This window comes from Saccostrea cucullata, unplaced genomic scaffold, assembly GCF_032062105.1.
Source record: "Saccostrea cucullata isolate Sc308-1 unplaced genomic scaffold, CSIRO_AGI_Scuc_v1 ctg27, whole genome shotgun sequence".
Taxonomy (NCBI): Eukaryota; Metazoa; Mollusca; class Bivalvia; order Ostreida; family Ostreidae; genus Saccostrea; species Saccostrea cuccullata.
Genome location: NW_026920935.1, coordinates 99,446 through 160,393, shown reverse-complemented (window position 1 = coordinate 160,393; position 60,948 = coordinate 99,446). Strand labels below are relative to the sequence as shown.

The window sequence follows — 60,948 nt, the reverse complement described above, 5'->3', positions numbered from 1 at the left end:
ATCTATGAAAGTTTCAGTAAATTTTATTCAGTGGTGTAGGAGGAGTTGCGGATTAGAGATGAGTACCCTCCAATACAACAGAAAGTGTGGCCGTGTCCATGTCTTGTTCTGGGAAACCCAAACTATGTGTCCACAATGGCATTATGAAATAAAGAATCTGTGAGAGTATCAGTGGTATAGTAAGAGTTGCGGATAAGAGATGGAATTTATGTTCACTTAATGCAAGGGAAATCTTTAATCAGGAGCAGATAAGTACTGATCATCAGTCAGTATATTAGAAGCAGCAAGGGAAAAACCTACTGCTATTTATTTGATCACAGAACATGTTGTTTTTAAATAACTCATTATATTCGAGACTCTAGTTTTTTCCCATAGGTTTTGTAAGTTCACAGACCTTATCATATCTTGGTACCCAAAAAATCTTTCGTTTTCCAAAGAAGTTTCCAGGTCATCAGATAAATTTTTTGTTCGATTTTTTTAATCAAATTAACAGAAGTGAAATGAGGTTAGATATGAAAGCAATCACAAAAAGAGCCTAAATCCAAGTGTTTTGGAACCTTGCGCAGGCGATACTACAAATTTTGGATTTTCCATTATTTTGACGGTGAATTGCTTTGTCATCGTGTGAACTATTCAAGTGCATGTAAAATGAATAGCATATGCTAATGGTGCCAGGGGGTTTAAAAATATGTCAAAAGAAAACAAAAAAAAATAAAAAGAACATCTACTTGTTACCCTGATGATAACACCTATTTCGGTTTCATAAGCATATATTGACTGACTGTCCGACTCTTATAAAGGTTAAGTAAACCTTCCGCGTCGTAAAATGTTACTTTTTTATTCAGTAGGGGGTAGAAATGATGTAATTTGTTTATAAACAGTGATACATTTAAATGTTGCAATTTAAGTTTAAACAACAGAAACAATACACAGAAAATTCTATAAAGACCTGGCTTGAGCCTGGGATATATAACCTTCAAACAGAACTATGACCATCAAGAAAATGTATGCAAGAGAAATCTATTCATGAAATTTATTGAGAAATTTCATTCTTAATTGTTTCCTTTTTAATCATTTATGAAGGCATCCATAGGTAAGAACTGACAACAAATGTTCTTTCTTTTCACATCTGTAAATGAGAATATAATTTGTAAACGTGAAATAAGTTGTTTACTATTCATTTATAAAAATTCTTCAAAAGATGAACTAAGGACGTTTAAAAAAATAATACTGCGCTTGAATAAATAAGCAGGGACTTTCCTTGAGAGACATACAGTGCATTTAAATTGAATATAGCAAGACAAGTGCATAGATTTACCTGCATGATTTATGGCAGAATGTTAATAATTTTAGATTTATTGTTGCGTTTTCACAGTTGAAGTGATTTGCTATGCTAGGTAATTTTACACATAACATATCTCAAAGATAAAAATACTTCACACATGTTTTTCTCAGCCAAGCATATAATGATTCTGAAAGTTTCAAAAAAGCAGATAACAAATGAAGTATATGCAGATAATGTACAGTGTTCAAGCTAAAAAGTCCATTAGACAATACAAAATAGGAGCAAAGCAAACCCGGACCTCCAAAATATAGAGGTGGGGTCAGGTGCCATAGAGGAGTGAGAATCCCCTGACGACCGGTCACACCCGCGGTGTGCTCCTTGTCATGATCGGAAACAAACGGAAAAAATCCTTCTTCAACCCAGTGTATAAATAACGGACTAACAATTGGTATAAAAACGTCAGTCAGCAATTTGACTCAATGATAAGTTGTTTTTGCTGACAAGGTCATTGTATCGTCCACAGAAATTACGAAATAATGATTTTGAACGAGACTGCTAATGTTCTTGATATCAACTTGTTTGTCAATAATTTACATCATTTTAGAAAAAGTACATACATGTACGTAGAGCATGCTCTTGCGTATCGAATCAAATGAGAGAGATAAACTCCATATGCAGGTAATGAAGGAGTATTTCTGCATCAGTAAGGGGAGTTGACGATTGAAAAGTTAAAGTCATCACGTGTATCATAGATGTTGGTTGTTTGATTACTATTGACGTCTTTTTCAATTAAAATATCCAAATATGAATCAGATGCGTCTGAGTGACTCAGATGACCTAAATATAGGTCTGCTAACAACGGGACGCAATTGGTACCCATGGGCATTACAATACATTGTTGGAAGACCTGGTCTCCAAAAGAAAATTGTCTATCAGAAACTCAAGCAACTTTTAGGTGTCAATTTCTGAGTACTTGTGTGTACAATCAGAATGTTTTTAACAAAATAATTTTGAAAATGACCAATGATTTGAAGGAATTAAGTAATTTTACAAGTTCCATTTTTATTGAAAAGCAGCTATCAATGATATCCAAAAGCCGCCTGGACTATTTATCGTAGGAAATGGTTATGTATAAAGTTGAAAAGTAATAAGTTTTTAAGCCGTTAAATTGGGTAAAATCATGTGATTTCAAATTGTCCAAAGTTCCTTGGAATTTTTAAGCATCCACATCTGATTTACACCGCTTCTCGAACATATTGTTGCACAGCGCTTAAAAAATTTCTCCTTCTCTACTGTTAATATCTTAGTGATGAGTAAAGAAAGAGGCTTGGTTGAACATTTACTGGAAAATTAATAATTGAAAAAAGCTTGTTAGTTATAGCACAGCATGAAATTAAATACTATTATATGGGGATATCGAACAGTATACATGCTCAAAAGTCCATATTTAAACAATACAAATTTTGGAGCAGAGCAAACATGGACCTCTAAAAGGCAGAGGTGAGATCAGGTACTACGGAGAAGTGAGCATCCCCTGCCAACTGGTTAAACGCGTCATGTGCTCCTTGTCATGATCGAGGAAAAAGAGAAAATATCTATTATTCTGAAAAAACGTCAGTCAGCATTTGACTTAATGATAATTTTACCACTGTGTATACCTACAGTATATAATTATAGTAGAAAAGTAGAAACAAAAAGGAAAATTGGTGATGAAAAAGATTAATTTATTCTGTTTGTCAGATTATTTGTTTGTGAGTTCATCATAATGTTTTTTTAGATGAAATATATGGAGATTGCGGACAGTATTCAAGCTCAAAAGTCCATTAAACAATACAATTAAGGAGCAGAGCAAAAACAAACCTCCGAAATGTCAGAGAAGGTCTGCCATGGAGGAGTGAGCATCCCCTGCCGACCGGTCACACCCGCTGTGTGCTCCTTGTCATGATCGGGAATTAACGAAAATCCGTCGTCCATTCAGTGTGTAAATAATGGACTAACAATTAGTATGAAAAACGTCAGTGAGCATTTGACTCAGTGATAAATTATATTTGCTGACAAGGTCATTATATCGACCATAGAATTTACGAAATGATGACTTTTTTAATCGAGACTGCTGATATTCTTGTTTCATCAACTTGTTTGTCAATAATTTACCTTCGTTTTAGAAATTTTACATACGTTGAGCATGCTCTTGCGTATCGAATCAACTGAGAGATATTAACTCAGATATTAACTAAGAGTGATCAGCTTTTTATATGCTTATAGCATATACAGTATTTCATGCAAAAAATCTAGCATGATAGTTCAGAAATGCACAAAAACATCCACACATTGTATAAGACTGCGATAGAGTCTGTCAACCAAAAAAGATATTAATCACAACCTTCAAATGAATAAGTTGAAATCATTATAAATAAAGATTTATTTAGAATCATGAAAATTCCTTTTTGGTGTAAAATCTTTACATTATACATCAGGGGAATCTTGCAATAAAGATATCTTCTGATAGGAATCCGTTCTCTGAAAAAAAGAAGAAATCTACCGACTACAAATTAAAGCAAAGAAATAAGTGTAATAAGTGTCCCTTAAGCTGATTTAAATGGAATGATTTTGAGAAAAATTGCAATGAGTTGTGATAAAACAGTTATTTTGATGCAAAATAAACCCAAGTAAATGTATATCAGCGATACTTGAGCTGTTGTAAGTAAGTCATATCAAAATGCCAGATAATTTTCAAGACTTAAAATAAGGTATTTCTAAGCCTACTTGGCTTCAGCAGGCAATTTGTATTTTCAATAAGATTTATCTTGATTTTTCTTCTTGGAATAAATGAACTTCTTTTTTAATACTTTAAAAACTAATGCTAACTATTTAAGCCAGTTAAAATTGACGTATATGTGTGAAACGAGCCAGCGGTGGTTGTCAACATTAATCCCTCATTAAGTGTTGGAAATACATTTGTTAACAGAAAGAGTATCTATAAAACTGTATGTATTAGGTAGTAAAATCAAAAAAATTAAAGATACCATCTCATTGTGAAAATGTAAACATCTTTTGTAGTATGAGCTGATACTTCAGAAATATAGATCCTATAAAAACTATTTTAGATTATAGAATTGTTTTTGTTGTTTAGCGTCCTTCTCGAGAATTGTTCACTCATACGGAGACGCCAACACTTGCAGGTTGAGAGCTGCAAATTTTGACTTCTGGTCGGCACTCATAGTCAAGGAGCAGAGCGGGATCTTTTTCGTGCCAGCACCTACTGCGACAAGAGACCTCCGTTTACAGTATACGGTTAATTATAAAATGATGACGGTACATCTTATGAAGGAAACGTATTTGCCAATTTACATATCCTATATCCATTTCTTTAATTTGCAGGAGATATATTTGGAATATCTAACTTGTGGCTCTGGATTTCGTATATAACTTGCACATAAACAAAAGGCGTTTAATCTACCAGCCATATGCAGTTGCGAGTCTCTCGTTTTTATGAATTTTGTTTGCAATTGTCAGTTATTACCATCCTTATCTGCAAGTTGAAGATTTATTCTTGGAGCAAATGGGTGGACTTTAGCCTTGAATTCCTTGAAGTCCACCCTCCCGTCGTCGCCATTTTTGCCCCGTTTGTCTTAAAGTCAAACGGCAAGCGAGGAGAATCGACGTCCTTCAGATATTTCATAAACGTTTTACAAATAAATAAATAAAGAATTAAAAAGACCCAAGAGAATATAAACTGGCTTAAAATATATGGTATTTTGTACGGGAACAGTTTTCAAGGGTATAACAATAAATAATATGGACTCTTACTCTTTTCCTTCCACAAATTTTTGTGCAGACTGGAGCACACACTGGAGCGCAGGTTGGACAGGCCTTCGTGCACGATGTGGAACAGGCCACGTTACAGAATATTCGACGTACTCTTATTCGTACTCCACCCCAGCCCCCGGAAGCCTCGTCCAGAAGGCATAACGTGACCAATGTCAAAATCAGAACAAGAGGCAACTTCATTGGGAATCTAAAAGAAAAATGAATTCTTTTCATTTGTAGTTATTTTCTTGAAAATATCAAACCACATTAGTGAAAGCTTTTATTAAGCAACTAATAAATGAACCAACGCACTCAGGTAATATACAATAATTTATTTTATAAATGTGTTTAAAGTGTAAGATTATTCTTTCTATGAAACAAAAAAAAGTTATCACTGAAATGTAATTATAATACAAAACAAAAATGTTGATACGTAAACGATTCCAACATAGGCTAAAGGGAGTGTGACCTACCGTTCTTCAGTTGATGCTACAGAGACATGGAGACTAAACAAACGTTGGTCTTTTATAAGAACTAGAAATGATGAAAACTCCACGTCTGCTATAAATGAGTCATGACTGCATGTACCAATATATCAGGCTTTTCAATTTTCATTATTTATCAGAATTTGAGCTTTTGATGAATTTTTAGAGCATGTTTCCTGGTTGTGGATGTTAAGGAGGATGCTGATCAAAACAGCTGGTTTGAATTAGATATTAAAGGTACTATTTATTATATTTTAAACATTGAAATACTGTAATTTATTCGTTGAATTAATAAAATTGATATGCTAGTATATTTTGTCACAGTGTGAAAGAATATCAGAAGTGCGGTAAAACTCGCGATTTTCTTTCTCATAACGGAGAGTGTTGTAAAAATCTTCCTTAATTGGCCTGATATAAGATATATAAAGGTAAATAAACCATTTAGACAGAGAATAAAACTGGCAAAAGGTAACTGTTTATACCAAACATACTGCAAAAAATCCATGTTTTATACAATGTTTTGAATTCAAGAAGTTATGACGTCTTAACCGCTTATGTAACCTATGACTGCATATTTGAAAAAAGACATGCAATGGAAACATTAAAGAGAATGTAATTAACAGAAATTCAATGATTTGTACACTGCACTCGTGAAAATATTTTTAAAAAATCCTGTTTCAAGACTGAAATAAATGCCATACCAGGTATTCAACTACAAAACACTGAAATTCCTTATATTCATCTATATTTTTGTCCCCCGCTTTCGCGAAATCAAGGGGACATTAGTCTGTCCCTCTGTCCGTCAATCCGTGTACCATAAAAACTTTAACCTTTGTCATATCTTTTGAATGGTAAGAGATATACTTTGGCAATATTTTTTGCGTTTAAACGGAATAATCTTTGTATTTAAAAGCAATCGTTTCTATTGATCTTTGAAGAGTGCTATGGACCTACCCAAACTGATATTTTCTCTTTCTTTCATGTAAAGTTACGTATTAAGATCGGTTGATTGATTGTATATTGTTTAACGTCCCTCTCGTGAATAATTCACTCATGTGGAGACGCCACCACTTGCCGGCGGAGAGCTGCAAATTTTGTCCTATACTCGGAACTCAAGGCCATTGAGAAGGGAGGGATCTTTTTCATGCCAGCACCTACTGCGACACGGGACCTCGGTTTATACGGTCTCATCCGAAGGACCGGTCTCCACTTACTTAAGATACCACAGAGTCTGAGAAATCTGCTTCATTTTTAGATATTTGACTTGAAAAACACGTTAATGGCGATCTAACAACTAAGCTCTATAATAAATGTGAGGACTTCAACTTTTCAATCGTCAAATTCCCTTACTTATGCAGCAATATACTAGTACCTTCAACATCTGCAGAGTTTATATATCTGAGTTGATTCGATATGCAAGAGCATGCTCTACGTATAAACAATTTCTAAAACGAGGTAAATTATTGAGAAACAAGTTGATGAAACAAAAAAATCAACAGTCTCGTTTAAAATCATCATTTCGTAAGTTCTTTGGTCGATACACTGACCTTGTCGTTTAAAGTCATCATTTCGTAAGTTCTTTGGTCGATACACTGACCTTGTCAGCAATTTCAATTTATCATTGAGTCAAGTGCTAAGTCCATTATTTATAAACTGAATTGACGACGGACTTTACCGTTATTTCCCGGTCATGACAAGGAGCACACGGCGGATGTGACCGGTCGGCAGGTGATGCTCACTCCTCCATGGCACCTGATCCCACCTCGATGTTTTGGAGGTCCGTATTTGATGCAAGGAAGATCTTCAATCAGGAGCAGGAAAGTGCAAGTTATCAATAAATCAGAAGCAGCAAGGGGAAAACCTTATTACTTATTTGATCACAGTATCAACTCATTTTTAGATAATTTTTTTGTTCGAAATTTTTTTTATTATAGAAGTAAAGTGAGGTTAGATATGAAAGCAACTAGAAAAAGAGCATAAACCCCATCTTTAAATGCAGTGTTTTGAAACTTGCGCAGGCGATCAATACTACAAATTTTGGATTTTCCATTTGTTTGAAGGTGAATTGTTTTGTTATCGTGTGAACTTTGAAGTGCATGTTTAATGAATGTCATATGCTCATCACACTGAATGGCGACGTGGGATTTAAAAAACACATTATGTCAAGAGAAACTGGTTAATTTTTCAACAAAAATATAAAAAGATCTACTTGTTACCCTAAAGATACTTTGTCGTGTTCTTAAATACATTCAAAGATTGCAATTTGTTTTAAGGTTTATCAAACGAAACAATAAAGGTAAAATTCTAAAAAGACTTGGCTTGAGTCTGGGCTATATAACATTAAAAAAGGTTCATGATCATTAAGAAAATGTATGCAAGAGAAATATATTAATGACATTTAATTGTGAAATTTCATCCTTGTTTCCCTTTTAATCATTTATATGAAGGCATCCATAGGCAAGAAATGACAACAAACACTAGTACATGTATTTTCATTTCATATTTGCCATTGAGAATACAATTTGTAAACGAGAAAAAGTTGTTTTGCAATTCATTTGCAAAAATCCTTGAAAAGATGATCTTAGGACGTGTTAGAAAATAATACTGCACTTGAATAAATAAGCAAATGCAGGGACTTTTCCGGAGAGAGACATACAGGGTATTTAAAATGAATATATCGGCACAAGTACATGGGGTTTTACCTGAATGGTTTATGACAGAACATTTTAAAAATTTAAGATTTATTGTGGCGTTTTTACACTTGAAGTGATTTGTCGGGTACTTTAGTACGTAAAATATTTCAAAAAAGAAAACTACTTGGCATATGTTTTTCTCAGCCAAGTATATAATGATTCTGCAAATTTCAAAAAGCAGATTACAAGATCGCGTAATTATTGAAAAAGCTTGTATGGAATGAAATACATGTAATAGCATATGGAAATAACGAACAGTATTCGTGCTCAAAAGTCTATTTAAACAATTCTAACTTTGGAGCAGGGCAAACATGGACCTCTTAAAATCAGAGATGGGATCAGGTGCCATGGAGAAGCGAGCATCCCCTGCAAACCGGTCAAACCCATCGTGAGCTCCTTGTCATGATTGGGAAATAACGTAAAATATGTCAACAATTCAATGTGTAAACTAACAATTAGTCAGCATTGCAATTGACTTAATGATAATTTAGTTGAAAATTCAACACTTCATGTGCCTACAATAGGTAACTATCGTGGAAGAGTACAAAAAGCAGGGAATTTGATGATAAAAAACCTGAATTCGCTCTGTTTATCAATTAGATTATTTGTTTGTTAGTTGCTCATTATAATATTATATATATATATCAGAATACTTATGAGTAGAACAAGGACGTTTTTTATCAAATTTATTTTGTAGATGAGTGATCACGATTTGAATAAAAATACGAGGTCCATTTTAACATAGATCCATGTAGTTATAATAATTTTCTTCAAGGAACATTCTCTAACAATATATAGATATCAGGGGAATCCTGCAACAAAGAGTCCTTCCGATAGGGATCTGTTTTTTGAAGAAAAAATATTAGTTCTTACCTGATTTAAATGGGATGATTTAGAGAAAAATTGCAAAGAGCCGCGATAAAATAGATATTTTAATGCTGGAATTAAATTAAAAATCCAAGTACATGTTTATCAGAGATGATTGAGCGGTTGTAAGTCATATCAAAATGACAGACAATGTTCCACACTTAAAATCAAGTATTTCTAGATATACCTGGCTTTAGCAAGCAATTTGTGTCTTCAGTAAGATTTATTCAGATTTTTTTCCTTCTTGGAATAAATGGATTTCTATATAATACTTCAAATACACCAAACAATATGATATACATGTAAATAATTGAGAAGTTACCTGAGCTAAATGTTTTGAAATAAAATTATTTAATAGCTTATTTGCTAAGTAATAAACAATTCTTTTTTTCATGAAAATTTAATCAATGAATATTATCTTCGGCAACATTCATTCTCTTTTATCTTTAAATGTTGTGCTCTCAGATATAAGAGGTTTTTTTTATTATCAGATATCACCCAGTTCAGAAAGGCTGTTTACTTTCCTAAGATTTCGTTTTTGTTTATCAAAACACGTTTCACATAATTGTTCTAATTATCAAATATGTACGAAACAGGAACACACAGTTCAGTGCAGATCAAAGATCAGACTGATAATTGTTATTACTAAGTGATATCATTAGATAATGATGCTGTATTGCTAAGTCGCTAATGAATATTCAAAATATTTATAAATGCAATATCAAAATTGATTTGGTTGAGCAGATAAAAAAGGCGATGTTAATATTGTTTCACATATTGCCAACAAAATACAAGATATAAGCCTGTACAACGTGTGAAGCAAGTGCAGTTTGATAAATATCAACGTTACAGTCTTATCTGAGCTTGAGTTTCAGTTTTTATGGCATTACATTCGTTTTCCACCTTAGTTACAAAGGAAGTTTTGTCAAAATTGATTAAATTTAAGTTTGAAATTTCAATTGATTTATTTAAAGGAGCTAACGAACAGAAATCAAATACAAAAAGTATTAAAACAATACAAGTTAAAAGCAGAGCAACCACAGTCCTCTAAAACATCAGGGAGCTAGGGAGGAGTAAGCATCCCTTGTTGACCGGTCACACCTGCTGTATGTTCTTTGTCAAATGTTATCGGACAAACAGAAGAATCCGAAAAACATCAAGCGTATGACTAAGACCTAACAATTTGTATGAAAAACTTCAGTCAGCTTCCAACTAACATGTAATGTTCCACTGTGTAGAGATGATTATTGTATTGACCGTAGAATTTGCCAAATGTTGACTTATTTTATATCGTTTCATCAACTCATCAATAGGTTGCATTGTTTTAGAAATAATACGTGCGTAGCGCATGCACTTAATTATCGAATAAACTCCATATGCAGGTATTTAGTGCATATTGCTAAATATATTAGGAAAAAGTGAAGACAGAAAAATTAAAGATATAATATATATCTCAGTTGATTCGATACACAAGAGCATGTTCTACGTATATGAACAATTTCTAAAACGAGGTAAATTATTGACAAGCAAGTTGATGAAACAAGAATATCAACGTCTCGTTGTCATTTGATCATGATCGGGAAAGTCATCATTTCGTAAGTTCTATGGTCGATACAATGACCTTGTCAGCAAATACCATTTATCATTGAGTCAAATGCTGAAAGACGTTTTTCATACCAATTTTTAGTCCATTATTTATACACTGAATTGACGACGATTTTTTTCGTTATTTCCTGATCATGACAAGAAGCACACGTCGGCAGGAGATGCTCACTCCTCCATAGCACCTGATCCCACCTCTGATGTTTCGGAGATCTGTGTTTGCTCTGCTCTTATTTTTGTTTTGTATTGTTTTATGGACTTTGAGATTGAGTGCTGTTCGTTGTCTCCATATCCTTCATGTATTATCAAATTTTGTTGTTGCGATAAAATCACGTTTCTCCCCGCTAAAATATCCAAATATTAAACAGATGTGTCAGATTTTGTAGTTTTATCTATCTCAAGTTCATTGGGATATAGCGAATTGACATAAGAATGGACATAATGCAACAGTATTCAAGATCAAAAGTCTATAACAATACAAAATACTCAGTAGGAGCAGAGCAAACACGGATCTCCAAAACTTCAGATATGGGGTCAGGTACCATGAAGGAGTTAGCACCCCCTGCCGACCGGTCACACCCGCTCTTTGCTCCTTGCCATGATCGGGAAATATCGGAAAAAGTCCGTTGTTAATTTAGTGTATAAATAATGGTCTTACAAGTTGTATAAAATACGTCAGTCAGTACTTGACTCAAATTATTACTTGTCATTTGATAAATTGTATTTGCTGACAAGGTCAGTGTTTCGACCATAGAATGACTTTTAACGAAACTGCTGAAATTCTTGTTTCATCAACTTGTTTGTCAATAATTTATCTCGTTTTAGAAATTGCTCATACGTAAAACATGTTCTTGCGTATCGAATAAATTCAGATATATAAACTCCGTATGCAGAGGATGAAGGTACTAGTATATTGCTGCATAAGGAAGGGAAGTTGACTATTGAAAAAAAGTCATCACGTTTTTCATAGAGTTTGGTTGTTAGATTGCCATGAACGTCTTTTTTAAGTAAAATATCTAAATATTAAACGGATGTCTCAGACTCTGTGGTATCTTTTATCACAAACTAATCCGGAGGCTTGGGGGGGGGGGGTACGAGTAAGAGTAAGTTGAATACTCTGTAAATTGTCCTGTTCCAAAGTGTGTACGTCAGCTTGTCCAAAGTACACTCCAGTGTGTGTTCCAGTCTGCATAAAAATTTGCAAAAACTTAAAAAATTGAATTTTAGTTGTCGAGATACAAGACTGATTTAGAGCTCCAAACCTTTCTTATGTAAACAGGACTTGTGTCATGTTTTTGTTTACATAGGTTAAATATAATAATATATTTTAGTTCAAAGAATTTTTTTCAATAAAGAACTTAATTCTAAATATTATTAGACACATCTAGTGATTTATTGAATCTTGTTCTGTTATAAATGATATTTTCTATATGTAAACAAAAACAAAGCACGAGTCTTGTTTACATTTTGAAGAATTTTAAGTTCGGTATCTTCTTTGTAAATCAACAAATGATATTCAAATTTTTGCTGATCATTGAATTGCCTTAATTAGGAATTGTGAACATTATAATTGGTTTTAAAAAAATCAGTTGAAACTGTGTCCATGTCCCTTTAACAGATGGATATAAGATAAGTAAATTGGTGAATATGCTTCCTCCATAAGATTTACCATCATCATTTAATAATTAACTGTATAAAACGAAGTCCCCTTTCGCAGTAGGTGCTGGCACGAAAAACAACCCCTCCATGCTCAATGGCCCTAAGTGCCGAGCATAGGTCAAAATTTGCAGCCTTCCACTGGCAAGTGGTGGCGACTCCATATGAGTGAAAAATTCTGGAGAGGGGCGCTAAACAGCAAACAAACAATTATATTATTTAAAAAGTTTTTAACACGATCTATATTTTTGAGGCATCAGCTCATACTACAGTAGATATAACATGTGCACATTTTTCACGAAGAGGTGGTATCTCTAATTTATTGATTTTACGACCTAGTACATACAGTTTTATATATTCTTTATGTGGACAAGTATATTTCCAACAGTTAATGAGAAATAGATGTTGATAACTACCGCTAGCTCGTTCCCCATACACGTCAACGTTTACTGCCTTACATATTCGTTTTTAGTGGTCATTGGCTTAAAGGAGTGGAATTAATAATTCGTGATGAAAAAAAAGAATGAAGTATTTTGCTGTGTCTATAGTATTTGATATTTCTCTTATGTTTAATCATCCTTGTTGCACACAGTGCAAAAGGAATCTCTTTATCGCTGTCTTAATTTGTTTTTTCGTTTTTTATCGGAGTTTTATTCATACCTTCGTATAATTGATACAATTGAATGACACTTATTTATTTTTTCAGTATTGGTGGGATGCAGAGGTTGGATGTTTCAATTAAGCGCAGCTTATTGGTGTGATATGTTTGAGATAAATAACTTTGAAATGAAATTTTTATTTGTCTATGCATTATGATCTAAACTAAGACGTAAAATTAGAACATGAACAACTGTAATCATGCTGAATAGTCCAATCAAACTATATAGAATTAGACTAGATTGGACACTAGTCACTGAAAACATTGATGGTTGTATCAAACGCAAAGGACGAGTTATTAAAAGTCAATACATGGATAGTAAGCGTCGGATTGAACAAACATGAAATTGGGATCTGTTACCTTGCAAGAGTAAGCATCCCTTGAGATCGGTCATGCGTGTAATTAACCCCCTAATCAAGATCGAATAAACGGGGAATCAATAAATAATGAAATAATGGCCCAAGTATTTGCATAAAAACGGCAGTCATCTATCCACCTGCAAACAAGTATATTTCCATCATAGAATTCCTACCGGTAGAATATGATGAGTTTAGATATGATTTTCGAAATCACTTTTTTAGCACCTTATTTGTAAGTGTCTTGCGACTGTAAATTATGCTCATATCGATTTAACGAGGAGAGATAAATTGTCATATCCCTCGCTTGAAAGGCCGGGGGTTACAGTTTATCACTGACCACACCTCCGTCCGTAACGTCTTTGGGTACCCATCACTTCTCCTCAACTCCTCTTATACCACGGAGTAAAATTTCATAAAATCTTTGTTACATTGTGTCATTATGACCTTCTATTTTACTTTTTGATAAGACACATATTTTTGGTTTCCCATATGAAAACATGGATAATACTATTCTTTCTATCATATTGAGGAATGCCCATTTTCTATCACGCAATTCCTTCTGTACCACTGAAATTAATTCAACGATACTTTTATAGATTCTTTATCACTTACTGCCATTGTGTACCTTCTATTTTTCTTTTTCATCTAACTCTTATTTCCTGGGCCTCTCATAGCAAAACATTAACTTTGCCATTATAATCATATGGGAGGGGTATAATTTTGTGAGCTCAGTGCTCACAGTAATTCTATGTTTTTTTAAAATAGAATTGATTGACTGATTGTATATTGTTTAACGTCCCTCTCGAGAATTTTTCACTCATATGGAGACACCACCACTTGCCGATGGAGGGCTACAAATTTTGTCCTATGCTCGGCACTCAGGGCCTTTGAGCAGGGAGGGATCTTTTTCGTGCCAACACCTACTGCGACACGGGGCCTCGGTTTATACGGTCTCATCCGAAGGACCGGTCTCCACGTCCCGCATTGGGATTCGAACCCGCGACGTAAGGATTGACTCCTTACTTCGCGACTCTAGAGCAGACGATTTAACCACGGTGCCACGCAGGCGACCTTAATAGAATTGATAAAAGTGGTGAAGACTAGTATTGTATAATCTCTCATTTTATTGTTATGTAGCTATGAAAGACATATACATAGGCTCTATGCATCCTGTTTGCTTCCTGAACTTCAATCTTTTTACAGAAAACAATATGGCATGTAACATTTATTGCATACAATGTGACAATACCTTACTTTCTAGTCTTTAACAGAAAAAGGTACATAAATTTACTATTTCAAATAAATGTCCAGAATATTCAGGCAATTTCGGTGCAAAGTTTGTCCGAAAAACTACTGGTCAGAATGTTGTCCTTGTCAAGATCGGGAGACATCGGGGAAATGCCATTAACAATTCAGTGTACAAATTATACCTAATAATATAGATGAAAAACGTAAAAGCATTTGACTGAATGATATATTGTATTTGCTGACAAAGTTATTGCATTGACCATAGAAATTACGAAATGAAGACTTTTAACGAAGTTGTTGATATTCTTGTTATATCAATTTGTTTGTCAATAGCTTACCTCGTTTTAGAAACTGATCATACGTAGAACATTTCATGTAATCAATGACTAATACACATGATGATATTTCACAGTTAAAATATTGCATAGAAAAGTCTGGTGTTTACAAGAATTTAAAATAAAAATATGATTCATATGCGAGCTTATGATATAAATAGACAAGGGAATACAAGCAAGAAGGTAAATAATGCATGTTTTAATGTCATGTAGTTATTCACTAAATTGTACCTTAATATTTGATTACTTATCGACTCTTTTCACTGCATTGTGTTTACCAGTGGCACATGCAACACATGTAATAAAATTGATTAAAATGATTATTGCATCATGAAATGTCTTTTTACAGCCTTTTAAAGAAAAAAAACCTCAAAAAATCTAAAAACACACATACACAATGAAACCAAAAAAAAATCATTACATGTACCACACTTTAACAGAACTCTTTTGTTCATAACAGTAGTGAACTAAATAATTCAAATATTTTGTTCAAAGGAATCAATTTTTGACAATTCTTAGACCTTTGATCGTACATTTCATGTCCAAATTATTATAAAAAACATTTCAAACCTCAATAGCGGATAATAGTTGACCTGGTTCTGAGATTTTAATCAATTTGGGTAGCCCATTTACACGTCATGTTTTAAATTTTTAATTACTGAATTTTGTACAATGAATATTAAAATTCACTGAGATCGTCATTTTTTGCATAGAAATCGAAACTCGAAATGTCGGCTTTCACAGAGTTTAGATAAAACTATGATATTACACAGTACAAAATGATAAATTGTCAATACTGATTGATAATAAAATCACTTCTGCATGTAAAGTAAATGATAAGAATATAGTTTTTATAAAATGAAGTATAAAAATATATAATAATAGGATATACAATTATGATTTAAACAGAAAATAAAAACCTTGGTTTGTTAAAAATATTAACAATAAACTGGATAACATTCCATTAGTCCCTGAAGTCAAGTCTTTGCTTGGTTTATTGTCGTCGTCTTCCAGAAAAGAGATTGTTGAATCTGTAGATTCCGATGAAGAGTGCTTGGTCTCAGTAACTGTTTCTGTATTGTTACATAAGGGTAAATCTGTAGATAAAACATAAAACATTCGGTCGCTATAAATTACTAATTGATTCTACCATTTTTCATTATTACTAATCTTAATTCTTACACCATCAAGAAGGATATGGAGATAACGAACAGTATTCAATCTCAAAGTCCATTAAACAATATACAAAATCAGAGCAGAGCAAACACGGACCTCCGAAACATCAGAGGTGGGATCAGGTGCCATGGAGGAGTGAGAATCCCCTGCCGACCGGTCCCACCCGCCGTGTGCTCGTTGTCAAGTCAAACAAGCTACGTTATTATGACAAATTTTAAGTCAATGATATTGAAGGTGTTTGAAAATATTCTTCTTTAGAATTTGAAATTACCTATAAGACCAAAGTTACTTTTAAAATACAATTTTAAGACCATCATTACTTTAGCATTATTTTATCAATTTATTGTAAATACGTACCATTTTCTTCCCCGATAGGTAAAATTTCATCACACTTAAACATATAATGCTTCTTTTCGCTATACGTAATGCATTCCTTTTTAGTACTATCACAGTTTTGTAAACCATCTTTATTTAGCGTTCTGTCACATACTCTTGTCACCTATGTGTGAAAGTAAACAATATCTTAAAGTCTATTACATATGAATCTTTAAGATATCATTGTTTTTAACATGGTTAATGAAATTGAAATACCTTCTGCATTTCATTCTCACAAAACATCCCAGAATAACCATTTGGACAATCACATTGAATATCTGGCGCCAATGCATCATTTTCACAATTCAGAATTCCTCCATTTATACACGGACCCGTATTATTAAGACTATATTTTTCACAGTCTGAGCCTGGAGAATAAAAAGAGGAAAAAAATATCATTGAGAAACTGGTAAAGAAAAATTTTATACAGTGTAGTTATCAACGGATTCCAATGAGCTCTAATTTAAAGAGGATATCTACACAAGCACTTGGTTTTTATTGAAATCAGAATATTTTTGTTAATAACTAACATTTAAGGAGCAGGACGCTGTCTGATTTCTCGTTGGCAGGACATGAGGTATGTCCATGGTACATTGCTTCCCATACATTATGATAGGTACAGACACACTCTGATTTGATGTATACTCTACTGGTTCCGCACTGTAAACTTTCTTGCCCTTTGTGAAATATATAAAAATATTTGTCAGAATGCCAAGATTAAAAACATGGAATAATATTTGGGTTGGAATGGTACCCTTTTTCATTCTGATCGTAAAAAAATGGCACAAATAGCAAAAAAATTGTAACAAAAATAATTTGAAATCTTGAATCTCATTCTTTATAGTTTTGCTTAAAATGAAAATAGGTAAAACATTATTTATCGTGATTATATATTAAGTCGATAAGTTGTCAATTTTTATGCTGTTATAGTTTTGGTAAAATATGTGATTTCAAATTTACAAAAGATCCTTTGAATTTTAAGTATATATCCACGTCTGATTTACACCACTTCTCGAATATATTTTTGCAAAGTTATCCTGTAGTTTCTCCTTCACAACTGTGAGAAGTAAAGAAGGCTTGATAGAACATTTACTGGAACCCTCTATGTATCTTTTTTTGTGAAGTTTTGGGATCCAATTTAGATATCAGAATTCCATTTCATTAGTCGCCCGCGTGACGCAGTGGTTAAAGCGTCTGCTCTAGAGTCGCGAAGTAAGGAAGAGGATATGGAGATAACGAACAGTATTCAATCTCAAAGTCCATAAAACAATGTTGATCCTTACGTCGCGGGTTCAAATACCACTGTGTGACGTGGAGACCGGTCCCTCAGATGAGACCGTATAAACCGAGGTCTCGTGTCGTAATGGGTGCTGGCACGAAAAAGATCGCTCCCTGCTCAATGGACCTAAGTGCCGAGTATAGGACAAAATTTGCAGCTCTCGACAGGCAAGTAGTGGCGTCTTCATATGAGTGAAAAATTCACGAGAGGGACGTTAAACAATATACAACCAACCAATCTTTAGAGAGGGAGCTCTGGATACAAGTTGAATTACCACTAGTACAATTAAATCCCTGTTCTTCTGTGTTCTTCTAAGATATAAGCGTCTGCTCTAGAGTCGCGAAGTAAGGAGTCAATCCTTACGTCGCGGGTTCGAATCCCACTGCGGGACGTGGAGACCGGTCCTTCGTATGAGACCGTATAAACCGAGGTCCCGTGTCGCAGTAGGTGCTGGCACGAAAAAGATCCCTCCCTGCTGAATGGCCCTGAGTGCCGAGTAAAGGACAAAATTTGCAGCTCTCCACTGGCAAATGGTGGCGTCTCCATATGAGTGAAAAATTCTCGAGAGGGACGTTAAACAATATACAATCAATCAATCAATCAAAGATATAATTTAAAACAATGCGCCTTACAAACAAAGGCAGTGTTGTTTAAATGTTACCAGCTTTATCAGCAGGGACCAGGGTCCGCCGTCATAAAATTTTGAGAATTCTCAAAAAAATTCTCAACTCAACTCGTATAGGGGTTCTCTAAATTTTGACTGTTTTAAAAATTTATGATTAAAGGTTCCTATTATGTATTTCAAATTGACGTCACCCGTTATAAAGTGTCTGGCAGAACTATAGTTGTGGGGTGAAGAATATGAAAAAAACCCAACTTTTTTTTTAAACCTTCCGACAAAATAATACTCACCTTGCCAGTTAGCGCTTCCATGACGACAGACGTCTTTGTTTTTTGTAAGAAATTCTGGAACTTTGAGAGGAAATTAAGAAATTAGGTGAAAGTTTTTTCTTTGAATATGAACAAAATATGTACAATTAACAAATAAAATTAAACTCTTAAATCATTAATGTCTAGCATTTCAAATGTTTCATAAATAACTCCATTTAAAGAATACTTTTTTCATTTATATTCATAAAACATACACAAACATATAAAAAAATAAATCAAACCCTTGGGTAGTTTAAGCGCTTGCTTGTCCTGTATGATGATACATTTCGTTGGCTCTTCTGCAAATACATGATCTAGTACTTACACAGAAAAGTACATTTTAAAGTAAAGTATTGATTGTGAAAATATACCAAAATATAATAAATTTCGCTAAATCATTCTTGTTTTAAAAAAGCTGAATAAATAAAATGATAAATTCTTACCCAAACCTGATACGAAATCAACTAATGATGCGAAAAAAGACAGCAAAAAAACTCGAAGGAGCATTTTCTGTCCTATGTTCAGTTTTACTACAAACAGAATATGGAAGGAATTACAATGTTTCGAAGAGCATAAAAAAAATCATGTATATCAATTTAAAATACGTTAACAGATCTGCTTTTTATCTTTTGCTATTAGCTTCGCCCTGACACCGTACGATATTTTAAAATCTGTTTTTCTTAATCAGACATGAAAGTTTTGGCATTTCTGTTCAGTTATGTGTCAGAGTGTGTTTGTGTTGATGTTGTTTTTTTTTATTTTTCTTGTGTGTATAAAACAGTTATAAGAAGCCCGCTTGGCGCAGTGGTTAGAACGCCAACTCTAGGAGTTGATCCTTTATTTGCGGGTTCAAATCCAACTGCTGGACGCGGAGACCGGTCCTGTGTCGCAGATGGTGCTGATATGAAAAAGATCCCTCCCTGCTCAATGGCTATTAGTGCTGAGTATCGGTCAGAATTTGCAGCTTTCCACTGGCAAGTGGAGGCGTCTTAATATGGGTGAAAACTCTCCAAAGGGACGTTAAGCAACAAACAAAAATCAATCAATGAAACTGTTATAATCAAATTATATCATTTCAGTCAAACCTACCGTTAGTTAACTCGAGTTGGAAGGGACTTAGAAAAAATAAAGAACTAGTCAAATTAAGAACTACAAACTAACTTTAAGAACAAACTTCGAGATATCCGAGGATTCAAAATCAAGAAAAATATATAAAAAGAATGAGCAATTGGACCTTGGAAATCAATTTGACATTGTTGTGGCCTTCAACTCAAAATTTAGATATATCGACGACGTATTGTCAATTAACAATGGTAAATTCCATATGTCGATACGATATATAGTATTCAAACAACCAAGCTCTATGATAAACGTGATGAATTTAACTTTTCTATAGACAACTTCCCTTACTTAGGCAGCAACATACCTTCATTACCTGCATACAGAGTTGATATATATTAATTGATTTCAAGAGCAAGAGCATGCTCTATGTACGAACAATTTCTACAAATAGGTAAATTGATTACAAATAAGTTGATGAAATAAGAAAATCAGCTGTCTCGTTTAAAGTCATCATTTCGTAAGTTCTATTGTCGATACAATGACCTTGTAAGCAAATGCAAATTATCATTCAGTCACATCCTGACTGACTTTTTTTTTTCATTCTAATTATGAGTCCATTATTTATACACCGAATTGACAACGGATTTCCCCGTTACTCCCCGAGCATGACAAGGAGCACACGGCGGGTGTGACCGGTCGGCAAGGGATGCCCACTCTTCCATGGCACCTAATCCCACCTCTGTGTTTTGGAGGTCCGTGTTTTAGGTCACCTGAGTAAACTCAGGTAACCTATTGCTATCTGTTTTCGTCCGTCGTCGTGCGCTGTGCGTCGTGCGTTAACTTTTGAACATTTTCAGCATCTTCTCTGCAAGCACTCAACCAATTTGACCAAATTTGGTATAAAGTATCTATTGGTGAAGGGGAACAAAAATTGTGAATTTCATAGTCTCTGTCCCCCTGGGGCCTGAGGGATGGGGCCAAAATCATTAAAATTAGTGCAATCTTCTTTTTTACTCCTGGACATCAAGCAGTCAAACTGTTTGCATAATTGTAATCAGCATTGTTTCCTCTTCCAAAATTGTGAATCTCATGGCCCCAGGGTCAGGGATTCTTATGTGCTAGGGTGGGGCTATATAGATACTGAAATGCATTATTTTATTTGGAAATCTTCTTCTTTGCTCCTAGGTATGTAATAAACAAACAAAATACATAGTTATCTTGAATAAGCCTGCCTCTTCCAAAATTGTGAATTTCATGGCCCCAATGTCATGGGTTCTTTGGTGCTAGCTAGGGCGGGGCTATATAGATTTTATAGTGAAATGCATTATTTCTTTGAAAATCTTCTTCTTTGCTCCTGGGTATTTAATAAACAAACAAAACATATAGTTATGTTGATTAAGGCTGCCTCTTCCAAAATTGTGAATTTCATGGCCCTGGGGTCAGGGGTTCTGGTGTTAGGGTGGGGCTCTATTGATTATATAGTGAAAATACATTAATTCTTTAAAAATCTTCTTCTCTGTTCCTGAGTATTAAACCAATGAACTATGTACATAGTTATGATGAGGAAGGATGCCTCTTCCAGATTGGTGAATTTCAGGGTCTCAGGGTCGGGGTTTTGGTTTTAGGGCGGGGCTCTAATGATTATATAGTGAAAATGCATGAATTTTTTATCTTCTGCTCCTGGGTATTATGCCAATGTTCTAAGTACATATTAATGATGATGAAAGGTGCCTCTTCCAAAGTGGTTAATTTCAGGGCCCCTGGGTCAGGGTACTGGGGGTGGGTGGGTTACATAGTCTGAAAATAAATCAATGCTCTGAAATCTGCTTTTTGGTATTAATCAACCATTTATGATGAAATAAAATTTATGATAAAATTTCCAGAGTTTTGAAATATGTGCTTGGTCAGTGGTTCCTGTAGGGTTAGGTGCACAACTGGTTATAAAGTGGAAATGCATTTTCTCTTTGTTACTCTGATCTACCTCTGGGTATTAAATAACCAAAGTAAGCAAGCTAAGTGTATAGTTATGATAAGCAATAGTGAGTATTTCAAAATTTTGAATTTCATGGCCTTTCATTTAATACACGAGCCAATTCAATTGTTGGAAAGTTGTTACAAGATACTCAGGTGACCTATAAGGCCCGTGGGCCTCTTGTTTCTGCTTCGGTTTTGTTTTGTTTTATTGACTTTTGATCTTGAACAGTTTGTTATTTCTATATGTTTTATTCATGACATTCGAGGTATCAGTGTTCATGATAGCGAATTTCAACTGTATCATTTTCAAGCAATATACGCTATAAATACTGGAGAGAGAGAGAGAGAGAGAGAGAGAGAGCTTTGGCACGGTTGAGGAAAATACTTTAAGCTTTAAGATATAGCATTTTAAAGAAAAGTATAAATGTGAACATTCTGTTCTATATGAAAAACACATTCTTACCATGTTTCACATAGATGTCAACTCTATTGCACTGTCATGTAGTTGTCATCAATGCAAGCTACAAGATTTAGTCATATGATGTCATGAAAATTGATATGTAAACTATTCAATAAACACCAAAATTGAAGTCGAAACATACAAAAAAAGAGACGATGATATAATTCCTATTTGTAAATAAGGCTTTCTGAAAATTTTGAAAACATTCTTTTCTACAGAATAGGAGGCACTTTTTGTCCATGTGTTCGATGTCTCAAATTATGTCCAGTAAGTAGTCAAAGGACCTTTCATTATTATTATTATAATGCTCATAAACTAAATGTAAGCCACTATATTAATAAAAATCGGACTGAGTTAAATTCCCATGGATCTGTTTTATTAATGAAATATTTGACCTCCTTCAGATTTAAATGGACGACCTATATAGTAGCACATCGACACACTACATATGATGGAATGTTATCAATATTAATCAATAGAACTATTTGCTCATTAATTTTGAAAATAAGATCTACTGATAATAAAAATAATTACCTATTCCGTAAAACATGCAAACCATCTTTGACATCACCAAGGGAATTTTTAGAAAATAGAAAAAAGAAATATCAAATATTTCATCCACCTTTTTATCTCTAAAGGCGTATGTAAGAAGAAACATACGAATCAATAACTATGTTTGATTAATATAGTTAACACATTTTTACATGTAAAAAGGCTTCATTTGATTCTCACTAATTTCTCAGAGCTAAATTTAAAGTATACCGGGTATATATTTATTTTCTGACTGATATTTGATATCAGTAACATTTTGCTTACCTTTCATATCTACTGTCAATACTCCACTTTAAAACCATGAAAAATTAAAATGCAAGTAGGATATTCCATGCTTAAAGTAGCAATCTACGTTACATCAAGATACACATGCATATTTATCTCTCCTGGGATTTTATGTACTTTTAACCTGTAATATATTTTTTAAACATCTGTGTACATTTAGTTATTTTGTATTGCTACTGAAAGTACAATGGGATTGACTGAAGCAAAAAGAAAGGACGAATGAGATAACAGAGTGCATGATAAATAATTGTACAAAACGTCTGTTTGATTTACTTGTTTAAAAACCAACTAAACATGGGGAAAAGGCAACTGCTTTATCTATAAAGACGTGTTATAAATATTCTTAACGAGATGTGTTCACTGATGCCACATTTACAGCTCGATTAAGTCAAAGTTTAAGTTTTTTTTTGTAAATGTAGGTTATTTTTTTTCAACTGTAAATCAAGAGTTCAAAAATTTTCATACCCAAAAAAAGGATTTGCCACAAGGAACACATGTGTGAAATATGAAAGCTATAGCACTGACCATTCAAAAACATGGCCAAAGATTAAGCTTTTTTTTTTCAAAAACATGTCATAATCCAAAGAAAAGGCCAAGAATTATAGGTATAAATTATATTTGAAAAGTATTTCTCACAAGGAAGATGTAAGACCAAGCACTAACCGTTCAAAAGTTAGAAGCAAAGCTGAAGTTTATAGAAGCGTAGGTCAAATTTACAAGTCTGCACGGATGATAAACAAAAGTCTTAGCTTTAATTATTCAAAATTTAAGGCCAAAATTAAATTTTTACAAAAAGAAGGGCTCCAAAGTCATTGTAAAGAGGTTGAAGTGTTGCAACACAAACAAAGGTTTTGTATAAATATTAATATGAAATAGGCCTGTGAAATACTAGTGTATATGAAAACCATGGCATCAATCACTCAAAAATTATAACCAACGTAAAATTCGAAGTATGAATAAGTTTTCACAACTTAGTTAATCCTTTTCTTGTTATACATATAATGATAACAATATCAGCAAAACAAATAAAAACAAATAAAATAAAGCCTAACGTAGAATTCAGCTTGACTGAAGTGAATCAGAATATCAGAAGTAATTCTTGCCATACCTTTTCGTTTGCAAAAAGGAAAGTATGCGTTACACTTGTACATATAAATTAAAATTCATGTATTAAGTTTAAGTGCCTGTTTTAAGAGGTTTGACTGCTAGCTTGCTCTTACTAAACACTATAAAAGAATTGGAACAGTTTGCAACCGAATACTCCAGTTAAAAGGGGCTAGACTTTAAATATGTATAAATTGTGGCTCTATCTAGGAAATTCCTAAGAAGAACAGTTTCTGTCAATTTTTTTAATTATAATTAAGTTTTTAGGTGCAACTCACAGGCCACAATTTTAGGAACATAAATTAGATAGAACCTCTTACACAGATCCTTAATTAAAACCCCTAGATAATAAAACAATTACTTTGGACATCGAGAAAATAACTATCATATAAATGTGAGCTTATTTTATTTTCACTCAAATAAAATGTTATTAGTACCTTAATGATTTTCCAAAAGAAATGTATTTTATAAGTAACATATTAACAATTTTAACATAGCTTGCGGGGCAAAATTGGACAAAAAAGACACTTCAACTTGGCAAATTTATAAAGGAATAATAGACATTTATGTCATTAAGAGTTATCCCTCTTATCAGAGTATCAATGAACCTTAAAAAATATATTTTCGATATTATTTAAGGTAGGATTCTTCTCTGGTTTATGAATAGATGAAATGTTCAATGTATATTTGCGTATACGTCTTATAGATTTAAAAGACCATATTTTTCTTTCCTCATCAGAATTGTACAACTTTAAATAGAACTGGTAAATTGTGTTCGAAAACTAACAGGGACTTTATTTTTGGCGGAATGGTGGCGTATGACAATATCTTCTTTTCTGCCTCTCAAAATTATTTTAGAATAACGAATTTAGTTATAATTTTTACACAATCACAGACAAGGAGAATTTTTTAAATGTTAACTAAATCAATTATAAAGAACTTACGTTTAAAAATATATCAAATAAATATGAATTTTCAAACAAACTACAATTCTGTTAGCTTTAAAATCTTCCAATCCAAGTACAAATATCAGCCAAAAAATGTAATGACCTTGACCTGACCTTGATTCTAATAATAAACGGTCAAAACTTATCTAACTGATATCATCACTTAGTAATATTGTCTTCTTGATTCTGTGAAAATTTCGTTAACTTTTAAATACAAAAAATAAAGTTTTGTGTGAGAAGAATCCTACCTTAATTAACTAAATGATACAAATATTGATTTCGCATGATGTTTGCTTAAAAATGACTTGTATACAACTCTTAGTTCGTTAAGATGTAATCAATTACGGTAATCCTCCAAAGGTGCCGTTTATAAAAATTATTAATTATTTTAGTTAATTTTTTAAAAATAATTCTAAATGGAGTCACTAAGACGTTCTAGCAAGACAAAAAAAAAACATCAATGAGAAATTTAAAAAAAATAAAATAAAAAAGATAAAGCTGGCTGAATGGACTCAAAGCAATTGAAAGCATTGATTATTCTTCCGGCTAGAGTTGCACTAGATTTACTAGCATACAGTAACCAATGCGTTTTTTTTTAAACCAGTAACACTTCACTCAGTAGCTCCGAAGGAAATACTAGTCAAATCTTAAAGGAGACCTCTGTCCGCAATTTTCAGAACTTTGACATTTCTTTCCTTGCCACTTGCCGCTTGCTTTAAATTAGACATTTTTTGGTTCATTAATAAACAGTCCTTTGAATATTTCTTAAAGCAGTTGTTAATTAAAGTCCTCATACATATCATATCAATGGAAACCGCCATACCGCTTTTATATATGTTATATTCAGAATGTTTCTTATACGTTATGCAATAAAATAATACAAGAATTAAACAAATGTGTTGTTTTAAAGCAATAAAAAACTTCTGTTGATTCAATGTTATGAAATAGAAAAGTGAAAGAATTACATGAATATTTTACAGATTGTTGTATTGTATCAACTTTTTCAAATGCCTTGCATGTTAATAAACAAGATGTTTCTGAAACACGAATGCCTCCGTTTGGCAACTTATTGTGAAGGTTAAATCTTCTCAAATGCAAATCAAATACAATGAAGCGCATTGAAGTGGTAAAATTTTCCATTTGGATGAAACGTTCTGAGTCATGCTTTGACCGTCAATTATAACATAAAGACACGCCCATTTCTTTAGAAACGAGTAAGAATCATGCGTTGTAATGTTCTAGGGCATCCCACTTTCCGCGACAAGCAACATGAGTTACACTAAATGAAGATTTTTAGATAAGAAAAAACTATATAGAGAGTCCCCGCTTTTGTAAAACACGCTTTTCAACGAAATTGTACATAATTATGATGTTATCATGTTTATTGGAGTTAGCATAACACATGTATCGGTCGAACACGTGCTTACTCAGTGTTTATGCAGACCGTCAATTTGATTGGCTACTATATTTATGGAATACCTGTTCTACAGGTATTCGATTGAATCATTTGACCGATTTTTCTTTTCTAAAGAAATGGGCATGTCTTTAGATAGCTCACAACGTTCCATCCAAACGGAAAATTTTACCACTTCAATGCGCTTCATTGTATATTTATGTTGGCACCCAAGGTAAGGACATGGTCTTTTTACAAGAAATGAAAAAACTATATAGAGAGTCCCCGCTTTTGTAAAACACGCTTTTCAACGAATTTGTACATAATTATGATGTTATCATGTTTATTGGAGTTAGCATAACACATGTATCGGTCGAACACGCGCTTACTCTGTGTTTATGCAGACCGTCAATTTGATTGGCTACTAAATTTATGGAATACCTGTTCAACAGGTATTCGATTGAATCATTTGACCGATTTTTCCTCTCTAAAGAAATGGGCGTGTCTTAAGATAGCTCAAAACGTTCCATCCAAACGGAAAATTTTACCACTTCAATGCGCTTCATTGTATATTTATGTTGGCACCCAAGGTAAGGACATGGTCTTTTTACAAGAAATGAAAAAACTTAAGAAGTAAAAAAAATCCTTGGCACCACCTGTTTAATAGTTAAAGACAAGATTAAAGTTTTTTAAAAGAAGGTAAAACTCCAAGGTCAATAGGTTAAAGTTTTTTGATATCTAAAGGAAGAACATGTCACAGGATAACGTATATTAATATGACAGCCCTAGCAATTACCGTTCAAAAGAAATCTCCAATGCAAAGGTTAAAGTTTTTAAAGTAGGTAAAACTCCATGGTCAATGTGCCAAAGTTGTTGATATCCAATAGAACGTCCTGTCAGAAGGATTACATATGTGCAGTATGAAAGTACTAGCCCCAATCGTTCAAAAGTTACGACAAAACTTAAAATTTTTAAAAGTAGGTAAAACTCCAAGGTCAAAGGGTCAAAGTTGTTGGTTACCAATGGAACGTCTTGTCACAAAGATAACATATGTGAAGTATGATTACATTCTCATACCCCTAGTGCCCTAGCACTAACTGTTTGAAAGTTATGGCCAAGGTAAAAGATATGTAAAAAAAATAATAAATAAAAAAGGCAAAAAAAAAGGCAAATCTGGGTCAAACTCCAAGGTCAAAGGATCAATTTGATGGTATCAAAAGAAAAGTCTTGTCACAAGGAATACACATATAAAATATGAAAGCCATGGTCTCAACCAAAAGTCATTTGAAAGGTTAAAGATTTTGTGGACAGACGGGCAACCAGACCAACAGATTAACATGTAAAGAGACAGACAGACGGACGAACATGGCAAAAATTTTATACCCTGAATCTTCGATTTGGGGAGCATAAAATACAGGCAATTAAAATCCACCTTTATTACTGAACTGACCCTTAAACACAAAATCTAGATCCATGAATTTTGCATTCATGCAAAAGGAAACGTGTATACTGAATAAGTGTTTTTTGTTTTGTGTGTACACGATTTTCCTCAAAGTCTAAGGTATTGCACTCCAGTATTATAAGGTCGATATAAGCTTTTAAGTTTACATATTCTATTAGATGCATACATGAACACCAACAATTAAGCTCTAAAGTATCTTATATGCCAATTAAACTTTTTTTCATTTTCCCTGATTAAATGCAAAAAAATGTCTTTAAAACTAGAGGTACTGTGAGCTCACTAAAGGATACCCCCCGCCACCCATAGGGTTATAATGTCAAAGTCCCTCTTTTGCTCTGGGTGACCCAAAATAAGTGTCATATCAAAATAGAAAATAAAAGGTGCACAATGGCATTAGACCTATGTCACAAAGAATCTATGAAAGTTTTATTTTTTTTCAATGATATAGGAAGAATTGCGGTTAAGATATGGGTGCCCTCGAATACTACAGAATGTGTGGCCGTGTCCATGTCTTGCTCTAGGAAACCCAACCTATTATTACACAATGGTATTATATAATAAAGAATCTGTGAGAGTATCAGTGGTATGGGAAGAGTTGCGTATAAAAAAAATGGATACCCTTCCATGTTATAGAAAGAATAGCAGTGTCCATGTTTTGTTATGGGAAACTTAAAATATGTCTGATCAAAAAGTAAAATAGGAGGTGCATGCACAATGAAAACAAAAATTAGTGAATGTCTCATTAAATTTCATTCAGTGGTATAAGAGGATTTCCAGGTGAGGGTTGGGTTCCTCAAAGCGTAATAGACGGAAATGTACACCTAGACAGACGGACGGAGACCCCACTTACTATATATATACCTTCGCACTTTATTTTACTAGTAAACTACAAACAGCGAAAAAATGGATAAAATGATGGGATGTTAAGCGGTATGATTGATTGATTTTATGTTGTTTAACGCCCCATTTCGATTGTATGTTGTTTTACGTCCCATTCGAGAAATTTTCATTCAGTTAAAAATGTCACCTTATACCGGGGAAGGGATTCAAAGGATTACATATGATAAGAGCTAATTTTGGCCCCCTAAAACCATTATTTTATGATATTCGGATATGTTTAATTGATAATTATTTTGTAGAAGGGAATATATTAGAATTATTTCCAATTTATTTTTCTCAGTTATATGCACTCACTGGCTGTAAATGACATGAGAAGTAATGCTTTTTTGCCATCTAACAAAAAAAGAGGCAAAATATGACTTTTTCTCGATGTTTTTTCTTATGGGAAACATAGAGCGCAGTCTAGAACATACATACTTTTTCTGTCATTAATTAGTATTGGATAGATACCTCTTTGGTAAAAATATAAAGTTTGTTCTAGGCTGCGCTCTTTATTTTCTGGAAGAAAAACTGCTTGAAAATAAGCAGTTTTATACAAAATATGCTAAAATGGCGGGAAAACGTACACTTTATGATGTCATATTTCTAAAATAACAGCATTTTGATCAAACTGAAAATGACCAATAAAGGTCGCATGTATTACTGTACAAATTAAAGCTATAAATAAAGTAAAAATTATTTTAAGGGGCCATTTGAGACACTTATCATATACATGTATTGCTCTTTAGAACAGATAATATGTTTTACGGTGTGACCGTTGGGGCGAGCGCAGTTGTACCATCAAAAACACTTGAGATCAGCCACTTCGAACGTCAAGCCGCACGAGATATCTCGACTAGCTTTGACGTCATACGACGTCACAAAGCTCGTCGGAGCTTACGGAGACAGCCGAGCGTCTGTTTGAAACTATAGAACAAGTGCAATTTTTGTCGAAAAACATTGCAGAGTTATTTCTTGTTTCTTTGAAAGATTTCTATAAACTGAAAGTCTGATATATGCTTTACGTTATTATTTATTTATTTTTTCGGCAATATTCGCGCAAAGGACATTGGGTAGCGCAGGAATTCTGGGAATGTTGCACAGAGAAATTTGGCTGACGTATGTACAGATTTCAATCCGAATTTCCTCAGTTCTTACACGTTAGTCTATTGAGCTCGCTTCGCGAGCGTCGCGACGCTCGCTGCGCTCGCTATTAAATTAATGCATGCAATATTTAAGAAAAAATAGATATTTCATCAATCGTCTTTGATTAAAAAGTTCCTTGCACCAATATCGTTGATATTTTAAGGTAAAAAAATATATCTTCCATTGTTTGAATTTTTGTTCACTTAATGCAAGTGAAATCTTCAATCAGGAGCAAATATGTGCAAATCAAAAGTCAGTATATTAGAAGCAGCAAGGGGGAACCTACTGCTCACAGAACATGTTGTATTAAATTAATCATTTTTAGATACATTTTTTGTTCGAAATTTTTTTATCAGATTAACAGAAGTGAAATGAAGTTAGATATGAAAGCAATCAGAAAAAGAGCCTAATTCCCAGTGTTTTGTAACATTGCGAAGGCGATAGATTTTGGATTTTCCATTATTTTGACGACGAATTGCTTTGTTATCGTGTGAACTAATCAAGAATAGCATATGCGCATGGTGCCAGGGGATTAAAAAAATATTTAAAAAGAAAACCGGTCAATTTTCAACAAAAATATAACAAGAATAGATATGGGTTACCCCATATCAAAAGATATTCGACTGTTAGATTTAATATGTTTAACAGTGTTTATAATGACGTTAATAAAAAAACTGCACTGTCTAATTATGGAACTGTTGTAAATTTCGTGAGTCCATAGCATTACGGTCACCCAGTCTGCTAACAAACAGTACACATAGGCCTACATGTACCTGTGTCCGCAAGACCAACATTAGCCTTGGTCTACACACGTGCGATGGAGCTGTCAAACACATCCAGCGAGCTCGGAGAAACACGTTTTGTTTTGCCGAGAAGTTACGATGGCAGACAAAACTTTTCTTTTCTTAATTAGATTACATAAATACGAATTCTGATTAATAAAAATTATACAATCCCTGTTGAACTATATATAGTTTGTTCTAACATTTGCATCTGCAACAACTTGTGTTTAAAATGGCCGGGTTGGGAAAATCAGGACCGGGTCGGAAAATTCTAAACTGAAAACATGGAAAACCTTTTTTGTTTTGAAAATAACTGAAATATACTAATGTATTTGTCGCAGAAATTACTTACATTATTCAAGTTCTATATAAAATGGTATGCTGAACTTCAACACGAACCCGAATCTCCAACCCAGTTCTCGTTTTGCCACACATACCCTACAGTTTACAAAGTGTACACACGAGCAGGCCAGGGATTGAAAATTCCGTCATTTAATAATACACACACACAGAATGATTAATTTTTTCTTTAAGAACAAATTGTATGATAATTAACGGTCTATAAACATGTACTTAATACAATTGTTGATATAGCATTATCAATTCATCGGTGAAAAGATATGAATCGAAGAATGACCTAATTATTCTCTGTTATCAAACATGTAAAAAAAAAAAAAAAAAAAAAAGGCTGAGGAGGGAGCGAGCGTAGGAATATTGATATTTTTTATTTGCATTTCGGGGGGAAAGTGACTTTCTAATAATATTTTGACGTTATTTTTGATTTCTTTAACGTATGACATACACAACTTTACTCTTATCATGAACAATAATGTTGTATCTACTTATCATGATGGAACTATTTTGGTCGGACCAATTTGTGTGAGCTGCCGCTGAATACAGTAATTATATCTTGCATAAATAGTATGCATTGATCGAATATATTAAAAAGAGGATCTACTTGTTACCCTGATGATAACACCTATTTCGGTTTCATAAGCATATATTGACTGACTGACTGATTCTTAAAGGTTAAGTAAACCTTCCGCGTCGTAAAATGTTATTTTTTTATTCAGTAGGGGGTAGAAATGATATAATTTGTTTATAAATAGTGATACATTCAAATATTGCAATTTAAGTTTAAACAACAGAAACAATACACGGAAAATTCTATAAAGACCTGGCTTGAGCTTGGGATATATAACCTTTAAACACAGGGCCATGACCATCAAGAAAATGTATGCAAGAGAAATCTATTCATGAAATTTATTGAGACATTTCATTCTTGTTTCCTTTTTAATCATTTATGAAGGCATTCATAGGTAAGAAATGACAACAAATACATGTTCTTTCATTTCACATTTATTATTTAGAATATAATTTTTAAACGTGAAATAAGTTGTTTACAATTCATTTATAAAAAGTTCTTCAAAAGCAGAACTTAGGACGTTTTAGAAAATAATACAATACTGCGCTTGAATAAATAAGCAGGGACTTTCCTTGAGAGACATACAGTGCATTTTAAATGAATATAGCAACACAAGTGCATGGATTTACCTGCATGATTCATGGCAGAAAATGTTAATAATTTTAGTTTTATTGTGGCGTTTTTACAGTTGAAGTGATTTATAAGGTACTTATACACATAACCTATTCCAAAAGGTAAAAATACTTGACAAGTTTTTCTCAGCCAAGTATAGAATGATTCTGAAAATTTCAAAAAGAAGATAAGATTAATTATTATTGAAAAAGCTTGTAAGCTTTAGCATAATGACTGTTTGAAATGAAATAATAGTATATGGAGATAACGAACAGTATTCATGCTCAAAGTCCATTGAAATGGTACAAGTTTTGGAGCAGAGCAAACACGGACCTCTAATACATCAGAGGTGGGATCAGATATCATAGAGGAGTGAGCATCCCCTGCTGACCGGTCACACCCGCTATGTGCTCCTTGTCATGATCGGGAAATAACGTCAAATATGTCAACAATTCAGTTTGTAAACTAACAATTAGCATGAAAAAGCCAGTTAGCATTTGACTTTATGATAATTTAGTTGAAAATTCAATGCTGTGTGTACATACAGTAGATTATTTTCTTAGAATAGTAGAAAAATTGAGAAAACTGATTATGAAAAGGCTGAATTCGTTCTTGTTTGTTGGTTGGTCATTTATGTTGTATAGATATCAGGGGTACTTATGTTTAAGACAAAGATGATTTTTAGCAAAGTGATTTTGTAGATGAGTAATCACAAATTGCAAAACATCCATTTTAACGGAGGATGTAGTTATAATATGTAAAGACATAAAACAAAGTACCCTAGCCTGTATCTTCGATCTTCAATGAGCATTCTCTAACAAAATAAAGATTTATTTAGAATTATGAAAAAATTTTTGTGTGTGTGTAAAATCTTTACACTAAAGTCGCCCGCGTGGCGCAGTGGTTAGAGCGTCTGCTCTAGAGTCGCGAAGTAAGGAGTCAATCCTTACGTCGCGGGTTCGAATCCCACTGTGGGACGTGGAGACCGGTCCTTCGGATGAGACCGTATAAACCGAGGCCCCGTGTCGCAGTAGGTGCTGGCACGAAAAAGATTCCTTACTGCTCAAAGGCCATGAGTGCCGAGCATAGGACAAAATTTGTAGCACTCCACCGGCAAGTGGTGGCGTCTTCATATGAGTGAAAAATTCTCGAGAGGGACGTTAAACAACATACAATCAATCAATCTTTACACTAAGACATCAGGAATCCTGTACCATAAAGTTCTTCTGATTGGAATCTGTTTTCTGAAAAAAAGAAAAATATCTATTTTACACCAAATTAAAGAAAAAATAGGTGTAACTTATTAGTCAGCAGATATTTCATGAACGTTTTATAAAACAAAAATTAAAAGACCTAAGAGGCTATAATTAAAAAATGGCAACACGTAATCAATGTCAAAATCAGAACAAAAGATTTCATTGGGAACCTAACAGAAAAGTATAATCTTATTAAGCCCCCGAATCGAAAGATCACGGGGGTATATTAGACTTTTAAAATAAATGTGTTAGTTCTTTTTATGAAATGAAAAAAATTTAAAAATTGTCTCTAATATGTAATTATAAATTAAAACAAAAAAAATGATACATGATTCCAACAACGACTATAGGGACTGTGACCTACCGTTCTTGATGCTTTGTTTCTTTTCCTACAGAGACACAAACTGAACAAACGTAGGTCTTTTATAAAAACTACAGAGATGATGAAACCTGCACGTCTGTTGATGAGTCAGGACTGTCCCAGTAGATCAGGTTTTTAATTTTCATTATTCATCAGAATTTGAGCTTGGTCAATTTTTTAGAGTATGTATCTTAGTTTTGAATGTCAGTAAGGATATGCTGATTTATACCAGCTGGTTGGCAAAAGATTTTGTACTAGTCAATACTCGAAGTAAATGATAAGTCAAACATTAATTCTGCTAAATAAATATATTTTTTGAATATTTTGTTTTATTCTTCTATTTGTTTTAGGAAAAGTATCCTTTTGAAATACACGTAAGCACAAAATAATTACACTTTCAGCATCCTCTGCAAAAATATTTCAACGGAAACACTTCATACAAACAATTTTGTTCACTTGTTAATAAAACATGAAAAAACATAGATATTTCAACATTATATACAACTATTCTTCACAATAAATAAAGTCCTGGTTTCTTTTTATATCAGCTGACAGCTGCTTTTTCAATAAAACGAAACTCGTAAACTTACTTACCTTGTCTTAGTCATTTGCAAAATTATTTTATTAAAAGCAATCTGATTGTACACACAAGTACTTTGAACTTGACATAAAAAGATGCTTGAGTTCTGATTGACAATATATATATATGTTGTTTTATGAGACCACGTCTTTCAACAATCTATTGGAATTCCAATGGGTACCAATTGCGCCTGTTATTAGGAAAATGTATTTATTGAAGTTATCATAACACGTGTATCAATTGGACACGTGTTAATCTAGTGTATATGAAGAGTGTCGGCCTGATTGGTTGAAGTATTTATAGAATACCTGTTCTACAGGTATTCTGTTAAAGCACGCACGCTTTAGCGTGTGTAAGATTTAAATGCCATTCGAAGGCTCTTTCTCAGTGCAGTCAGACGTATCTATTCAGTGTCCCCATGGATTATGAGCGGCATATTCCTATGTCTGACGAAACACATGCAGGAATTCCTTTGTTACTAGAGTCAGAGAAGTCTTGAAACTTGAAACTTGTTTATTTAATTAAACGCCTATTTTTACATAAAACGTATTCAATGGCGTTGTACATTAAGAAAATAGAAGATATTTACATATATACATAAATTATACATATTCATAAAGTCCTTTTTTTTACACATAATACTACATACATACGAAGAATTAAAACAAGGAATTGAAGTCTCTGAAAAAGTAATTTTTTAATTTGTTTTTGAAAATGTCAATTGATCCTGAGTTTTGAATACTGGTTGGCAGTTCATTCCACAGTTTGGGGCCGATGGTACTAAAACTTCTGTCACTAAAGGTTTTTCTCTTATTAAATGGAACATTATAATGACTTTCAGAATTTCTTGAAGAGCGTAAATTGACATTTGATGTTTTTTTCGTTAACAGTTCTTTTAAATACTCCGGTGCTTGGCCAACAGAACAATTGTACATGAATGTTAGAATTTTAAAAGATATTCTGCATTTGATTGGTAGCCAATGAAGATCAGAAAGGGCTTTCTTAGAACTGTCATATTTTTTGCGGTTTAAAACTAGTTTTGCGCACATATTTTGAATTCTTTGCATTTTGATGATTTCTCCTTGCGATATACCATACAGAATCACATTGCAATAGTCCAAATGGGATATAACTAAAGATAAAACTAAGACTTCTGTTGCTTCGGTCGTTAAATATTTTCGAATACATTTGATTTTTTGGTAATTAAACATAGCTGTGCGGCATTTTTTGTTGACATGATCTTTAAAATTTAAGTTCTCGTCCAGAAAAGCACCTAAATATCGTATACATTTAACAGATTCGATCTCATTTTCGTTAATGTTTATAGATTTTGTTGTACATTTTTCTAGTTGCCGTTTGCTTCCAAAGAGGATGAATTCTGTTTTTGATGAATTCATTTTAAGCTTGTTTGCATTCATCCAATTGTTAATATCGATAGCACATTCCTCTAGCTCGCAAATGGCGTTAATTTCATTGCGTTTTGACGTTGGGTTAAACCGTTTATTTGCGGTATGGTCGTCTGCAAAGCCATACACCGATATGGTTGAAGGAATGACATCAAATAAGGTCCCTGCGTATGTTAAATAAAGCCAGGGTCCCAGGCAGCTGCCCTGAGGAACGCTGCACTGCAGTTGACGTACCGATGATGTCACGGAGTTAACGCACACCGTGCAGCCACGAGGCCGCAGATAAGAATCTATCCACTTTAATGCCGAACCACATATTCCATACTGTTTTTGAAGTACATTCAGCAAAATTTCGTGATCTACCGTGTCAAATGCAGCACTTAGATCTATTGCAATTAAAGCAGTAACTTCTTGTTTTTCCATCGCGTCAAGAAGGTCATTTACAAGTCGTAGTAGAGCTGTTTCGCATGAATGAAAACGTCTGTATGCAGACTGATTTTTGGGGAGTAGATCATATTTTTCCACGTGCACATTGAGTCTATAAAGGGCTGATTTTTCGATGAGTTTAGAGAGAAACGACAGGTTGCTAACAGGTCTGTAATTTGACAACTCGAGTTCCAATCCTACTTTCTTTAACAGGGGTCTTACAATCGCCTGCTTCCAAGTTGAGGGAAATACACCATGCTTCAATGAAAGGTTTACAATTTTTGTAATGTTTGGTAAAAGTTCATTTAGAAAAGATTTTAGAATATTGGTAGGTAGAATGTCCAATTCACAGTCCACGTCTAATTCATATGCATTTTTGCTGCTATTTACACCCGAAAACGTAGCGGGTTAACTGAAATACGAGGGAAACAAGTCCAGGGACTTATGCTACAAGTGCTTGCAGACGGCCAGGGTTGGCACCTCAACAATCAATACATCAGCGGTATAAACTCCAATCCATTTGAAGTGAAATTGATAAGTATATATTATCAGTAGATATGTTTGATAAGTTAACGATTGAACATTGCAGGTTTTTATCAATAAAATATTCAAATGGGTCTTAAAATAAATGAATAATAGTTTGTGAAATCATTATGATTTCTGGGAAAATATTCTGAGATATGAACGACTTTATATTCATTTAGCAAATAGGCTATTTAGAGTTAGTATACAAAATCTACTCTATAGAACTTTTCGTTTATTTCAGAAATCATTGGAGATGTTATTATTTCAGGTTGTGTTAAAAGATACATTTGAGCGAAAGAAGTGTTTGATTTTAGTTACGATGGCATTGAAATGTTAGAGTCATTTGAAGAGTATATCAGAGAATTTTAAGGTTTAATTATCAAGTTATCCTTAGACGAGATAAGAAAAAAAAAAAAAAAAAAATCGATTTTCAGTACAGTGCAAGATTTAAAATGGTCGGGTATCAGATGGAATTCATGAGCATTCAAAGCTTCCATCCCAGAAAGAAGAATTCAAAAGACAAATATTGTTCTATTCCTTCAGATTAATCTAAGACTTCTGCTAGTCGTCAGAAAATATTGTCATTATGGGTAACGTTTGTGTAGGTTGTTAGGAAAACGTTTCTATATGCTTTACAAACATTTTGGGACGGTACACTTTAGATTAAGATTGCAATTAAGAAGATATGGTTGAAAATTTGTTCATCATATATCCGAAATTTTTGTGAAAGAGAACTTAAGATTATACATTTGGATGCTAGCGCAGTAGATGCTGGGGTATAAGGGCAATAATTGTACAAAATGGAAATTGGCCTCTTTTTGGACTTTAGTGTATAAAGACAAAGTTTCAACTCATTAATATTTCACAGATATATTGAAGTACAAGATGTGTCTGAATCTACATGTACATGTATGTACATGCTCAGAAGAGAAAGTTAAAACATTGTTTTTGGTTTGATCTGGTTCTTATTTCCAGTATAAGAAATAAGATTTTATGCAATTATCAATATGTGTGATGATTATAAGTACTGGAAGCATGATATTAGGCACTGTGTCATTGGTAGATGTGTGTTGATGTGATATGTGCACTGCAGTTGATGTGGGTGCTGGTGCACATATAGGTAATGATTATAAGTACTGGAAGCATGATATTAGGCACTGTGTCATTGGTAGATGTGCGTTGATGTGATATGTGCAATGCAGTTGATGTGGGTCCTGGTGCACATATAGGTGTTATGGGACCTAGTACCGTGGTAGTGCATATGTATAAAACGGATCCCCCATTCGTTTTTTATGACCCTGGTACACTTACTACACTATTGTACTGATGATGTCAAAAATTAAAATTTTAAAAATGAATTCTCAAAAATATATTTAAATAAAGTCATTGTTTACATTATGGCCCTGGTACACTAGTGTACTGCAGATGTAAAAGATTGAAGTGTTGAAAATGTATTATCCAAAATATATTTCAATAAAGCTCTTGTTTAAGACCCTGGTACATTTTTGTACTACTGATGTTGAAAATTAAAGATTTCAAAATATTTTCAAAATATATTTAAATAGAGCCATTGTTTCAGGCCCTGATACATTATTGTTCTGCATATTTCGAAAATTAAAGGTTTTAAAATACAAAATATTATAAAATGAGTCGAGTGTTCAATGCCCTGGTACATGTACATTTTTGTACAGCAGACGTCGAAAATTAAAGTTTTCAAGATGAATGATACTATGATATATAAAAATGAATTCACTTTTAAAAGCCCTGGTACACTTTTGTACCGCAGATGTCGAAAATTTAAATTTCCAAAATGAAATACAATGGTGTAAGATGATTTCACTGTTCAAGGCCCTGATGCACTGTTGTACTGCAGATGTCGAAAATAAAAGTTTTCAAAATGAATAATACAATGGTATAAAATGAATTCACTGTTTAAGGCCCTGGTACACATTTGTACTGCAGACGTCGAAAATTAATATTTTCAAAATAAATAATACAATGGTATAAAATGAATTTACTGTTAAAGGCCCTGGTACATTTTTGTACTGCATACGTCGAAAATTAAAGTTTTCAAAATGAAAAATACTATGATATAAAATGAATTCATTGTTAAAGGCCCTGGTACACTTTTGTACTGCAGACGTCGAAAATTAAAGATTTTGAAATGAATAATACAATATCATAAAATGAATCATGGTTTAAAACCCTGGTACACATTTGTACTGCAGATGTCGAAAATTAAAGATTTCGAAATGAATAATACAATCGTATAAAATGAATCACTGTTTAAGGCCCTGGTACACATTTGTACTGCAGATGTCGAAAATTAAAGTTTTCAAAATGAATAATGCAATGGTATGAAATGAATTCACTGTTTAAGGCCCTGGTACACATTTGTACTGCAGATGTCGAAAATTAAAGTTTTCAAAATGAATACACTGTAAGAAATGTGTTTAGAATTCAAACACTTTTCTAAACACTTTTTTGTCACCTTCTTTTTATATGTTTAATTCCTAAACATGTTTAATTTCTAACACGTATGAGAAAGTGTTTAGAATGGAAGCACATAAGTGTTTAGATTTTAAACACTTTCTCATACATGTTAAGAAATTTTACATGTTTAGGAATTAAGGTCGTTTAAAGCAATCGCTATTTAAACGCATTTAATTGATTTCCGAAAAACACAGGGGGTAGGTCTTTTGACACTTTCCCCGATTGCCGCGAGTATAAAAGAGGGGCGCACGTGGCGTTTTTCTCCTCTCGCTCGATAGCTTTCCCAGCGTTTCTGCACTTTTGATAATTGTTTTGAAGTACTTAAAGCCTCCGAGAACGGTTCAGCAAAAATCGAAAATCATGCCATCCATTAGAGCCAGAAAGTCCCAAGCCAGTGCTAAGTCCACCAAGGCAAGCAGGCGGACCAAGGGAGCCAGGCAGCAGCAGGGCAGAGGGGGGAGACGAAACCTAACCGCTGTCCACCACGCTGACACTAGAGCAGACCCTGAGATCGAGCGGGTTGCGATTGGTACAAGTACCCAGGCCTGGGAGGATATTCATGCCTCCACGGGAATGGCGGAGGAGCATGTGCCGCTCACTACTAACTATAAGGGTAGGCAATTAGTTTTTCTACTTCGGAAGCTGCCCTGTCACCGGCAGTTGATTTCGGGGCGATGCCAAACATGGAGGTTTGCGCTGGGGACGATAATTATAGGTGCCCATGTTCCAATCATGTTCCAACCGCTTTAAAACAAAAAAAAAATTGGGCGGGGAACTATATAAACTTAGCCCTGCTTACAAAGGGAAGCGCTGAACTGCAGCAGTTCACTGCGGGTAGTAATTTTGTCTAAAATGATAGGGGGGAGCTCGAGGCTAAGCCCAAAATTTTTGAATCAAGATAACAACCATCGATAGATGGACTGACGTTTTTCTGTTATTTATGCACATATATATTCAAAGGCACCCAGTGAGGGCAGCTGAATTGGTTTAATATATGTTTGTCAATCGCGATGCAACGAGGAAATTTCCGGGCATGGGATGGAGAAATTACGACGAGCAGTTTAGAGTTCGTCAAGCAATCTCTTACCGAAATTGGTCAAAATTAAATTTATGGCTACGCTTGATCGCTGTCCCACCCAGGACGGAACTTAGCCTCGCTGCACCGCATGCACCAAACCAAACTGGTGTCTGCTTCAGTTACAATAGGGGCCGTTGCATTACAGCCAGGGCCGTTGCATTACAGCCAATTGCAAATATGCGCATTTAGGTTCTCTTTGTAAAGGAAAGCACCCAAAATCAAGTTATGCAAAAAATGATACTTTTCGTACCTCAAAAGCCTCAAACAGCACCGCTGCAACCAATAAAGGTCAAAAAGTTTAAATTAACAAATTCCTCTATAAACACTGCAGCTTACAAAAATTCTCTTACAAATTATCCGAATTTGGAAGTAGCAAAAGAACTTATAAATGGTTTTCAATTTGGTTTTCGATTGTATTACTGGGGGTCCTCGAGAAAAAACAGAAGCCCCTAATTTGCCCTCTTTTTATAAACATGCAGATGTCGCTAGAGTCAATATCAAAAAAGAAATTGATAAAGGAAGGATGGCTGGCCCATTTAAATCACGACCTATGTCAAATTTGCGAGTTTCGCCACTGGGAGTAGTGCCCAAGAAAGCGGAGGGGGAATTCAGGGTAATTCATCACCTCTCATACCCTACCAATAACTCCGTCAACGATTTTACGATAATTGAAGGCATATTGAAGAAATCGAAAACCAACTTGAAAACCATGCAATCTCTTATAGGATATCTAAATTTTTGCCTGCAGAGCAATTCCTCCAGGTCGCACTTTCTGCAGGCGGCTGTCGAATGCAACGCATGGTTTCTCTCAACCCTATCATCATTTAAGAGTAACAAAAGAGATAAAAGCGGTTTTACGTGTATGGCTGGAATTTTTTGACAAATTTAACGGCTTTGTGGTATTCCAAGAAATGTTTTGAGTAACTAACATAGATTTAGAATTTTTTACAGATAGCTCGGCGCGTCGAGGAAATGGTTTGGGAATTTATTTTAGCGGTGCATGGACCTACGGTGTATGGCCAGAGATTTGGTTCAATAAGGGCTATACTAAGGATATCACTGAGTTGTATTTTTTCCCTTGCTTGTTTCAGTATTTTTATGGGGAGAAAAGCTGCGCAACAAAAAAGTTTTGTTAGATCCGATAATCAATCAGTGGTACATATTGTAAATTCGATGACATCAAAATCAGAATTAGTAATGATCATGTTGCGCAAAATCGTTTTAAAACGCTTGCAGTTGAACATTTCATTTAAAGCGCAGCACGTCTTGGGCGTTCAGAACTTATTGACGGACAGCTTGTTCCGTTTACAATTTCAGCGATTTCACAAGTTGTCTCCGGACGCAGACAGTCAGCCGACACCATTTCCAGGGGCACTTTGGGTTATTTTCAAGACGAAATCACTCGATTGTTAGATGCAAGCATTTCAGCAAACACCAGGGCTGTATACTAACAAGCTTTAAAGAATTTTAAAGATTTCAGAATATTGACAAAACTACCTGATAAATGACCAGCCCCTTCAAACTATATTCTGTTTTATATAGCATATCATTCAGGCAAGGGCTCAGCAGCTTCAACAGTTTCATCCTATATTTCGGGTATTAGCTATGTACATAAACTGAGACAATGGACCGATCCGGCAGATTTATTCATAGTTAGGAAATCTTTAGAAGGGTTGCGAAGATTAAATAGAACAAAAGACAAAAGAGCACCTATTTCGGAGGAGCTTCTCGCTAAAATCTGTGGCGTTCTAAATCAAGTGTGTTATTCGGAATATGAAACATTCTTGTTTAGATCAGTTTTTACCTTCGCCTTTTACGGCCTATTTATGGGAAGGGGAATTAGCGTATACCTGGGAGAATTGTGCCCATGTACCCTTAACTATTAAGGATATAAAATTTTGTACGTCAATGAGCGTTACTTGCGCCTCTATTTCTGTACGATTCTCTAAAACTGATCAAACAGGAAAAGGTATCAATATTTTATTACCATCTATTCATCAAAGAAACATTTGCCCATTTAATAACTTGAAGAAATTTCTTGCAGTGAGACCACGTGTTGGGAGTTCATTATTCGTGCATAGCAATAAATCCCCGCTAACTAGATATCAGTTTAACGCAGTCCTGAGAAAAACCCTTTCGAAAATTAATCACCCAATTTCTGCTTACAAATCACATTCTTTTAGAATTGGAGGTGCAACGTGTCCTGCCTTAAAAGCGGTATCACATGACAAAATCCAATTATTGGGACGCTGGAAATCAAGCGCATTGCTAAAGTATATCAGAATAGATATGATAAAAGCTTTGTGGATGAGTTGTATTTACCATATTATTTATTGCTTCCTTAGAGCACCTTGTATGGATTGTGGGATCTTCAATTGTTTACTAGGCATGTAGATAGGCGGCTACAAATCTGACTACTAACTTACGCTTGTAAAATTTAGGCGTTCAGGTAACCTGGATTGGCAAAAGGGGCATGAAATTGGGGGGGGGGAGCTCATTGACTCTATCGAGCAAAAGTCTTTATTTAATTATACACCTAGGGGGGAATGATATCACATCAATTAAGAGCGAGGTATTATGTACCAGAATAGAGCACGACATATGTTTAATGACAAACAGATTACCAAGTTGCAAAATGATATGGTCTGATATACTCCCGCGCCGAAAAGGGATAGGGGGTCGTGACATATGTTCCGTCGAACGGAAGCGAAAAAGAGTTGATAGAGCTGCTCGTAGGGCGGTCACATCAGTAAACGGCAGAGTTATTAATCACCCTGATATTGAGTTTTCGGAGGAGGGGCTTCACCGCGCTGACGGAGTCCATATGTCTGACTTATAACAAACACTTCTCAATCAGCTATAGAAGCTTTATCTCATCTTAAATTTTATTTGTTGGGTGGCAGAGATGTATAGACATCTCTGAGTGGCGGATATGTCAGACAAGCAGAGACATTTGTCATCATTATATTAATTATTGTTATGTATGATTATCTATTTTACGTGATTTGTAGAGCATGTGGTGGCTCGCTAAGGCTACCCTAGGAGCCAATACAAGCTTGCTATGGAGTGCACTAGAAGCTTGTGTGAGGGATCTGTTTGGTATAACAGTAACCTCGTACCCCGTTCGGTATAACGGGTGGTTATTTTTGCCCTACTCGGTATAGTGGGCTTACCTGTTCGGTATAACGGGTGGTTATTTTTGCCCTACTCGGTATAGTGGGCTTACCTGTTCGGTATAACAGGTGCCTCGCTAAGGAATCCCCTAGGAGGCAATTACATATCCCAGCTGACTCGCTAAGGGGTACCCTAGGAGTCGATTTATACATATTGTTACGCCTTGCTATGGATTACCCTAGAAGGCGAGGTGCCATAACGCCCGTTACCGATTTAGGTGTGTGGCACCCAATGATTGTTAAATGCTTGTCTGACATTTGTCATTGAAACAATTATTAAAGCTGTGGCCTTTATCATCCAAAAAACATGTTTTGTTATTTTTTCGGAAAAATATTGAATTAAACATATAAAAAAGAAGGTGACAAAGAAGTGCTTAGAAAAGTGTTTGAATTTTAAACACATTTCTTAATTATGTGCTTAGAAATTAAACATATCTAGATTTAACATATTAAAACATGTGTAACTGCAGAAAAACTATAAACACTTGTAAATTTTTTCACAAAGAGCATTTTACTTAATACATATAATGTTGTCAAAATTTTCTAAATATTAACCGATATAAATTATTCATCATAAGGCCTCTGATTGTTTAGATATGTAGATACTTTACAATTGTGTGATGTTCTTTTTACACAAATTTAATATTTTGATCTCTGTAAGTTCTATCAACATGACATACATTATATTTATAAAGCAGGGATGAGCAACAAAAATAAAATAAGCTAGCAATTTTATATCAAAACTTCCTTTAATCTTTTTAATAATGCATTATGAAAGATATTTTAATTAAAATTATATGATTAATTACAGTGTCAATCGGTTGCAGAGTGTTCCATATGTCAGTCATCAAAATGTCAAACTTGATTAACTTTCAGCAGTCCTAAAGCACTACATAGCACCACATGATATAATATCCCATCAGTATTAAACTGCCGAAAAGTAATCCATTTCAAATGCACAAGGATAATCACAAAATGATAATTTTAGGTACATGTATTCAAATCCACAGAACATTGTCGAATTAAGGGTAAGCCAATACACTTCATAAAAATGCGTTTCTTAGTGTTGATCACGGAACAACAATTTGCACTTGAAGATGACGCCATGCACAGATGCAGGCCGGTACTTTGATACATACTTGCTTTGAGTTCAATCAGGACTACTCACATAACCTGTTGGAAAGAAAGTCAAATTTAAGTAAAAGTACCCTATGCTGCCCATTGAAGATGACATCATTTTTTCAAGTTGCATTGGAACTACATGTACACTTAAATTAAAATAGTTATTTTTAATGAAATTCAATATAACCTCCTCTCCTACAAGTCTATAAACGACCTCAAAGGCACTGTTTACATTGCTCATCGTGGTTTAATAATGCAAATCTTAATAAAAAGAAAACATACCTTTAATATATTGCAGTAAAAAGATGCCTTTCAAATGATTTTCAATATTTCTTCATGGTTATCCGTTGGGTTGTCAGTATCTCTCCTTGATACGTCCCTTAAGCCTTTTGTGATTTACTTTGTTTCGATGGCCGCTCAAATTAACGTTCAAATATACGAGTGTTTGTGTCATTTCCGGGAAGATAACTCTGCATTTTACAGCAGAACGTATTTAATTTCTAAACACGTTTAGAGATAAAACATGTTTAGACACAAGTGTTTAGTTGTTAAACATATTTCTATACATGTTTAGATCTAAACACGTCATGGAAGTGTTTAAATCCTAAACACAATTTTTACAGTGTACTATAATGGTATAAAATGAATCACTGTTTAAGGCCCTGTTACACTTTTGTACTGCAGACGTCGAAAATAAAAGTTTTCAAAGTGAACATTACTATGATACAAAATGAATTGATTGTTATAGGCCCTGGTACACATTTGTACTGCAGATGTCGAAAATTAAAGTTTTCAAAATGAATAATACAATGGTATGAAATGAATTCACTGTTTAAGGCCCTGGTACACATTTGTACTGCAGACGTCGAAAATTAAAGATTTTAGAATGAATAATACAATGGTATAAAATGAATCACAGTTTAAGGCCCTGGTACTCTTTTGTACTGCAGATGTCGAAAATTAAAATCAAAATGAATAATACAATGGTATGAAATGAATTCACTGTTTAAGGCCCTGGTACTCATTTGTACTGCAGATGTCGAAAATTAGAAATGAATACTATAGTGGTATAAAATGAATCACTGTTTAGGGCCCTGGTACACATGTGTACTGCAGATGTCGAAAATTAATGTTTTCAAAATGAATAATTCGAAATATATTGATATAAAGTCACCGTTTAAGGCCCTGGTACACTAATGTACTGCAGATGTCGAAAATTAAAGTTTTCAAAAAATATACAATAAAGCCATTGTTAATGGCCCTGGAACATTATTGTACTGCAGATGTTTGAATGTTGTTTTCTTAGCTTTGGAAATTCAATTCATGTTTATCAAACAGAGTTCATCAAGTTGTGTATTGCAGTGACAAGGCCCTGATACACGCAGATTGTTGTCTTGAATTAACATTTTTGTTTTGAATGTATTTACTGTGTACGTTTTGCAGAATTGTTTTGGGTTGGTGGGTGAACATCTTTGTTTAACAGCACTTAGGCTCCATCCTTTTGTTGCGAAGCCCTTACCCAACTACTACCTGAAGTCAAAAGCATGAAATACAAAACGATGTACAGGCAGAGTAGAGGAAGCTACTCATAGGGTATCCTGAGTCCACAATGTATCGGGGTTATCCGACTCTGACAAGCTTGTATAAGAAGGTATGTTGTATAAGAGTTCTAGAAGAGAACAATGTCAAAAGAAACGTTTTAATTTTATCAGCTGTAAATGAAAAAGTGTTGTTGAAATAATGAATCATTATATGTAATGAATTGTGTACTTGTATTTTCTATAAGGATATATAGGTTTTTACGTTTTTCTAAAATTGTTGATATTAGTTCTAAGGTCGCATATTTCTTTTTATGAATTTCATCCTAAGTTATTCATTGCAAAGATAAAAACTGATGTTTATAAGCAAGGCGCTTTTTGTGTATATGATCACGTACGAATTCTGATACTCGTCTGGTTAATATGCTACTTGGATATTTTTTTTTATCAGATACATCAGAGACGTCATTAATTTATTTTTAGTTAAAGATAGTTTAGGACTATAGATTTTATAAAATGTTGGGAAAATGGTTTGAGGTCGGGTGGTGATACTGCTGCAGCCCGTGTCAGTGATCGTCTTACTTCTTAGGAAACATGGAACATGGAAGACGTAAAATGCAAAGAGTTATGAACACGAAAATGTACAATCAAAACGTTCTGTATTGATAAAACAGTTGGGTTTATAATCTTTATCTCTTTTCTTTCTTTATTGTCGAAACTGCACTTACGAGAGCGCTTCTGTACCTACCTATATACGTGTTGTTATTTATTTTATAAATTATTTATGTTCGTTTGAGTGGAAACGAATTAGAACATAAATGTATTTATTGAAGTTATCATAACACGTGTATCAATTGGACACGTGTTAATCTAGTGTATATGAAGAGTGTCGGTCTGATTGGTTGAAGTATTTATAGAATACCTGTTCTACAGGTATTCTGTTAAAGCACGCACGCTTTAGCGTGTGTAAGATTTAAATGCCATTCGAAGGCTCTTTCTCAGTGCAGTCAGACATTGCCCCGCCCACCCACCCTCACAAGTATCATGTTTGTTTTATTAATTATATGTTTTGTTTTGTAGATTGGATGAGTTGTCAAGGAGGAAAGTTGGAAATGTATATTTTGTGTATAATATTAAACTGCACTTACGAGAGCGCTTCTGTACCTACCTATATACGTGTTGTTATTTATTTTATAAATTATTTATGTTCGTTTGAGTGGAAACGAATAAGAACATAACCTGTTTTTCTATTCGTATGAAGCAGAATTTGTACAAAATCTTATGCGGGAATAGAAGAAAATACTTGGTGTAGTCTTCAACTTGACATTGTTATTATAAGTGGTGAGCTTGAGATAAAAGATACCAGAGTCTGACACATCTATTTTATATTTGGATATTTTACTTGAAAAAGGCGTAAATAGTAATCTAACGAACAAAGTCTATTACCAACGTGATGAATTTAACTTTTCTTTCCTCATCTTTCCTTACGTATGCAACGATATACCTACATCTCCTGCAAACGGAGTTTATATATCTCAGTTGTTTCGATATACAAGAGCATATCCTACGAATGAACAATTTCTAAAACGAAATAAATTATTGACAAACAAGTTGATGAAACAAGATTATCAGCAGTCTCGTTTAAAGTCATCATTTCATTAGTTCTATGGTCGATACAATGGCCTTGTCAGTACATACAATTTATCATTGAGTCAAATGTTGACTGTCGTTTTTCCTAGTAATTGTTAATCCACCACTAGTATATATAAACACTGAATAATTTTTATTGCTGACGAATTTTTCCGTTATTTCCCGATCATGACAAGGAGCACACGGGGAAGGGGGATGCTACCGCTCGGCAGGGGATCCTCACTACTCCATTGCACTTAATCCCACCTCTGGTATTTCGGATGTCCATGTTTGCTCTGCTACTACCGGTATTTTGTTTTGTTGTATGGACTTTTGATCTTGAATACTGTTTGTTTTCTCCATATGTTTCATGGAGGCATCCTCAGGTTGTGTACATTTAAGTTTGTTTAAATCATGACTCCCGGGGGTACGTAGGATGGAACTGCAATGGATGTCAAAGTTTTACATTGAAATAAATAGGAATTTCTTTAAAAATCTTCTCTTCAAGAACAGCAATGGTTGGTTATATTTATATGGAAGCATATTTAGGTAGTGTAGATTCAAGTCTGTTTTAATCATGCATGACCCTTAGGATGGGATAGGACATCAATGAACGATCAAAGTTTTACATAGAAATATAAAGTACAAGAGGACCTTGGACCACATAAATACATTCAGGAAATGCATGTCTACCCGACCCTAAAAAGGGGGATTGAATCGAAGTAATTTAGATCTACACAGACTTGAATCTACACTAACTAAGGATTGTTACATTCATTTTTACTAAAAGTAGAATTTTCCCTATACGTTAGTGTGAACTTTTATTGTGATCTTGCCCTATACCCTGGGGTCATGCTCTTATTTACGCTGTACCCGAGGATGCTTCCATATAAACATTGAAATGATTAATCATGGCTTTGCTATTTCTAAAAAAAAGACTTTAAAAGATTTTTCCTATATAAAACTTTGACCGACCATTGTGGCCTCACCCTACCCTCGGGGGTCATGACGTTAACAAATTTGAAAATTCACAACCTCGGAATGCTTCCTACTAAATATGATCAGTCATGGCTGAATTGCTCACGAGAAGATTTTTCCTATATTCCTTATGTAACACTTTGATCGTCAATTGTGGCCCCATCCTACCATCGGGGGTCATGATTTAAACAATCTTGAATCTACACTACCTGGGGTTACTTCTACGTAAATATAACCTATCATGGCTCTGCTGTTCTCAAGAAGATTTTTCCTCTGTATTCCAATGTAAATCTTTGATCGTCCATTGTGATCTACCCTATCACAAGGGGTCGATATTTGAACAAATTTGATACTGCACTATCTGATGATACTTTTGTATGTATTTGACTAATCATGGCCTTGCTCTTCCCAAGAATATTTTTCATATACAGTTCATTCCTTTTTAAAACTTTGAGCGTCCATAGTGGCCCCACCCTACCCCTGGAGGCCATGATTTGAACAATCTTGGCCTCCAGGGGTAGGATCTACACTACCTTAAGATATTTTTATGTAATTATTACTTATCATGGCTCTGCTGTTCTCGAGAAGATTTTTAAAAATATTTTCTATATAAAACTTTTATTGTCTATTGTGGCCCTGCCCGACCCCGGGGGTCATGATGTGAACAAATTTGAATCTACACTACCAGTGGATACTTTTAGATAAATGTGACTAATCAAAAGTCTTGCTCTTCTCGAAGAGAAGATTTCAAACTTGAATCTACTCTACTTGAGGATGTTTCCACATAAGTTTCATTTTCCCTGGCCCAGTAGTTCTTGAGAAGATTTTTAAAAGATGCCATTAATTTTTCACTAAATTTGTTTATCTCCACTTGAAATGGGATGTAACTCTTCATTTCAACAAACTTGAATATCATTCACCCAAGAATACTGTGTAGCATGTTTGCTTGAAATTGGTCCAGTGGTTCTTGAGAAGAAGTTTACAGCCATACAAAATGTGATCAGAAAAGCTCACTTGAGCCTTCGATTGAGCTAAAAATATCGTTAAAAATGTTCTCAAGAACAGCAAAGTCGTAATTGATCATACTGTTAAAAGGAAATTTTTCTCTCTCGGTTTATTTTCGCCCCATCTCTCATTTGTGCGAATTTAAAACGGGTGAATGTAAATAATGCAGTATAATTTCTTGAGTAGAACTATAACTGGGTGAATTTTAAACGGGAAAAAATTGTCTGCAAGTATGAAAAGGCAAAAAGAGCATGGGGCGAAAATAACCCTGTATACATACAGTATTCATGTGGAAGCATCCTCAGATGGGGAAGACTCAAGTGTGTTTAAATCATGACTCCAGGGGTAGGGTTTGGCAACAACGGTAATTCAAGTTTGTATAGACAGATATAGGAACATATCGTTAAAACATTCTTCTCAAGAACAAAGCCATGATTGTTCATATTCATATAGAAGCATCCTTAGTTTGTGTAGATGCAAATTTGTTCGAATAAAGACCCCCTTGGTAGGATGGGGCCACAATTGGTGATCGAAGATTAACACAGGAATAAATAGGAAGCTCTCCTACCTAAGGACAGCATAACTATGATCATATCTTAATGGAAGCATCCTCAGGTATTGTTAAATCAAGGTCATTTACACCCCTACTAATGTTATTGTTATTTAAATTTATATCACGTGGTTTCTCTTGAACTAGTCAAAGTTCATTAGGTTCGCAGTAAAGGAGAACGTTAACACCTATAGTCTGTTTTCTGTATATAACTCAGATCTTGACAAACCAGTTACGAGCAAATTCTTTATTATACAGTTATAGATACACATCAAATGTTAACAAGATTTCTGTTCTCATGGTTCAGGAACATTTAATACTTAGGGTTCCATTATCCAATAAATCCATCCAGGCATGGAAGGGGGGGGGGGCTTGGAGTTACTGTATTTGGATTTCAGAGCTAGTGCTATAAGTATATATTAAATTAATACCAAATGATACAAAAATATTTTTTTAATGAATACTGAAATACACGCAATCTGACTCAGAAACTCAGAACCAGGATCCCTAAACATGTCAAGTTGGTTAGACATGCAGGAAATTAAAACCCCCCTCTCCCCCCCCCAAAAAAAAACACAATTTCTTCTCTTTTTCCAACTTCTTTTTATTTGGAAAGGAGGGATGAAACCCATCCATCCTGCTTCTCAATATTTTTTTTCTCCCATTTTCATACTTTTTTTAAAACCCTATCTCTATGGTCAAGGAATTTTTTGTCCACATGAGTGGTGGGGGTGGGCTGTTAAATACCAACACCCCTAGTCAGAATCATAAAATCATAAAAATGGGGGGGGGGTTAAAAAAAACATGTATGAAAATACACACACACACACACACAAATCTAATTTCCTAGTCATACCTAGAATGATTAAGCAAACTTCAAAACCTAACCCTTTTAAATCTAGCTGACTGTTACATGTAGGTGTCACTTGATAATGATCTTACACAAAGTTAGTATATCCCTGTCCCCAATGTCAAGTTTGGCTAAAAATATTCACGTATCTTTACATTGTGTCTTTTTCATAGACCCAAAAGCATTTAAATAAATATCTAGAATATATACATGTAAGCTCTTTTTACAACCAGTTCCTTTTAACTGAGATCATATTTGAGAAAAGATCCAACAAGATGTTTTCTAAATATAAGTTTTACCATATAAAATATATTTCTATATTTTAATCTCACTCTGTAAAATATTTTGAACCCCTAGCTGTATAAGCAAACCACTTCTGGCCACAGCTCCAATGAACAAGGTTCAATACATATAATTATGTCATGATATAAAATACTTTTTAATATTAACACAGTTTATTTCAACATCATTAATACTAGTAAGAAAAGCAGATACAGGACACAATGAGGACATTTCTAAAACATATAAAATAAATTTATCTCTTTGATTTTTGTAAAACAGACATGCATATATCATTCAGATTTTTCTTTTACATTGTGAACAAGGGCAATAACTCTTTGGAAAGATCAATTATTTGTACAAATATACATGTGTGAAATATAGATGTACATGTATTAAACCCATTTACTCTTCAAAACAAGACCTTTCCCATGTTCCAAAATTAAATTTATTACATAGAATGCACTACAAATCTAAGGTTAAGGGAGATAGTTGAAATAAAAAGCAATATGAGCCGCAATTCAAACTTCATAAAACCTTGAAATTTGAAACTTTCATGTTAAAACATCTTTGGTGTAAAACTGCAGTTCATTACTCCAGTATTTCAATGACAGTAAAAGAAAGGATTATAAACTTCTATTAGGCCATACCAATTTGTAACATAGTTCTTCGGATTTTCAAAAATAAAAAGTGAGGCGAGCGAGCGAAAATATTTTACAAATATTATTTTTTTTATTTCAGGTTTCAAAATTATGAGGCGAGCGAATATAATTAATATTAGTGGCAAAAATTTTTAAGTTCTCTTTTTTCTATTATTTTTTCTGGAACAAGAATACATTTTCGATACACTTCAAAACTTGTCTTTCTTTTGTTTCTTGTAACATTGCAATTTTGACATACCCGGTGTAGTTTCATTTCTACAAGTTTTCTGTTTAATTCTTTGCAGATTGTTACGGTCATGTCAGGTTTTGAAATCACAATTGCATCGCTTTTTGAATTTTCTTTTAATTTTAATTGAACAAATATTGTCAATATTTACCTAATCTTGTGTGTACAGTGTGTGTACATTTACTGTATTTTTCATATGTTGATGATGTTCTCGTTATCGTTTCATAAAACAAAGCTTCAAATATCCCCTCTGATTCCATTTCTATTGCTGTGTATGGAACTACTTTGTATCCAATGTTTTTAACTATAGTACACAGGGGTATGCAATTAAAAAAATCATTACAAGTACTTTCCCATGGGCTAGTGGCGGCTTTCAAGTTACTAGCCCCAAGTGAAAAAATAACCCATGCAAATAGAGGGGCAAAAATTAAATTAAATATTAATGCTGAGAAGAAATTAGTCAGGGCACTGCAGTCATTCTTTTTAAAATTAAAGTTAAAAGTTCTGTCAATATTAATCATGCATAAATTATTATGAAAAAAATTAAAATTAATTAAAATATTAAAATTATCTTCCCTTTTTCTGATCATTGCACTAACTCATTTAGAATACGATCAAATTCATTTTGTTTTCATCTTAAATCATTAAATACACTGGAAATATATTTTAAGTGAGTCACAAAACACCTATCTTTCAGCTAGTTGGGTGACCGTAAATAATTTAATGATATATCTGCATGTATTTACCATGAGGAATAGAGGAAATTCGGATTAGGAAAAAACGATCGTTTTTGGAAGTAAAAAAGTCAGCTAGAACTATAAAACAGATAAAATTATGGAGATTTATTGACAACAGAAGCATGTTGTCTGGAAAATTTTTAACTGGTTGGGAAATTTATAACAAAAAACAAGTGAAAATACCGATTGTGCTTGTCTGCATGTATTGCGTGTGTACTTTTATTTTTTACTAGTCCGACGCTCACGGGCTACCTCCTTGCAGAAAACAACTAGCCTGACCCCCCAAAATGGTAGTCCAGGGTGTTGGGAGATGCTAATTGCTCACCCCTGGTACATACGAACAGTTACACAGGCATCTTGCAAAACTTCACAGATTCAAAGTACAAACAAACTAACTAAATCCCGCGCATCTGTCATACAAATTTCCAAGTCTTTCATGCGTTTTGTGTAAAAAAAATTGTATTCGGATATTTTTGGATGCGGGCGCGAATTTTATTTTTATAATATTATAATTTGGATTTGTTGAAAATAGAAGCGGTGAATCCGACGAACTATATTAGAAATTGGTATGGCCTTATCCATACATGTATTTACATTAGAAAGTCTTTTTAGGAAATTCTGATTGAAAAAAAAATTACATCTTTTATCCTTAAAAAAATTGATTCCTACACAATATCATTACATTTGATATAAACATTGCAAGCTTTATACAGTTTTATTACACACTTAGTAATAAATACAGGTTTTTTGCATATGCGATATGGCTGACGTCACAATAGCCGTATCAGCCCTGCAGGGCTGATATGGATTTGCGGGGCTGATATCCGTATCAGCCCTGCAAATCCATATCAGCCCTGCAGGGCTGATAGGGCTATTGTGACGCCAATATCACACCCTTAGTAAATTAAACCACAATAACAGTACTTGTGATCATACACAATTTTTGGTGGGTTCATATTCTCTTAATTTTAACTTTTTGAAACTAAGGTTAATCTTAATTTACAAATACATGTAATACTGTAGATTATTTTCAAATTACTACGGATCAAGTGCATTGAAATAGAAGTAGAAACAAACCCAAATCGTATGAAACATTAGACTATGTACATGTATGTAAGAAGTACATGCATGGTTATTTACTTATTTTCTTCTCAACTGAATGTGTTCTGTATTTTATTACTAAGTATGTAATAAATATAATAAAACATACCCTTTTCCACATCACATCCTGTATCAGCCCTCGACCAATATCAGCCCTCGGGCCTTCGGCCCTCTGGCTGATATTGGTGTCTCGGGCTGATACAGGATGTGATATGGAAAAGGGTATGTATTATTCTCTATTTAAAATAAGCCATTATACTTATATACAACAAAATACTTAGTATTCATTGTCAACCACTTCTAAAATTGGATCAGTATCATTTCAACCAGAGAATAAAATCATTCAAAATTGATCACCATTATTTTGGGCTCATTACATTTGTTTCTGCGAGCCTCGGTTTCATTCAGCAACTGTACTTTATTTTCTGTGTAAAAAATACAACGTCTCCACTCCAATCTTAAGGCAGTGCTGATATGCTGTCATCTTTTATAAATGCATGATCTGGATTTGAAAAAAATCAAACATCAATTCAAAGATTATACATGTACATACTGCAGATTCCTTATTTTTTGTGAGTACTTATTATTGCAAAATAGCTCTTAAAAACATTAAATCGCAAGAATATATATTTGTGAATGGTCGGTTGATAAGGAGAATGTGCATGGGTTTCAGTACCATAAAAATTTTATTTCGCAATTAAGTGATGCTACATGCAAAATTGCAATAATAAATTCCTTGCATTTAACAAGGAATTTACAGCATATCACATCAGTCTGTTGTTGTATACATAGAATTTAGTAACTTTTAAAATAATTGCACAATAAATTATGTAAATTGTACTCAGATTTATAATTGACTATAAGCCTATATGGACCACGATGCTCTTCTGAGACATGTCAATTGAAAATAAAATACAACCATATTTTCCTTAAACATGTTAAAAATGACAATCTACACATGAAAAGTTCGACTAATCCTTAGGTGAAGTTCATTCAAAAAAGAAGTCTCAATATTAAGTCAGATTATATTTCTGTGTAAAAAAAAAATATGAAGCCAGTGTCAAATCAGTATAGAGGATACATGAATATTTTGTGAATTAATTTGTGCCATTTCTTGTCAGGAATTCCAGAAATTAATTCAAAAACACTCCTGTATCCACTCCTATAAATGTGCAGATCTGAATCTGCAAAAATGACTGCAAAGTTTTGCATGAATATGAGATTGTCATTTTTTATTTCATCTTACCATTCTCCTGAAAATATTTTGCCTTCAATTGGTTTGGGACAAATATGAATGTACCTAACAAGAATCAGTTTTCAAAAGTATAATGTACATCTATTTGTAAGTTCTGGATATTAGGAGATATTAGGAGGAGTTCAAATTTGTTAATAGTAATATCAAATGCATCATTTTCTTGAAGTTTCTCGAAATTTCTTGAAGAAAATCACTGATCTTAATCAAAACCTAAATCTTTGAAAAGCCATCCTCCCATTTGAAATACAAATTCCAACATCCAGTTTAAAAATACTGAACATCCTCCCCAATGTGACATGTACATTTTCATATGTTCATTTTCGAATTAAATAAATAAGAAAAAAGTAAAGCATTCTGCAAATTTATCTATCATTTCATACAATCAGCCTCTTAAAAAGATTTTAATAAATTTCTTAATGGACAAAGGGCATACTTTAAATACATGTCAGATAATGATGGATGTGTTGAACTTTTCTTAATATAATACTAGTATGCAATATCATATCAAAATTTTGCATGCATGTTCAAAATCAACAATACTACCTTGATTACCCTGTCCAACATGTTCCATTTCAATGGTTCCTTTTCCTCATCCTTCAAGAGTTTTAAGAGGTTTCAGTATCCACATCCACAAAGGTTTAAACCAGCTTCTTTGTCAAAAACACCTATAAATAGAGTGAAATATTAAGGCATTTGAAATAGTATGTATTGTAATGTTAATTTCCAAGCTTTGATGTCAAGGAAGTTAAGAAGGTCATGTGTAAGAAATTTATCAATGAATATTGTCTTCAGTACTGAATTTTGTATTTGTCTGAAGCAATGAAGTAACAGAAAGCACTTAATACAGCTAAAAAAATTATTTGTGTTTTGAGAATTTTGAGATGTACATTAGATACACCAGTTTATTACATTTTACATTTTAAACAGTGAAATACTGTAATTTATTCATTAAATAAAAATGATATTCTTTCACAGTGTGAAAGATTATCAAAATGATATCCTTTCACAATGTGACAAATACCAGAAGTGCAAAAAAACTCTCAATTTTCCTTCCCATTTACAAGAAATGTTGTAAAAAATATTCCATGGCCTGTTAAAAGATGGAGAACAAGTTGTCATAAACCATTCTGACAGAGATAAAGACTGTGAAGATTCCTCAAATATGTTAATTGCTGAAATTTGTGTTTACAATGTCTTTCACTTTAAGCTGACGTCTTGACCTCTCAACTATGATGTCATGTAGCGTATGACTACATTACAAAAAAGACGTAGACAAAGGGAAAATCAAAGAAAATGTAATAAACAGAAAATTCAATGTTTATGGAATTTATTTCACTCATGAGACAAAATATCCTGTCTCACACATGAAATAATTTCCATATTCAACTACAAAACATGGAATATCCTCAATATACATGTGTACACTTAACTGTTCTAAACAAGAGGCCCATGGGCCACATCGCTCACCCGAGTAGCTTTGACCATGCTGTTCTTTATCAAATTCCTCCACTGTAATACATTTTGTGACCCAACCCTACCACATGGGTCATAATTTGGAAAATTTAAATCTACACTACCCATGGATGCTTCCACATACCGTATATACTCGCCTATAAGTCGGTCCGCCTATAAGTCAGTTGTATTTTTTGACATTATTTCAGTTGGATTTGCGATTGACCCGCTTAAAAGTCCGTACAATTTTTTGCCAAAATCTGGTGACAGTTTCAAGTAAATCCATTTATGTTTTAATCTGGTTTCAATTAATATTTTTTGAAATGACACTGACATTTAATCTTAAATTATGAAAAAGGGGGCAATGCTCACTTAAAACACAGATAAAATTATTAAAATATGTAAATACCTGTACTTTATATATATAATCTAAGAATACATAAATTATCTTATATATTCAGACATTTTCTTTGATAATTGTCGGACATGCAAATAAGATACTACCTTTTAGCCTCCAGAAAATACCGGTACCAATCTCTTTATGACTCGCCTATAAGTCAGACACGGAGTTTAAGACCAATATTTAACTCCCAAAATACCGACTTATAGGTGAGTATATACGGTACGTTTCAGCTTTTTTGGCCCAGTAGTTCCTGTGAAGAAGATATTTAAAGTATTTTTTCTATTTATTTTAATTTACAATATGTATTCCCATTGTGGCCTCGCCCTACCCCAGGGGGTCATGATTTGAACAATTTACAATCTACACTACCCTAGGATGCTTCAGTATAAGTGTCAGCTTTTCTGGCCCAGTGGTTCTTGAGAAGATTTTTAAAGTTTTTTCCTACATATTTCTATGTAAAATTTTGATTCCCTATTGTGGCCCCACCCTACCCCTGGGGGTCATGATTTGAACAATTTACGTTATACACTACCCTTGGATGCTTCCACATAAATTTCAGTTTTTTCTGGGCCAGACAATAGGTGATAAGAGAAACTCACTTGAGTTTTTTTTGCCCAGGTGAGCTAAAATCTTTATCTCTTTTGTCGCCCTACCTTTCGGGGCTTTGTACCCTATCCTCCAGGGCAATGATTACAATTAAATCTATATATGCTACATGTTTACATGTCAAGACAGCAATCCTTAGGAAGGAGGCATTGCATTTTCTTTAAACTTTTTCTTATAACCTTTATTCCCTTGTTCAAGAATACTTTGTGCCAAGTTGGTTGAAAGTGGCCCAGTGGAGAATGTGAAAGTTTATATATATAAAGATGACAACAAGGGCAACAATACTCACAATAAGTGCACGTATATACAATAGACAAATTTTAATCAGAAACCCCCTTGAGCCTCTGGCCCTGAGGGACTTACACTTTTGACAAATCCTGCTTTGTGTGTATTTTGAAATTACCTCTGTACATGTTTTTATGTCTCAGTGGACAGTTTCTTGATGTTCTTGAACAGATTTTGTTATTTGTTTGTGATCCTGACATCATTCTGTAGATGATAGATTGTCTAAATCTCTGTACCACTACTGTCTTTCAATATATTTAGGGGTATGATGGGCGACTGGCATACAGTACCAGAATATTGATGTGAAATAACATTCCTGTAGAGACCTGAAAGTTAAGGCTCAGTGTTAAAAGTTAATCAATATGAAGGCAAAAGTTGTACAACATTCATAAATGATAAAACCATTTATGTAATATCTAATAGTGATCAAGATCTAGTAATTACTCAGTCCTTTTGTTGCTAGCTAGATCTATCAAGATCAAATCAATGATATGATTAAAATTCTGAATCATCTTTAATTTAAACTTACTTTTCCCTCTTCTTTATGTAGAAAATGAAGAATTTTCATGGAAAAATTTGAAATCAATCATGTCAAAAGTGAACTGAATGCAGTTTAAAATATATATATTACATGTACTGAGTTTACCTAAAAATTATTTCTCAATACACCTTTAATTACCAAGCTACAATATCATTGTAAAGGATCATTAACAGACTCATTTTATACCTCAAATTTTAGAATTCTGTTAAGGAACTTTTAATTTACTAAATTTTGACTTTTATAAAATGTGTGAACTAGCTAGCATAAAAATATCATTTAAATTACTAGACAACAGCTAGCTTGTATATAAATTTGCATAAGAAAAGTCACATACGTAAGATGCCAAAAGTATAATTATTTGGTGTAGATGTTATTCATCATTATCAAAGGTTAAATCTTTAAAATTCGTCTCTAAGTGTCAGAACTTGTCCCTCCAGTATATTGCTATAAAATAACTTTTAATACCCAATTTAAGCAAAGTTAAAAAAACAAATTTTGCAAAACTAGAAAACTGACCAGTCAGCAAGGGCCCCGCCATGGGGTGGAATTATAAGGATGCAGCTTATGGAATGATTAAAAAATATATGAAGAAATAAGCAACAGCAAATGTATTCTTAAAATTTTCAACATAATTCCTGAATATCCAAAAACCTGTAAATAATATCCTTGTATATTTACATTAGGCACTGGCAGTAAAGAACAACCTAACATTGAATGTATATATAAACAATAATGAAGTTTGTGTTTGTGCTATATAAAATGCCAGTCTTCAATGAATGCAAATACATGTATCATGAAGGCTTGACCTTAACTTCAAAACAAACAGCAGTTGCAGACAAAGTTTTTCATTAATCTTAAAATGACAGATAAAGATAGGCCTACTAAATTTTCTTCAGCAGGCTAGATAATTAATCCTGAGGGATTAATTGTACCTCTCTCATCATTTTCTTCTAAAGTTACAATAAAAACTTTTTCAGTATTAATATTAGAATGGCTTAATCCAACTACCTTAAAAATTATTATTATTCTTGAATTTACATAAAGGGAAAAAAGTAAAAATAAAAGTTATGTCTTCTTTAATCTATTTCTTGTTTTTAGAATTCAATGAAATCATATTTTACTCATTGTGTAGGTATTTTAACCAAAATAAAGTATAAACATTTATATCTAAATCCACATTTCAGTTTGTTCATTAAGCATTCCAAATTGACTGAACCTTAAAACAAACTTCATTTGCAGACAGAGGTGGTAATTAATCTCAATGTTACAGATAACGATAATGCTTCGTATTTTCTTCAGGAGGAAAGCTAATTAATCCCAAGGGACTCATAGCAGCATTCAGTTTACAATGGAAACATCTTCAGCAGTTATCTCTCTTTGCTAAAGCATTCTTATATAAAGTTAAGGAATATACCCCACCACCCCAGCTCCAAACCAAGGGTCATAGAGAAACAAACTTAGCATCAAAATATGTCTTTCTGGCTACCTAACTACCATACCAAATTTGATCTTAATTGGGCAACCATGAAAAAAGTTATTAGGAAAAAACAGGAAATTTGTGGACAGAAGAAAGACAGACGGACAGACAGAGTGATTACTATAGGGCACCCGCAAATCCTTGCGGGGCCCTAATTAAATTGTATGTGTATTTGAACAGGATTTGAACATGTTAAATTAGTAGGGATGGCAATCGATTGTAGAATTGCTAATCGGTTAACCGCAAACCGTTCCGACCGATTAACCGGTTAGTCGTATCAAGATCTACATTTTCTTTTCATATACCGGTACACAAAAAGGCTAAAAGACGTTAGAAGTTACATTCTGTTCATTATTTTGATCGGGGAATTTTATGTACATGAAAGTATATAATTTGTTTTATTCAATAGACAAGAAAAAAATATTTTAAACTAAAAAAAAATATTTTAAACTAAAAAAAAATATTTTAAACTAAAAAAAAATATTTTAAACTTAAAAAAAAATTCAGAAAACCATGAATCTTGCTTGAGAAATCAGACAGGGACAATTTTCCAACGCAGATGTTAAAGAAGTTTACTCTGCGTTGTCACCATAATCAGAACTAATCTATGTCT

General features: G+C 33.7%; 1 protein-coding gene and 2 long non-coding RNA genes across 6 annotated transcripts in view; all 3 read right to left on the bottom strand.

Annotated features, from left to right (window-relative positions):
- Nucleotides 1–3,704: 3,704 nt before the first annotated feature.
- On the bottom strand, nt 3,705–5,615 carry LOC134258673 (uncharacterized). The gene is made up of 3 exons (XR_009990204.1): nt 5,569–5,615; nt 5,096–5,303; nt 3,705–3,805 (listed from the first exon to the last, which is right to left on the bottom strand). It is a non-coding gene; the product is annotated as an uncharacterized LOC134258673 (long non-coding RNA).
- Nucleotides 5,616–14,875: 9,260 nt separating this feature from the next.
- LOC134258672 (uncharacterized) lies at nt 14,876–23,204 on the bottom strand. Of its 3 annotated transcripts, XM_062741218.1 has the most exons (10): nt 23,071–23,203; nt 22,789–22,813; nt 22,258–22,315; nt 19,202–19,288; nt 19,001–19,057; nt 18,741–18,800; nt 17,080–17,226; nt 16,766–16,917; nt 16,532–16,673; nt 14,876–16,095 (listed from the first exon to the last, which is right to left on the bottom strand). In XM_062741218.1, the coding sequence occupies exons 4-10, from the start codon at nt 19,263–19,265 to the stop codon at nt 15,893–15,895; spliced, it is 825 nt and encodes a 274-aa protein (XP_062597202.1). In that variant the 5' UTR covers nt 19,266–19,288; nt 22,258–22,315; nt 22,789–22,813; nt 23,071–23,203; the 3' UTR covers nt 14,876–15,892. The 3 variants fall into 3 exon arrangements, with proteins under 3 accessions (XP_062597202.1, XP_062597201.1, XP_062597200.1); XM_062741217.1 differs by lacking the exon at nt 23,071–23,203 and having other exon boundaries at nt 22,789–22,897; XM_062741216.1 differs by lacking the exons at nt 22,258–22,315; nt 22,789–22,813 and having other exon boundaries at nt 23,071–23,204.
- A 31,357-nt stretch (nt 23,205–54,561) lies between these two features.
- Nucleotides 54,562–60,948, bottom strand: part of LOC134258671 (uncharacterized) — a 19,714-nt gene continuing 13,327 nt past the window's right edge. Inside the window, exons 2-4 of one of the 2 annotated variants that reach the window (XR_009990203.1) lie at nt 58,396–58,643; nt 56,115–56,236; nt 54,562–54,818 (exon numbers count right to left, since the gene is read on the bottom strand). This is a non-coding gene — a long non-coding RNA (uncharacterized LOC134258671). The remainder of the gene's footprint in view (nt 54,819–56,114; nt 56,237–58,395; nt 58,644–60,948) is intronic. The other variant, XR_009990202.1, reaches the window with a different exon arrangement.

What these genes read in the sequence shown, in the direction of transcription:
- LOC134258672 (XM_062741216.1), bottom strand. An exon ending in TGATTTCGTATCAGGTTTGG is followed by an intron (nt 19,058 to 19,201) that starts GTAAGAATTTAT and finishes ATGTATTTGCAG; the next exon opens with AAGAGCCAACGAAATGTATC. An exon ending in GTGAGAATGAAATGCAGAAG is followed by an intron (nt 16,674 to 16,765) that starts GTATTTCAATTT and finishes TTTCACACATAG; the next exon opens with GTGACAAGAGTATGTGACAG.